This window comes from Amblyomma mixtum, chromosome 9, assembly GCF_055824585.1.
Source record: "Amblyomma mixtum isolate Tamu chromosome 9, ASM5582458v1, whole genome shotgun sequence".
Classification (NCBI taxonomy): domain Eukaryota; kingdom Metazoa; phylum Arthropoda; class Arachnida; order Ixodida; family Ixodidae; genus Amblyomma; species Amblyomma mixtum.
In genome coordinates, this window is record NC_143020.1 from 29,176,187 (window position 1) to 29,237,134 (window position 60,948).

At 46.5% G+C, this 60,948-nt stretch overlaps 1 protein-coding gene across 1 annotated transcript; it reads right to left on the bottom strand.

Annotated features, from left to right (window-relative positions):
* Positions 1-29,776: 29,776 nt before the first annotated feature.
* Positions 29,777-58,751, bottom strand: LOC149328626 (dermonecrotic toxin SPH-like). Its single transcript, XM_089560926.1, has 6 exons — positions 58,707-58,751; positions 52,082-52,322; positions 41,095-41,223; positions 38,553-38,678; positions 37,082-37,322; positions 29,777-29,903 (listed from the first exon to the last, which is right to left on the bottom strand). The coding sequence occupies exons 1-6, from the start codon at positions 58,749-58,751 to the stop codon at positions 29,777-29,779; spliced, it is 909 nt and encodes a 302-aa protein (XP_089417052.1).
* Between the last annotated feature and the right edge of the window lie 2,197 nt (positions 58,752-60,948).

Consider the following 60,948-nt stretch of genomic DNA (forward strand, 5'->3'; position numbering starts at 1 on the left):
CAAAGAAATTGACTTGCGTTTTCGAGGAGTTGAAGGTGAATTTAATGCTGGAGTGACATGAATTGAAATGTGTGACGAATGCCTTCAGGGTCTCAGCCCCATGCTTCCATATCATGAAAATGTCGTCTATGTAATGCAGGTATATAAGTGGTTTTTTTTAGAAATGAATTGAGAAGTTTAGATTCTAGTAGCCCCATAAAAATGTTCGTGTAGTTGGGTGCGAAGGGAGTGCCCATGCTTGTTCCATATACTTGAAGGTAGTAAGAAGAATCGAATTCAAAGTAGTTGAGTGTTAGTACCAATTCAAGTAGCGTGAGGTACACTTCAGTTTCGTGCGGGTGAGGACTTTGAGTTAGAGTTTTGGAGAGTGCGGCGATACCTTCATTTATGGGAATATTTGTGTACAAAGCGGCGACGTCAAGTGTGACAAGTATGCTATCTGCTGGGATGATGGAAGCGTCATTCAGAGACTCTATTATGCGGAGAAAGTGCGGTGCATCCTCGACAAAGGAAGGGAGGTGGGTGGGAATATCTGCAAGATAATTGTTCGGGAAAATTGATAGGTTCTCTGTGGGCGTGTTATTGTTTGAAACGATAGGTCTGCCGGGGATATCTGCGGTAAACAAGTCTTCTGCGGAAACCTCATGGATTTTGGGAAGTAGGTAAAAGCGTCCTGCCTGTTTGTTTAGCGGATTTAAGAAGTGGTAGTCGGACTGCGTGATTAGTTCCCTTGATAATAAGTTTGCCAGTTTGTTCAGAATCAATTTGCAGAACTCTGAAGTGGGATCTGAATCTAATTTCCTATAATGACAAGGGTTGTTGAGTTTCCTAAAAGCTTCTTTTTTGTATTTTTTGGCCGGCAGGATAACTATGCTACCTCCTTTGTCTGCAGGCTTAATGACTATATCGGTTCTAGATGCTAAGTGGTTCAGAGTAGCCTGTTCCGTTGGGGTAAAGTTTCTGCGTTTTCGAGCTTGCTTTGTTTGGTCTATACTGTTTGGTCGCTACTTGCGGTAGTTCGTGCTTTCACGTATGACCACAATGATGGCCTTCACCTCCGGAGCGGGAAGTTATAACTGTGCGCGCCGGAAGTGGCAGTGTGTGCAGCGGCGACCAGAGGCCCGGCATTGCGGATGCCGGGCCTTTTGCTACCGCTGCATCGTAGTCGCCAGGTAACTGCCGGCCGCGTTGCAGTGTCCCTGTCCTGTGGGGACTTTTCCCTCTAGATTATGCCGCCTGGTGCTTCAGAAGACATCTGCACCCCGGTTTTGTTCTTCCTCCGTCCCGCCGAGGTTGCCAAATGTGTTACTATACTTTGTTACTCTATTACACGAGGTCTGTTAGAAAAGCATCCGACCTTTTGCCGAAGAAAAAAAACTGGTGTAACTGGAGCGTTGGAAACCTAATCACCTTCAAAGTAGTCTTCTTGGGACTCCACATACTTCTCCCAGCGGTGCTGCCATTGTTATAAGTATTCCGAAAAGGCCCCTTTCGGAATGGTATTCGGCTCAGCTGTCGTTGCAGCCTTAATGTCCTCTCTTGTCTGAAATCGCGCTCCTTTCAATGGCCTTTTGATTTTGGAAAACAGCCAGAAGTCACAGGAGGCCATATCAGGAGAGTAAGGAGTCTGTTGAACTACAGCAGTCTAGTTTTTCGCGAAAAAAAGTGTGAATTTAGTGCGAGGAATGTGCAGGAGCATTGTCGTGATGGATGCGCCAATTTTCTCTTGATCTCAACTTCGGCCTTTTGCGCCGCACAGCACCACGCAGGCGACGGAGGACATCCGTGTAGTATTCTTTTGGTCAATGTAGTATTCTTTTGGTCAATGTTGGAGGGCGTACGCGTGGTGTGCCACACAGAGAGAGTCAAAAAAAAGCAGTCAGCATCACTCTGACATTGCTGCGCACTTGGCGGGCCTTCTTTGGTCTTGGTGACGTGGAATGCTGCCATTGTGACGACTGGGATTTGGTTTCCGGGTCGTACCTGTACACCCAAGACTCATCACCAGCGATTATGGTGTTGATGAAGTCGCGGTCACTGTTTGTGGAATCCAGCATATCCTGTGAGACTTCAACAAGAAGCTGTTTTTGCTCCACTTTGAGCAGCTTCGGCACGAATTTCGCCGCATCTCTCTCCATGCCCAAATCTTCGGTGATAATGGATTGTGCAGAAAAATTGGTGATGTCCACCTCTTCCGCAATTTCTCGGATAGTCACACGATGGTCCCGCGTCACCACATCGTTCACTTCGGCAATGACCTGGTCATTTCGGCATCTTGATGGCCGACCGGAGCGTGTCTCTCTCTGCACCGATGTGCGGCCGTCTTTAAACCAATTGTACCACTTCTTAATCTGTGTGCTGCTGATAGCATCGTCACCGAAAGCCGTCTGAATATTTTGAATGGTTTCCACTTCGCTGTCGCTCAGTTTCTGGCAAAATTTGATGCAGTAGCACTGCTCCTGTCGCTCCGCCATTTTCCTTGCAATAAAAAATCGACGAGAGCACTGCGCACTGCCTCATTCAAACGCTGCGTCCCAGCGAATGACGCTATCGGCAGGCGGGAAAAAATTTGTGCATGCGCACGAAGGTTCGAGGTAGGCTGGTGCAAGCGTGCTTGTTTCAAATCCATCAGGTGTTCGTAAAAAAAAAATAAAGTCGGATACTTTTCTAACAGACCTCGTATACTCCTGTCACGGTGTAATATATACTCTAGCCACAATGCCATTATAGGAATTTCAATAGGACATGTGCTCAATGAACTACCATGCTGAAAACATGAACTTACTTGCATGGAAAAATGTCTGGAACATGCTGTATTCAATTTTTTTTTTGCCGTATGTGACAAGGTACTAGAGTACATCGAGTGGTTTTAATCTATTTTGAAACCGAAACAAATTTTGCCAAACTCCTCGTCGGAGGGTATTCAATGGTCGCTCGTTAGGCAATATACACGAAATTGGTTCAACATTATTCACGCCTAAGTGCGAAAAGACCCGGAGATTATTTTTTTGATCAAGGGTTATGCGTTGACTCAATCAAAAAGTTTAACGCAGTTATCACAGTCTTGACAATCTGGATTCTGCAGTGTGCGCCGGATGTTGTATAACCGCACTGTTCCACCCGTACCAGAAAAATCCTTCGAGATCTCGCGAACCATCTGCTCGCAGATGACTGCTTCCCTTGTTCGGCTCGGAAGGAGTTTGCCTACCTATTTACCATTCCACTCCATTTTCTCAGAGCGAATCGACTGCTCAGTGATTTCTCGTTATCGTCGTGATTCGTGAAAAACATGCCGTAGTGATTGTTTACATTTCTCGAGTGACGCCTTGACTTCACACTTATATTGGCCTCAATCGCACTGGTGGTGTCTGAAATAATCAAATCGCTCTTCTAATATGAAACCAGCAGTTTACACTAACCTCTTAAAAAATTTACCGCCCTCAAATGTACTGTGCAGGTGAATTTTCGGAACAGCGGCAACAACTTAAGAAAAACCGCGCGCAGTTCCGCGCGCGGCGACGTGGCCCCGGCTTGCTCCGTATCGTCTCAGGGAGGCCAACATGCGGTTTGACTGCTCTCGCTGGCGGCGCAGCCGTTTGTTTGACAGTTTTTGACGTCGAGTTTTGATGCGGCGATGAGAAATGCCGCGCGTTTAGTGTGCAGACATTATATCATAACCGGGGGAGTCGGGTACTTTTGTGAAGCGCAGTATGTAGCGCGAAGGGACAAGTTTTGGTAGGTGCCGTAGCAGCCAGTCTGCACGTATTGATTGCGAAGCTCGGGGAAACATCGTTGCTCGGCATGTATTAAAAGCGCGATGTGCTTAAAAGGTAGGAAAGCCTGTCTGAGCTTCGATGGGAGTCCAAGGCCATGGCCATGGCCACTTGAATATCAACACATCACCATATTTTACAATACACCCTAATGAAACATCAAGACATCGCCATTCCATGTATATTCCTGTGCCGCGTTCTCATAACGATTGTTTAAGTATAGTTTTTTTTCCTCGTGTTATTAAAGAATCGAACATGCTGCCACAGTCCATTGTAAATATTGTGACGAAGACGAAGCTGGCAGTGGCGCGGGACGGAGCGCTCGCGCTAGGCCAGCGGCCATTAAATCATCTCATAGTCATCATTCACCACGCCTCATTCCTCGGCTGGCCGCCACGTTACATTTGGTGTGAGGTGCTGGGGTCTCTTCATCGCCATCCTGGTCACGGAGCTTCGGCGTCCTGGGCCTGCCGCGGACGTCGGCCGTGAGTACCTGGTCAGCGCCGCACGGCCGCGCCCCAGCCCGCCCGACCTGAACCGCCCTCGACACTCACGCCTGCCCCGTCCCCCGCCCGGACCACAAGACACGACGACCCAAGACCCAACCGACCCAAGACCCGAGACCCAAGACCTGACCGACCCGATACCTAAGACCCGACCGACCGAAGACCCTGCCCATACATGAGGACACCGCCCCCCTGCCCCTGCCGTTCGGTGCGTCCAAGGGCCTCGGCCGTCAGCTCCTGGCACCCTACGGCCCGGATGCTTCGTGGACCGGGACTCATTCTCTCATCTTTTTCATCGTGGCGGCCAGCACTGCACCATCTTCTACATATTGTTCGATCCTTCACTCAAGACCATCGCCATTTCGCCGTCTGTTCGTCACCGATCGGGACGATCGCTCGGAGGCCCCGGGTAGTGTGACGAAGACGAAGCTGGCATTGGCGCGGGACGGAGCGCTCGCGCTAGGCCAGCGGCCATTAAATCATCTCATAGCCATCGTTCACCACGCCTCATTCTTCTGCTGGCCGCCACGTTACAATATTAACTCCCTCGACGCCTTTCTAGAATGCCTAAAATCTTACCTGGACCGTAGTACACCAATGTAATAGTTTTGCCTCAGCACTTGCATGCGTTATTCTTATCTACTGTTTGATTTTTCCTTCGTTTTTTGTGTCGATATCGCAGTTGTGAAATGTACCTTGTTTTGAACGTGAATTTATTAGGTTTTCCACTCCTGTAGTAACCTGAGAAAGGCTGACAGTGTCAATAAATGAATGAATGAGTTAATCACCGTTCGGAAGCACGTTTGCTAGAGAAGCGCCGCAAGGCAGCGGCTCATTCAAACCGTCGTGCAGCGCACACCGCCGAGGCTGGCATTCCTCCCCACGGGCCAGTCGTCTTCATGACGACAGGTGGACCGCGGCATCTGCCATCTGAGCTTTCTCGCATCCTTCCCTGGCCGCGCCAGCCATCACGCCCGCTCACATAGGACCCCTTCGTTTCCCGTGCAGCTTCAGCTCCACTGAGCGGTTTTCGCGGGCGACTTTCATTGGTCATATTTCTCCGCGGCACTGCTTGCAGCGGCACCTTCAGAGACCAATGTCATTGCCATCGTACTTTTAACCAACTATGCGGCAGCCATAACGAGCGCCTCGCGCCCGCCTTCCTTCCCGCGATTTTGTGTGCCCCATAGAGTTTCTTACTATTACCTAGAGGGAAGGCTGGCGGCGCTGCACTTCAGCCACCATGGACGCTCAAAGCATCATGGGGCGGTGAGCTACTTGTTGCTGCACAGTCGTGGCACTACTGAGACGTTTCATTCCGAAAACGCTGTTCGTGTGCGCGCAGACGATTTTCGCGCGAACGCAGGTGCAAAAGCCATAGTAGTGAAAACGCGACGACACACGACGCCAATAAAAGGTTTTAGTTTTTCGAAATGCCAATAAAAACCTTTTAATGTATCTAAGCAACAACATTTTTTTGAAAACATATTTGCTTTTAAAAACGCGCCTGTTAATTAAGAAATATTAGTTTTTTTTAGTGTTCATTACTTGGCCAATAGGAAAGCTAGTCATCTCTTATTTTGGGCAAACTTTGCACTTAAATGCTTTTCTGCTCGTTTGTTGCAATCATTAGACAAGATATTGAATGTTAGGACATTTGTAGTTATCGAACAGCTTTATTTGTCTATCATTTTTTGGCCAAAAGTTCTGCAGTCGGTAGCTCACCGCCCCATGATGCTTTGAGCGCCCATGGTGGCTGAAGTGGTCTCGAGGGGTCTCCATGCAAACTCCCATAGAAGGGTCGCCAGCTTTCCCTCTAGGCAATAGTAAGAAACTCTATGGTGTGCCCGCTACGCTGCAACCAGCATTGCTCGCACTGCTATGTTGGTTAGTCCTGCGAAGGATCTTTGGGTGTGTACGCCTTCATACGTTTCACACGCAGTTTGGGGCTCTCGTTTTAAGGAGTGCAGGACTCCCTCACGCAGCTTCTCGGACCGTTCGGACGGTGGTTCCGGGCGCTGTGGTCGTGCTGCGCGGCCGCGGCGGTCGCTCGCTACTTGTGGTGGTTCGTGCTCTCAGGTAAAACCACACTGATGGTATTCACCTCCGGGGCGGGAAGTGACAGCTTTGCGCGCCAGAAGCGGCAGTGTGTGCAGTGGTGACCAGTGGCCCGGCATAGCGCATGGCCTAAGCTTCTGTCGCTACCGCTGCGTCGTAGTGGACAATACCTGTCCGCGGGTCGTCTTCGCCAGGTAACTGTGTCAGTAGCGTGCCGTGTCCCTTTATGTGTGGACTTATCCTCCAAGATTATGCCGCCTGATGCCTCAGATGACATCTTCACCCTGGTTTTATTCTCCCTTTTCCCTTCATCCCGCGGTGGTTGGGAAATATGCTACTATTCTGTGTTACTCTAATATATGCTCTAGTCACGGTGGGATTCATTGTGCCCATTGTTAAAATTTTTTGCATAGTATCAATTCGGCTCCTGTTCAAAGGTTCCCAGGCTGCTGCAGGTTCTTGAAAAGCCTTATCGAGCGCATAGGATACAGAAATGTACGTTCATCACCATCACCATCATCATCAGCGCGACAACGCAATTGTAGACCAAAGGTCTCTCCCATGTCTTTCCAAGTATGCCTGGCATTTGCCAATTGCGGCCACCGTATCCCCGCAAACTTCTTAATTTCATCTGTCCAGCATTCTCCCGCCGCCGCTATGGTTGCCCCCCCCCCCCTCTCTGAATCCACTGCGTTAACCTTTGTATTTGTAAGGAGATAGCGCCACCCAGCGTCGTTTGTGAGGAGAAGAAGAAAAAGCACGAGGAGCGCGCGCGGAGGGGAACGCCGGGACAGGTAGAAGAGGACTACGTGGCAGAGAAGAGAAGAGCGCGGTGGGCGACGGACGTGGACGAGTTCTGCTGGCTCCCCGAGTTCCGGGCTTGGGCCTTAGCCGCAGACGTCCGGGCCACCAGACCTGGACATCCATCGTCGAGAGCCTCAACCACCAGGCCCAGGCGCCACTCTTCTCCGTCCATCCGTCAGCTGCTCCACACAGACCGCCTCTGGTGCCTACGTGGCCTTTCCGGGATACCAGACCTGGGAACCGTGCTGGGAGCCCACAGACGCTGACGCTGCGGTAGCGTTGCACCGACATTGGAACACCCAGAGACTCCCTGACTGCCCGACACCCAGCCAGTCCTCCCCGCTCGTTGCTCGAATAAGAGACAAGTAGTGTGACTTTCCTCTTTGACTTTCTTTTTCCTGTATCTTTCGTAAGCATTTTGTTCTGTTCCCCCGTGTGTTTTTCCCGTGTGTTGTTGCGTTGCTCTCTCGTTCCTTTCCTTTTTTCACGCTCATACTGAAATTGGTTTCCTTTCCGATAAAAGCCGCCTCGTTTATTGCTTGTACTTTTGTGTTTGTGTAAAATAAGACCTGCAATCTCACAATCCTCACAAATTTGGCGTCCACTACGACAGGACAAGGTCGGTTTTTATTTCTTTGCCTGGTGTGTTAATTTAGGCACAGTATGAGCGCGTCAGATTTGGTTGCTTTAGGCGAGCGCATGGGTTTGTGCGGCGCGGAGTTACGAGCGTGGGTGGAGGACGAGCTTCGTAAGGCACGGGAAGAGGCCGCTGAGCGTGAAGCTGCGAAGCAGAAATTGGAGTTAGAGGCACGGAATTTAGAGACGGAGAAACAGAAATTGGAGTTAGAGGCGCGGAACTTGCAGCTACAAATAAGGCTCATGGAGGGTGGCGCAAATCCTCCAAGTGACCGTGGAGAGCGTAGCGTCGCACCGGCCAGCTCCATTAACCCGCACGCACTCATACCACAGTATAATGAGGCACGGGATGACCTCGATGCCTACTTAAAGAGGTTTGAGCATGTGGCCACGGGGCAGGGCTGGCCAAAAGAAAAGTGGGCAACGGCGTTGAGCTTGTGCCTCGGCGGCGAAGCACTTAGGGTCTTCGGTCGGCTCTCGCCTGAGGATTCCGTGGATTATGACAAAGCGAAGCTTGCCTTGCTTCAGAGGTTTAGGTTCACCGCGGAAGGGTACCGAGAGAAGTTTCGCCAGAGCAAGCCCCAGGATGGTGAAACGGCCTCGCAATATGCTGCCAGGTTGTTTAGTTTCTTTGACCGTTGGGTCGAGATGCGGGGAGAAGGCCGCACTTTTGAGGTGGTTCGGGAGATGGTCGTGAGCGAGCAATTTCTGAACAACTGTCATTCTCGTTTAGCCCTTTTCTTACGTGAGCGGGAGGGCAAGACAGTTTCCAAGCTGGCGGAGGCTGCCGATCATTTTCTCGAAGCACAGCGGCAAAATAACTTGTTGGTCTTTAAAGAGGGGGGTGAGCATACGTTAAATAAGGCCAAGGACGAGGTTTCGGGTTCACAATCCCGCCTTCGGTGTTTTCTGTGCGAGAAGACTGGGCACAAGGCGTCGGATTGTCGGACGAAGCCGAAGCAATTGTATTGCACCTGGTGCCGCGAGGTAGGACATGATGCTCAGTCATGCAGAGCTAAGAGACCAGGAGACCGTGAGGAGTCCGCCTGTTGCATGACACCTCGATATTCACATCCCGATAACCAGGCAGAGGTAACGCGTGTAGGGGGCCAGTTAGGGGAGATGGTGTGTCCTTCCAACCCGGTGAAAACTGCTATGCCCGTAGGGCACGGTGAGGTGTTCGGCCAGCCTGGTTCGGTATTACGGGATACGGGCAGCACCGGCATTGTTGTGCGTGAGTCCCTTGTACCGGCAGCGGCACTTACAGGGAAACAGGCTACATTATTCTTGGCCAATGGGACCCGTGTAGAAGTTCCGGAAGCGGAGGTGGTGATTTCTTCACCATACTTTTCGGGTAAGGCCATCGCGCGGTGCTTGTCTACACCCCTGTACGACATCATAATAGGCAATGTCCCTGGCGCTAAACCTCCATTCTCGGTCGACCCGCCAGTTCTAACTGATCAGGCAGTTTCCCTTGCCATGACGAGTTCGGTCGATGTTCCTTCCCTTACGGTGACAGCAAAGGTTTCAGAGAGTAGCAAAAGCCCCACTCTTAACACACTCCACTTGTCACGGCCGGAATTTCGCCTCAAACAGGAAGAAGACCCGGCCTTAGAGGTGTGTTGCAGGAAGTTGGGGCAAATATTTCGTGGCAAGGGACAGACCGCCCACTCTTTTGACACAGATGACGGTGTTCTTTTCCGAACATACTAAGTGTGTCCTGGCCGAGTCGTTGAGCAAGCGGTGGTACCGAAGGGCTTACGCACGCAAGTTCTTAAGTTGGCGCATAAGAGTGCATTATCCGGCCATCAAGGATTACGGCAAACGATAGCTAGGGTGCTCAGTGAGTTTTACTGGCCCGGTGTACAGGCTGACATTAAGAGTTATGTCAGATCGTGTGATAAGTGTCAACGAACTGTGTCGAAGGAAAGGCAGAACAAAGTAAATGACGCCGTTGTTCCATCGGTGCCGGCGGACAACGACCGGCACAGAGTATATAACATCGTAGGACGGGAACATGTAAAATCATGGTGGAGACCGAGGTCGGTTTGGAGAAAACGGTTTCACAAAAGAAAACGGAAGTACTAGCTGAGAGAGTTCTCGCGACGGTGAAGTGGTTTGATGTGAACAATGGAATACGGAAGAATGTAGCCCACACCGGTTCTTGTTGGAATTGTTTTTGTTTGTTCATATTTGTTTTTGAGTGTCGGCTATCTACTTTTTATGCCTTCCGTGTTTCTTCGCCCTCTATGGACACTTTACGTTGACATTTCATATGCTCTCTGTGCTGTGTGTGCGAATGTCTGTGGACGCTTCGAGCATTGACGACCATCGTATTATGTGTGGCGTGTAGTGTGCGTGCTGTGGTGTGGTGTTGTGTGGTGCGATCGTCGAACGCGTCTGGGGTCGCTCTCCTGAAGTTGAGTTCTTTCCCTTGGAAAACACTTCCGAAGAGGGGGCCTTCTGTAAGGAGATAGCGCCACCCAGCGTCGTTTGTGAGGAGAAGAAGAAAAAGCACGAGGAGCGCGTGCGGAGGGGAACGCCGGCACAGGTAGAAGAGGACTACGTGGCAGATAAGAGAAGAGCGCGGTGGGCGACGGACGTGGACGAGTTCTGCTGGCTCCCCGAGTTCCGGTCTTGGGCCTTAGCCGCAGACGTCCGGGCCACCAGACCTGGACATCCATCGTCGAGAGCCTCAACCACCAGGCCCAGGCGCCACTCTTCTCCGTCCATCCGTCAGCTGCTCCACACAGGCCGCCTCTGGTGCCTACGTGGCCTTTCCGGGATACCAGACCTGGGAACCGTGCTGGGAGCCCACAGACGCTGACGCTGCGGTAGCGTTGCACCGACATTGGAATACCCAGAGACTCCCTGACTGCCCGACACCCAGCCAGTCCTCCCCGCTCGTTGCTCGAATAAGAGACAAGTAGTGTGACTTTCCTCTTTGACTTTCTTTTTCCTGTATTTTTCGTAAGCATTTTGTTCTGTTCCCCCGTGTGTTTTTCCCGTGTGTTGTTGCGTTGCTCTCTCGTTCCTTTCCTTTTTTCACGCTCATACTGAAATTGGTTTCCTTTCCGATAAAAGCCGCCTCGTTTATTGTTTGTACTTTTGTGTTTGTGTAAAATAAGACCTGCAATCTCACAATCCTCACAGTATTCTTAATACATACCCTGCACAAGCCCATTTCCGCCTCTTGCTTTCGACTAGGATGAAATGAACCCGCGTTTCTTCGCTCATCCGTTCTGCCCGCTTCCGCCGCCTTTAAGTTACACCTGTCATTTTTTTTTCCATAGGTCGCTGTGTGGTCGTTTCCTTGATCATAACCCTTTTCGTTAGCCTCCTTATACAAGCCCCTTATAGGGTCCCGGTATGATACAGGTGTTGTATACCTTTGGCTTCAGGGATACTCGTTAACTACCATTGACCTGAGAGAATTTTCCACATGGCGCTACACCCCACTCTTATTTTTCTAGTTCTTTCCCTCTCATAACCCGCATGAGCGGTAGATACCTGCGGTAAGCAGACAGATTACTTTGCCACTTCCAGCCGACTGCTACCAACTGCGAACTGCTATTTCCTTGCAAGGTTCTTGGACATTACTTTGGTTTTCTGCCTATAAATGTTTCGACCTACTACTTTGCTCTGCCTGTCTGACTCACTGATGAGGCTTTGCAGTATATCTCCCGGGTGACTTATCAATGTAATGTCTTCAGCGTAGCTCAGATATAGCTAAGGCATTCTCTATAAATTCTTATCCCCAACTGTTCCTAATCAGGGCCTCGGAATACCTCCTATCGGTATCTATTGGAGTCCTGGACTGGGCTCACAGGGAGCGGTTACAGTCGCCATAGGTGAAAATAGTTTTTCAGCGCCACCACCACCTAAACTGCCAGCAATTTTTAAATCGTGTTTTTTGAATTAGAAGAGCGTTTTTTTCGGCGCACCGTTGCCAGCGGTGCAACGCATAAGAAATTCAGAATGCAACTAAGAGCGTGGTAACTAGCAGGCTGGTTAACTAACATTGGACAGTAAGCTTTTTGAGCATTACTGCTAGTATACATGTTTATTTAGAGGCTTGTAGCCCAGCGCAAGAAATAGTTATGTCAGTTCTTCGCTTATGGCTAACCTCCCTGACGTCACGTGCGGGAAACATTGCGAGGGTCATCAACACGCGAACAAGGAAACTATTGAAAGAAAATAGCCAACTATCCTGCTCACATAATCGTGGGCAGACATTCATGACCTCAGAGAACGTTCCATGTGCGCTGCACTCCATTTTTTTGCGAAAGCAATACTGCCCGAGGTTTCCGCTCTTGGCCGTCGTCCCGGAGAATCCACCATTCACCTTTAGCGTGACCTATGTGTGACGTCATACCAGCTGTAGAAAAGCAGGGCCCCAACTCGGCTCGTCGCGATCGTCCCAGCGAATCCTCCATGCCGCAGCTGCGCGCCGCTGCCGCGAGGGGCGCTCGCTGTACGTGACGTCATGCCAGCTGTGGAAAAGCGCCCCCCCCCCCCCCCCCCCAACTCGGCTCGTGGCGATCGTCCCAGCGAATCCTCCACGCGCCGCTGCCGTGGGGGAGGTGCTCGCTCTACGTGACCAGCCAAACCAGGCGCAGCCAGGGCTATTGCTTTCGTAACTTACCGGGCTTAACCAAGCTAAGCCTCGGCCAATTTTTTTATTTTTCTGGTCAATCCCCTCTCATGATCCAGATCAGCTGTAGCTACCTGCCCTAAGAAGACATATTTCCTTACATTTTCTAGTGCCTCGCGACTAATGGTACACTGCAGCTCCTTTCCGAGATTGCTGAACATTAATCTTTTGAGGGACTTTGGAAAGCAATGTCCTCAGCGAATCGAAGATTACAAAGATATTCTTCGTGAACTCTTATCTCTAAAGTGTTCCCAATCGAAGCCTCGGAACACTTCCTGTAAAAAGGCGGTGAATAGTAATGGCGAGAGCGTGTGTCCCTGCATGACGCCCTTCTTCATTGAAATCTTATTGCTGACTTTATGGAGGGCTATGGCAGCTGTGCAATCATTGTGCATATCTTCCAGTATTTTCACATAAGACTCTTCTACACACTGATTCTGTAATCCCTTCATGACTGCTGAGGTTTAAACTAAATGCTTTCTTCGTTATACTTTCTTGGTTGGTTACATTCTGCACATTTCTCTATCACCCGATTGATAGTGTGAATATGGTTTATTTTCGAGTATCCTTTGCGAAAGACTGCCTCATCTTTGGTTGATTGAAATTTAAGGTTATCTTGATTCTATTAGCGACTACATTTGTAAATACCTTGTAGGAGACGGACATAAGGTGATTGGTCTGTAATATTTCAAGGCCTTGATGTCTAATTTCTGATAAATTGTGGTAGTGTTACCGGTAGTATACATGTCTAGTAAGTAAAAAATTTTCCATAACTTCCTAAAGACCTTTATTGTTGTTTAAAACCAACCGCTGTACCTGAAAAGCGCTTCCTCAGCACCCCGTGTCAATTAATTCAAGGAACTAATATTCCCACTGGACCCCGAAAAATGCTCCCTAAGCGGTCATAAATTATTTATGCCTTTTTGATGGACTGAAGTGAATTGTGAAGGCGAACGCGCTAGGGGATAATCGATCTTATGCCCATCTGGGCATCTTTTCCTTAGGTTCGAGTGTAGTGTGCACCAGCCGCGAATTATACCGCCATAGGTCATTCTCGTGTTTCGGCAGCTGTGCGATGCATAGAAATAGGTCGATACAACATATTGTTTTTCAAGTGCTTTGGAGTGCCGGGCAGCGTGTCATTAAACATGTATCATGTTATTGTGTTCCTCCAAAGGCAACATAGGAACCATGGAAACGAGCAAAGAATTATTGCGCCAATGTATGCTGCCTGAAATGCACGGCACAACTGCGGCCCGTTGTGAAATATAATACTGTGTGTCTTGTAGGCCCAAGACCATATCGTCCGATGTCGAAAGTATCTTTCCAAGATAAGTGAGCAGGTATAAGTCACGTTGTTGGAAGTATTTGCCTCACCACCGCATTGTAGAAGCGTAGTGGTTCAATATTTCGGATCTCTCTACCGCATGCTACGATCGAAATATCTCGTATTTATATTCATATCCACTTTCATTTCATTTTCAGTAGTTTGGCGTGGTGCCGGTAACTACGACAAAGACTTCTCTGACGGCTTCCACGTAAATTGCAAAGATGAAATATATCAGAAAGCATTTCTTTTTTGGTGGTCATTAGTTTATCTCGATTGCGCGGATTTCCGTGCCTGGCATTCTTTCATGCATAACACCGTAGAAAACCGTGGCTGGTGAGAGGGGCTGGCAGAGACAGGGATATATGATGCGTCTCAGTAAAAGTGCAGCGCAGGAGGTTGTACACTGACTAGCTAGCCTAATACAGGGACGAATTAATAGTTCCCAGAAGGACGTTTCCTGTTATAGTATCATTAACACACGAAATTTTGCTTGCTGTTTTTGTTCTGCCACGGCAAGTTACCGGTGATGTTATTGGACTACGACACACAATCGCGCTACACTTTCGGATCCGGGCAGGCCTCACGTGCGTGGCCGTGTGCAACTTTCATTATGCTGGGTTGTCGAAACCGGGTTAAATAATTGTGCTCTGCACTACCAGCAGTTTTAAAATAGTAAACAGATGCCCTTTCTGTTAGTCGTCTAAAACCACCATTTTCGCTGAAAATGAGCTATATTCTGTAAAATCCGTGGGCGCTCCAATTCGCAGAAAGGAAATTATTGCACTGTTTTATGGCATGCGGTCCTGAACCATTGCTGAAGAAGAAAAACGTTGTAGATTTGTTCTTTATCACGCTCTCACTTTGAGTTTGTTTCTGTTACGCTACGGTCATAATCCAACATAATAACTTGTTCAAATTCCAGCACCATTTAATTGCGAACATTTTTTATAATTGAGAAAGATATAGTCGTGACTACTTCAACTCCAATGCGATGTTGCGATCGGTTCAAATTACTGGAATTGGTGCCGTTTTCTCTCGAATGTTTCGTTTGGAATGAAGCATTAGGGTTGTATTCCCGTATATGGAACTGGTGCAGAGAAATATGGGTGCTGCGGCCACACTCCTGATAATATTTTTGGGTGAGTGCATCTTTTCTCTTGTACTTTCGCAGTCCTACCTTACCTTGCAGACAGGTGCTTTAGGGATTTCAAATGGCGAAGAGCACTGCATAGACGACTTGGCATTTCTGGCCTGCTTCGACCATCAGCAGAGTATGGAACACCCGGTATTGCGCACCCTTCGAAAAGCGTTCACGTTGTGGACTGTTCCCAGCAGAAATTTCTACCGCATGCTCAGGCGGAACAACGGTGGCAACCTAAAAACACTGGTAGTTCTTCTTAATGATAAAGCAAAACACAATATCTGTCCTCGGAGCAAAGTGAAACCTCCATGGTGGGCTGCAATGACCGAGTGGATTGTCGTAAATGCGAACCAAAGCACGTCCACATCAAAAAACGCAGCGGTAGAGAGCACTACGGTGTCAGAAGCTGAGAAGAATTCACTGGCTCCGGGGGAGCTAGAAACGGAGAGAAGTTGTGTTTTCTTCTACGGATCGGTATTATTATCTCGTAACATGTCCTTCTGGGGCAGCAGCCGGAAAAAGAATCTCGCTAATGCTCTCACACAGCGACCCATTGTTCTGGCTTGCACGCCTGAGAGAACTCAAAAGAATTTAGCGACCGTAAGTTGCCATCATCGGTTGTTTAAGGGAATTCAGGACGCACTTCTCGCCCTAAATGCCACGTTCCAGCTCGTGATATACAAAGACCGATATGAAGCGGTTCGTGCTGTGCTCAATGGCAGCTCGGACGCATACTTGACTCAGGTTAAAGCTGATGACGAAACATTTGACTATTTTTTGCTTTCGCATCCTCTAGAGTACCGGTATGAAACATTTTATGTGGGGAAAGACGTTCGCGACTTCTACATATCATTTTTTGAGGTATTGAAGAACTCGGAAGTGGCCTTTTCCATCCTGCTTGTCTCGATGCTTGGCGTATGGTTGACGCTGACCCTTGCTTATTATTTGCAGTTCAGTGCTTTCCGATCTGCTTCACTTCTCGATACGGGGATGTTCCTGATTGCGACTTTTCTCGCTTCATCCTCGCCCATTGAAATAGACATGAGCGAAAACAGAAGGAAACGCTACACACTTGGACGTATGATCACGCTAAGTGCCTGGACGCTAGGCGTTATGCCATTGTCAGTGTACTACCGGAGTGAATTGGCATCGAGACTAACCGTGACGGTCCCGCCGAACCCCGTCGACACGCTGGAAGAGCTCGAAAAAGTACTGGACAAAAGGGAACTTTATCCGTGCGTAGTGAGGGATGGTTGCATGCACTCAGCTCTTGACGGCAGTTTAGCAGTCAGAAATCAAACACTTCTGGCAAAGTTGAGGGATGCTTTCTTGCGCAAACAGGGGGAAACCAGTCTCGTCTTCGAGTACGAAAACGAGTGCCTCGAATGCGCTAGCAGAGCCGGTTTTGCGTGTTTTATTTGCAATCTCCTGGGCTGCTATGCCCAGGAGACCCGGAGAGACCACTTTGAGTCGAAGGAGGCCTTAAACCTCGCTTTCACAACTACTCCTGTCAGAAAGGATTCCCACTTTGGAGCACCATACAACATTCTCCTAAGGAGATTGCTCGAGACAGGACTAGATCCTTTTAATAAAAGGTCACAAGGCGGCTGTGGTCACGAAGGTGAAAAAGAAGACCTTACTTCACAAGTGTTCAAACTCTCAGCGTTTTTAGTCAGTTACTCGTGTTTTATATTATTGGCAGCTGTAGTATTCGCTTTGGAGGTGACTATAGGACGTCGGCAGTAATATTAATACACTCCAAAAACATCGCAAAGGCTCAGTGGTGTTGCGTCGTCGTTATTCACACTACTCCTTGCCAAATGTTGACAAGCCATACGGAAGCCCTTTGAACAAATGAAGCGGAACCGATTAGTAAGAGTTGTAAAGCCACGTATACGCAACTGTGCTACTATTCTTTTGCGATTTCATCTAAAGAATTCTTTTGGATATTGCATGAGATGGTAGCTATTTCTGTAAGCTGCATTTTTGCCCGAGTGTCTGAAATAACCAGCCTGGACATGAACAATTCTTTCTAACTCTGGAACCCTACAGATCATTCGTCACCCTTCTTATGGTGGCCAGGAACTCTGCTAGATTTTTTGTTCATTTACTTCATCGTCTCAAAACAAATTATTCCATTTGCATTTTAGTACTATACTTGTGCCAACAAAAATTTACGATAAGGTAGGAGGAGATAGAAGCCTACCGAAGAAATAGGGTGTGTAGTTGAATACTGATTTCTCTGCATCTGTTGTTGTTTGAACCTCAGAAGGGTCACAGTTTAAGCGACGGACACGCGATGATTATTTTGAGAAACTAAAAATGTTTCCGGCGGTGTTGCTTTAGACATTTTAAAAGCTGTCTCGCTCCTTGCAAAAAAACATGATACATATCTGGTTCCATTGCGAGAGAACCTTTCTGCGTAAATAGGAACAAGGTTCAGATTCCATATGCCCTTTCTTTTTCAAAAAGCTTGAAATAACTAATTGATAATTGTTATCATATTTCATGAGTACACTGCATCCTGCACAAACATTCTCATGGTTTCCAGAAAAAATTATTTGTAGACCTACCGCTACAAGGAACAGTTCACTAAAAAAACTTCGCAGTGTAAAACGCTCCTCTTGATGTTATGTGCCGATTTTATTACAAATGCTCACAATATACTATTAATCATCCACCATAAATATGAATAATATTGGTGGCTGCGGTGAGACAGCTATAATTTGAACTATAGTAATCGTTCACCAGTGTGATTTAATTAAAAAAGGCAAAAAGGTTAATCTTGATAATAATAATAAAAATTAAAGCGATCCTTGTAGGTTCAAGGAAAGGAAGCTTATTTGGATTTTGTTCAGTTGGCGCAGTGACAAACTATTCTTGAAGTATTGGAGCTAGTACTAAAGTGTTTGATCCACAAGAAATAAAATGACGGAAAGGAAAGAGCAATATTCATAATGAAATTGCAATCGAAATTCTATTTAATTAGTCTTGATATTCTGTGCGGCAGCTCCACTAAAGCATGCGCTGTAACGTTGGTCATTGCATGAGGTGATATGTGCTTGTTGTGGCCATTGCATCGAAATTGTGAACTGTGGCCTAAAATTTGATCACGACAGGTTAATCAACTGAACAAAGTATATATTTAGATAAACTCCGTCTATGATAGATAAAAATATTACTTCAAAGCGTAAAAGTATCATTAAGCATTAATACTGATAAAGGTGCCCGCTGAGACCTCTAATGTATCGGCTTCAAGGCAAGGCGTAGTAATAAGAAATTCGGGTATATATACTGACACCAAAGTTCACTCGGTGAATTTAAGAAAAAAATAATTCTTTTACTCTGTCAACAAGGTTCCACCGAAAAAGGTGGCGATATTTCTTACCGCGCGAGTTTATGTTGCGCGAGAACACCTGAGTACGACTCTGAAAGTGTTTTTCCCAGGGCTATCAAAACACAGTCGTAAAATCTTTCCGCAAAAAAACTGAATGGTGCATTTGCTCCGCAAATAATGTAAAAAAAAATAGGTGGTTGCGTGCGGACTAAAAATGATCTTTTTTCTTTCAAGAAATATGCTTTGGACGCAGGAATTTGCAGACCATTGTAACGCAACGCAGCGTACATTTTGTGAGATCTCCTAAAGAGGTTCTGTATGTAAGCCCAAAAACTAGTCAGGGCAGTAATTTTGCAAAAATCCCGTAAAGCGGCATGGAATTATACATCTGTGCCATTTAGCGCGCTTTTAATAGCAATCACCTGAAGCATCTAGATTCGTCGGCTAGTGCTCCCACACTGTGTAAGAAAAGGTCACATCTCTGAGTTGTTGTCGCAGGAGTAAACGTGAAAATATATATAAACTTTTTACCGCGAGAGCATTATGAGGATCATCGTAACGAAGCACGATCATGTCCTACATTCTCGGAAAATAATTTTGCAAATTGGGAAATTGTACTCTTAAGGAAATATAGAACGCAATGGTCCATTCTTCCCATATGTAGAAAAATATTCAGTCGGTCGCATCGAACAGTTAAGACCGGCATAGAAAACCAATGAGAACGCTTTTGACGGTATATAAATCGTTAATAGAAAGAAAAATCAAGACTGCCGCCGGTTATCTGCGGATATATTGACTTTTATAGTGCAATCTTTTATAGTGTAACCACTACGTGACAATATAAAAACATTGCGTTCTTAAACGGTTTTCCGCTAAAAAATGCTTTTGTCCAGATTTGCTGGCTATGGTCCAGAAAAAGTAGCTTGAGAAGACGCAAGTGACCAGGCAAATAAAAGTTCTTGGTAAGGTGCGAGGAATTTCATCCATGACGTTCAGATTGCGAGTTGAGCACGCAACGACTAGGCTACAGAAGCAAGCTGCTTTTTGGGGAGAAAAAATTAACCTAGATGCATTGCTTTACGACTGTATGCTAGTGAGTAGATGCGCAATTTGAAACAAGAAATAAAAAAAAATAAAATAAAGAAGGAAATAAAAATAAAATCAGTGCTTTCGTATTCAAAGCTCGTGACTAGTCCTGAATGCCTCACGGAACTTTTGTTACCTTCGGCACTCCAATACTGCAGAAGGAAGGCTTTCATGGCACATAAAATCCGATGAAAGCACAGGATGGTAGTAACAAATAAAGAAGATTCATACGTGAAGTTTCTTTTCGGCCGTTCAGATGTCGTTAGGACGGTAAGCAGTGAAAATACTCTTTCTGATTTTAATAAAATGAAATAAATCTGGCCCACCACGAGGAACTGAATAACAAACAATTAAATGTTGTGCCTTGTTATTTCCACAAAGGTGTGCACTGCTAGGTATGAAATAGATCACCCAGTTTCGACAAAACACCTTGGATCACGAAAATACTAACACCGTGCAAATAAACACACCTTGTTCGAATGGTGTACATATACTATGGATGAGCCTAAAGTAAAGCGTCGAAATGCTGACTCACAAACGACGGAATCCAGTATTGGCGCTTGCCTATCGGCTGCCTTTTGAGGTGGAAAGAAGACTGGTCTTGTGAATGATGGCAGCGTTGATGGGCTGACAACTGATAACTGTCCTACACATCTACCCTCCTAACTGATTAGGTTGACTGTCACGCGAATATCAACCTGTACTCGTAGTATATTCGGTACTCTAACAGAGTGCCTCCAGAATACCCCCGGCTTGGCTTTCAATGGAAAATTGAAATGAAAATGTGCTTTCACCGTGCGACAATGCCATTGTAGTGTCGTATACAGCATAGACCCTTGCCGCTTGTCACCAAAAGACAAGAGCGTGCCGAATATTCTAAGGAACATTCGTGTTAAGTTGCATCTTTCAGGAGTGTTTGCGGACAGAAGCGATTTGTAAACATGGCGACTGCTGCTGAAGACAGATCAGCTGACACACCACACTCGCAGTTGAGAGTGCAACGGGAAGAATGTGTAGAATGGTATGCGAGTGACATGGACGCTGAGTGTTCGAGAAGAAGCACAGGCCAGTGATTGCGACAGCCGCGTTCTGGCCCCGTTACGCGCTTGTAATTTGTCATAGACTCCAGACAGGGGCACCTGTGACATGGAACCAGAAGCTTTGTGCCCTGGATCTTCCTGTGGCGCATATCGCAGGCTGCGGCAAGAACAACCTTCGACGGGCAAGCCTCCCGCCAGCCCCGCTTGATTACAGTGCCCCGAATCTGAAAGCCATGGCGATGAACGAAGCTGGACTTCACTGGAGAAGCCTCAATATTGTTTGCAGTGTCTTCTTGCGCTAGTTGCGTGTAGTGTGTGTGTCAGTTTTAGCGCAAATGTTGATATGTGCCATTATGGCCCAAAGTAAGAGACCGCCCACCAAATTACCACCCAGGCTGTTCTGTGTGGAGATGCCACCTAACAAAGCACTTTTGATATCGAGACGGGCCCACTGTATCGGTCTCGATATCTCAAGTGCTTTGTCATGTGATGTCCCCACGCAGAGTAGGGCGAGTCGGAGCTTGGGGGGCGGGGGTCTTACTTTTGCTCACGACAGTACATTTATTTAGTGTGCGGGTTGAAGTGTGACTTCTTCTGTCCAAAACATTGTTCTCATCATCGGTGCGAGCCCTTCAAGGTAGTACTCGGGGGAGGGGGGTCTTGTCTCTGCTTCTGTGTGCGGCTTGTCTTTTGACCCTTGGGATGTGGATGCCAATCAGAGCTCACTATATTTTTATATCAAGAGTGCATATTTCTCCTTTCTGTTGCGAATTGTGCACAATTTTAAATAAACGCACCAGCAAATGACGATGTGTCAGCTCCTCCACTGCATGTCACAAAAGTGATCCCGACGAAAAATATTACACAAAGATCAGACATGTATTAGCAAACCACCTATTTCCTTGCTTTGGCTAACGCTTTATTTTGGCACTTCGCCCCATTGTCCACGTGTCGAAGTTTATCAATAACATAGAAATGTCTGGCCTGTTGATTACCTAAATTACGAAGTGAGGGCGTCGGAGAAAATACTCACAGCATACCTATGGTTGCATTTCTTTATTCTTTTCCCAAACGGCGATACTTTCAAACAAATAAGCAGCGCTGCAAGAACAACTCTGTTTGAACGTTGGTGCTTAACAATAAAGCCCTGCCTTAATGTTGTGGAAGTGCATCCTTGTGGAATCGCTTTCTATCTGTCTCCAGCGTTTTTAGTGTATTTTGTGTGTGTATTGCGGGGACGCCGCCCCCGTCATACGGCGATGGATGTGGATCCTCCTGGGCATCCGACCAGACTGCCGGCTCCTTCCTCGAGTTCTTCGAGGAAGCGTTGCAGCCTTCCCAGTGACCCCGACAGCGAGGATACCATAGAGTACTTCAGCGAGGACAGTACCGAAGGTGAATTTGAGACATACCTCAGCCGCAGGACCAAAAGAAGACTATTAAGAGCCAGCTCCTCATCGAGCCAGTCCACGGTGAAGACACCTGGCCAAGCATCGAAGCATACTATTCTCATCCTGCCTGCGCATCGATCCCACAACATGAGGCGGCTTAACAGGCAAGCTGTCTCAATGCAACTTGAGGCCCTTGTGCCGAACGAAATTAAAGACGTTCGCGTGAACTCGCGCAAAAACATTGTTGCTGTTGACGTCCATCATGCGCCAGCACTCGAATCACTGCTGGCCATCACTGAACTCGGAGGCATGTCGGTCCGTACAGTTATCCCGCTCGGCAAGGACGTTTCTTCTGGCGTCATCTATGACGTCGATGAGACGATCACGCAAGAAGATCTGCCCATACTTGTGAAGCCAGGAAACGAAGGCACCGTGATTCTCCGAGTTTCACGCCTTGGGAAATCTCGCTGTGTCAAGATTGTCTTCAAAGGCGACAGCCTTCCGTCACATGTGAAGGTAGGCCTTTTTCGTCACGCAGTACGGCCATTCATACCAAAGCCCCTACAATGCACGAATTGTATGAAACTGGGCCATGTTAGCGGAGTCTGCGCCAACGCAAGGGTGTGTTCCCGGTGTGCCGAGCCTCATGATTCTGAGACATGCACAGCACAAATTCTCAGGTGTTCAAACTGCAACGGTCCCCATGACGCCTCATCTAGAGACTGCCCGCGGCTAAAAGAAGAGCGTGCTGTCCTAAGACAAATGGTCCGAGACAGCTCGACGCACCGCGAAGCCGCTGCGATCGTTCGCAAGAGACGTGCCCGACGCAAGAGGAAATCAAGACAGGCTGCTGCGAATGACAGCCGCAACGACGCGCTGTTGGCGCCTCCTGCTCACCCTCCTCCACCTCCAGTTCCACCTCGCCCCAGTGTGCTCCGTCCGCCCTCTGTGGACAAGGGTGGCCAGATGTCATCAGGTTCCGATCCTTGGCCTGCGCTTCCGCCATTATGTCCTCCTGAGGCCCCTCCACGTAAGCTCCCATCGCTGAGCACGTCGGCCGCTGCAGACGGGCTCCCGGAGCAAGACCGCCAAACCCTCGTGATTTTAAAGACCGTGGTCAACGCAATTCGGCCCCTCCTACAGGCTCTGCAATCCCCAACTGCTCGAAGCGTTTTACTAGTGCTGGACTCCCTGGGTTCAGCACTTCAAGGACTTTAATCCATAATGGCTGGCCACCTTCCCTCCTTTCGTGAGGAAGTCAGAGGCGCCACAATCTTCCAATGGAACGCAAGAGGTCTGAGGTCGCGAATGTCAAGTTTTCGTCCTTACGTATTCACTAACTACTTCCCGATATTGGTAATCTGCGAGCCCAAATTATCAGAAGCAATCAGGCTCTCCGGGTACGAATCTTTCTTCGCCCCTACATGCGGGGAACGCAGCCAAGTCTTGGTATACCTCCGCACTGACATGACGTATGTTTGCTGCCCAGTTCCACCTCACAATGACAATCAATACGCGTGTTTCTTAATCAAGACAAAAACGCTAGAATTCACACTGATTGCAGCTTATGTGTCACCCTCCTCTCAATTAGACTGCGAAAGGCTGAAAGCCATCATGGAAGAAACCCGTGCTCCTTGGATCATTACTGGCGATTTTAACGCCCACCATTTGCTATGGGGAAGCACCAGAATTAACGCCAAAGGAAGACATCTGGCGTTATTTGCATCCGACAACGATCTGTATGTTATGAATGACGGCAGTCCGACATACCTGCGCGGCTGTAACTACAGCAGCTGCCTGGACCTGACATTAGTTTCTAGGTCGTTGCACCGGAGTGTTCGCTGGTTCTGTGATGTGGAGACCCATGGAAGTGACCACATTCCTACCTACCTCAAAATAAGCGGCCTTGGTGCGTCCTCCCCAACCCAACTCGCGCGATTTGACTGGGCAGTATTTCGAAAACATATGGAAGAGACGAGCAAAGAAGCCCTCACTGGCAGGCTGGAGGACACTATAGCTAATGCTATGAACGTTGCGAGAAGTCACATCACGTCCTCAAGAATACGCAGTGATTTTGATATTGAACTAGAACGCCTGCGTGCTCTTCGGCGGCGAGCAGAAAAGCGATACAGACGAACCAAGTGCTTAAATGATCTACGGGAGGCGAGACGTACGCAGAAAAAAATCAAACGAAGAATGGATCAGCTGGCGAACCAGCGCTGGAGGTCATTTTGTCAGCACTTGGATCCCCGCAAGCCCATGTCCCTTATATGGCGTACTGTGCGGGGCCTCCGTACGCTTCCGCAGCAAAGACAACCCTTCTATGCGTTGGCTGTCTATCAAGATCGACAGCAGTCTGAGGTAGCAACGGACTACTGCAGGAAAATTGCTGGTGTACCAACTGCTTCGAGTTCCCGGCGTGTTCCTCCTGCCTCACGGGTCTCAGCCATGGATGTCCTTTTTTCTCGCGAGGAACTCGACGCTGCTCTTGCAGGATGTCGGCGTTCGTCTTCACCAGGGCCAGATGGAATCACATATGCTGCGCTGTCCCACCTTGGCCACGACGCGCGAGAAGAGCTCCTCAAACGTTACAACGACTCTTGGCTCGACGGTGCTGTTCCTCAAGAATGGAAATCGAGTCGATTAATACCCCTACTAAAACCAGGGAAATCTCCACTCGAGCTCTCGTCGTATAGGCCAATAGCTTTGGCCAGTTGCGTAGGAAAGGTCATGGAGAAAATGATTTTGTCGCGCCTTGAGTGGTACCTCGAACACTACAAAATATACCCCGACGCTATGGCCGGCTTCAGGCGGGGTCGCTCTTCTATTGACAACGTCGTTGATCTCGTATCCACGGTTCAACAACAGAAGCGCTTGAAACGTTTGTCAGCGGCACTCTTTCTGGATGTAAAAGGTGCCTACGACAACGTGACCCATGAGGCCATCCTTGATGCGCTGGAAACTGTGGGCATCGGTGGTCGGATGTTCGCGTGGATAGAGAGCTATCTGTCCAAAAGATCATTTTTTATCCAATGTGAAGATGGCCCGACGCCTGAGCATTACACCTACCGTGGCGTGCCCCAGGGCGGTGTCCTTAGCCCTACATTGTTTAATCTGACTCTCATCGCCCTCCCTGAGAATCTCCCCAACACCGTCCAGATGTGTATGTACGCCGATGACATCTGCATTTGGGCCTCCTCTGTGACGCGTCCCCAGGTGCGTGCAAGACTTCAGCGGGCAGCATCGATCACTTCTTCCTATCTCCAGAAGCAAGGTCTCAGCGTTTCACCAGAAAAGTGCGCGCTAGTGGCATTTACACGTAAATGTATGACTCCATATCCGGTACGCATCGACGGTCAAGTCATTTCTTACAGCAAAACTCATCGTTTCCTAGGGATCCTGATCGACCGCAATTTATCATGGAGCCCGCATTGCACTCTACTGAAAAAAAAGCTAACATCTATCGCTCATTTACTGCGATTTCTAGGTGGAAAATCTTGGGGCTCGTCGGTCCAGTCAATGCTGGAGTTGTACAGAGCTCTATTTGTCGGATGCTTGCGGTACAGTACACCTGTACTCTCAAACACGTGCAAAACTAACATGCGTGCCCTCCAGTCAGTGCAGGGTCAGGCCCTTCGCACATGCCTAGGTCTACCTCGGAGCGCATCAACAATGGGCACCATTGCACTCGCCAAAGACCACCCGATCTCTACTTATATTGTCCTAGACTGCTTGCGAATGCACATACGTCATATCTCAAGGATTCCACAGCATCACCTTGCGCCTCTGCCACTGCAGAGACCACATTCTGCATTTGCAAAGGTGATAACGACGCAACAGTCGTCGATCCCACAACAGTTCACCCCGGCAGCACTACCTCCCTCTCCTCTGTGGTGTATGCGGCTCCCATGTGTGCGCCTTGCTATTCCGGGGATAGCGAAGAAGTCAAATTTATCGACGCCAGCCATTAAGCAACTGACACTGTCCATGCTCCACTTCGAATATTCGGACCGCACTCACGTCTATACGGATGGATCAGTAACCTCTACTAGTTCTGCTTGCGCTGTGGTCGTTCCTGCGCGACAGACTCAAATTCACCAACTAATTTCGCATCGGACTACCTCTACTGGAGCAGAGTTGGCTGCGCTTCTTGCGGCAGTACAGTATATCTCACAACAATCACCTCAAAAATGGGCTGTTTTCTGTGATTCAAAAGCTGCCCTACAATGTCTTCAATCTGCCTTGAGACATAGCGACCATGAGCAACTTACAGCGGAGATACGATATCTGCACCACCAGGCAATCGAACAAGATCATGAAATCATCTTCCAGTGGGTACCAGGCCATAGCGGCATTGTTGGTAACGCCTTAGCTGACGATGCTGCTCGATCGGCTCACGATACAACCAACACTGTCCGCATACCACTGACAAGAGCTGACGCAGCAAGGCACCTTCAACTGCTCGCCCGAAACCTGACTGTAACGTCGTGGTCTGCCCCTGGAGGTTGGTCACCCCGCTCGCATCACTTCAACCTCTTGCTCCAACATCACATACCATTCGGCCTCCCCCGCGGTGATACTACGCTGTTGTGCCGCCTGTGGCTGGGAGTGGCGTTCACAAATGCCTATTCCCATCTGATCACAATGGCTGACTCTCCTGCGTGTGACCAGTGCGGTTGTGACGAAACGATCAGCCACCTCCTCTGTGACTGCCCTCGTTTTGAGCGAGAGCGCGGTGTCCTAAGTGTTTCTCTGCTCCGCTTGGACTCGCGTCCTTTAACAGAGTCTAACGTTCTGGGGCCTTGGACTCAACCTTCCAGACAACGGAAAGCGGTGAAAGCGCTCCTGACTTTCTTAAAAGACTCGGGGTTGCATTCCCGCCTATAATCTTTAAGTTTTCAGTGCGCGCCCTCTGTCCCTGTGACATGGTGGTCGCTGGACACTTAGAAAACTCATTTCCTTGCCGCTCTTTTTCCTTTTTTCCCCTTTGTTCCCCTCCCCAGGTGTAGGGTAGCCAACTGGGCATCGCCTGGTTAACCTCCCTGCCTTTCCGTCCTTTTCTCTCTCTCTCTCTCTCTCTACGAGGGTGGTATATAAGCGCTCAGCAATTACACAGCCACTTGTGGGAAGTGATCTGATTTCACCTAAAAGGGCCATTCGCATAAAGTTTAATGCAGTCACAAAAGCTGAAAACTTATTTTCAGTAGTGATTGCGGTACTCGCGATTCCTTTGTAACTACAGTTAGTTTTATTCGTTCGCATATTGGTCACACGGATACGTGCAATGACCGCGAAACAAGGTGTATAGGGAGAGTGTTTGAAAGGTGATGAGTTGGCAAGGGAGCCGTCGTACGCTAGCAGCAGACTGAAGTTGCTAACTCATCAACATTTCTGAAATGAGTTGTCTGGCAACTCACTCGGACAAATTACACTTGTTTCAGTCTCAGAATATCTGGTGAGGTACTGGAAAAGTTCGAGTTGTTGGGAAAATCTAAGGTTGCTTTTAGGAATAATGGCAATGAGTAGGTATTGTGCATTTCATGCGGGAACAGTCATTAGAGCATGAAAAAAATGTGGAAAGTTTGGACGCGCTGAATTAGAAATCTTTTGTGTTGTGTTCTTTTCAAGGCCAGGGACCACAATTAGAAATTTACTCATGTGGTTCTGAATAAAAATTTTAGTTTCCAAATTTCTGCTGACACGGACTTGGAGAAGTATTTTTCTGCAAGAAGCGCCGTTATCATTATGGCCTGTAAGGGACCAGTGGCAACTGCGATGATATCAGGTGGTCTGAGGGAATCAGATGCGTCCTTTGCGCGGTGATAAAGAAATGAAGAGACACTGCTTGGACTGCCGCTCTTTGAATTGGAATTTCATAGCCGAATTATTCACAAGAGTCGCTCTACTACTGGCGCATTTTCATTTGACTGTGTGTCTTGTATTTCGAAGATATGAGGGTGCGATTATACGACTAATAAGCGCAATAAATATCGTAATGTTCTTCTTCATCACATTGAATTGAATAAGTTTACGAAGCCAAAAATGTACATAGCCTCTGCCTTATTAATTTTTAAGAATGTGGTGTCATGGACGTATGCACTGTCAAAGGTTTCTCCAATCTTAAGGCTGCATGATTCTGCAAATTATTTTACTTCGGAAAGAATATGTGTGTGATAAGACTCTAGATCACACTGTATAAAACTTTGGGTAGTGGTTATTTGGACACAGCTAAGATGTGGCAACTTTTGCATAAGCTTTTGCTAAAGTTACTGGTGCCGGGAGCACCGTTATATGAGACTGAAGCTGGCTCCATAACAAAGTTGCGTGTAACCTGTGGTGCTTCAGGAGATGTAAATATACGTAGTCAGAAACAAGTAACCGCAAATGTATTTGTGGTATTTTCTGCCGTGAAGTTTCCTGAAAATAGTACTTATTCGTCCATAATACGTTCATAAATTAATTGACAAATCTATTACAACTACCCTGCACAAACTTTTTGTCTCAAGAATTCCATTATGTTACAAAGTCTCTATCATCTCATAAATAACTTTTACTTTGTTCGAACACTTGTTGCTACAAAGTTGCTGTGCTAAGGTACCTTGTACACAGCGCTGTGGATGTAAACATACTGAAAATGTAAGCATTTTGAAACGAGCAGAAATGAATCCCCAAAGTGCATGCTGTTTATTATGACCAAAACCTTTGTTCCCGTAACAGTGACCAGCAATTACCAGAGTGCCTGCTAAAATTCGTTACTGCTAGGTTAAAATTTCACGCGATCGAAAAGCTCCGGCATTATATGTGTAAATTCTTTTGAAGTAATTTATGATGTACATTTTTAAAAGCGGAGTTGTTCCATTCATCTTTCTTTGATAACAAGTTTAATATTTTCTTACATCTTTTCTAGACAGTTGCCAATGGCCAATCGCTAGAAATCGAGAAAATATTTTTGTTCTAGCGGATAAATGCCGGAACAAATCAAGTAATATCGCAGCTGGGGCATCTGATCCGCCGCCATCTGTAGTTGTAGAATGCGCTCATGGCGGCGCCACGTGTACTTCCATTTTAATTAATTTCATGGCTCATACAAGGCAGGTTTTATTAAACATGGCATATTTGCTGCCACGTTTTGCTAACGTATTACTCTAGACTGGCTTACTATTGATCTTTAGTAGACCCTTTAAAAAACTACATTTACTCCAAGTTTAGATGAAATTAGTGTTTCACAAAACATGCTTAAAGGGAAACTGCATAGGTTTTAGAATTCAACAAGCTTGAAAGGGTCGAATGCGTGAAACTTGCAGGTAAGGCATGCGAAGTATTTTTGGGCTAGCACTTGAAATAGTGAAGTAATCGCCGATTAAAATCCGGACGCCCTTCAAGCTTCTCCGCAGCGCACAACGCCAAGTGGGGGGGCGCATGATGACGTCATCGAAGGTATCGGAACATTTCCAAAGCACAAACGCCTGCTTTGAACGAAAAAAACCAACGCCACTGAAGACAAACCCTGCCGAGAGTTGTTTGGCAGCGTTTAACGCGTCAGGGCAGGGTGTGGCTGACGACAGCGGTAATTTTAAATCATACCTTCCTTGACGTCACGCTGAGTTTCTCTGCACTCCTATGGTGCATTGAGAAGAAACGCAAAATTCAATCGTTGATTACGTCACTATTTTATATGCTAGTGCAGAAACACTTGGCATGCTTTACCTACAGCCTATATAGATCTTAATCCTTGAATACCGCGGAATTCTAAAAAAGGTGCTGCAGTTGCACTTTAAAGGCATAAAATTTATTTTTTTCTGATGAAAAGTACTTCCTGACCGAAACGCATACTTCACAGAGCAGTGAACTGCACGCTGTTGGCAGCAGCCTGCAATGATACGTGCTCTGGTTCTTGCTTACAAAAGCCGACTAATGGCGCAAAGCTTCTTGAAAACAATGCCACTCATTATTTCGCACGACGTGTTTATTCGTTTTGTTCGTTAGTCTTCGTTCGCATCACTGCTTCAGAATGCGGTACTCAAGGTATCCGCTGCCACGGGTCGTCTTCTTTTGTTGCAAGTCTGTAGCTGCTTGCAAACGGCTCTTTAGAGAGAGCCGTCAATACGTTGGCTGGTTTGTTGCTGATAATTCCGTCGACTTGCGCACTGAGGAAGAAAAATGAGCATCAAGGTTTATTTATGTCTGGATCTGACGCGCCGCAAAGACGTATTTCGGATATCTCTCTGTTCGCTCTACCACTTTTCGAGCACGAAATATATATTTAAAATATCCGCTGTATAAGAGAAAACACTGACGAAAATAACAGAAATATCTGGGAGGTATGTTTTCACCAATTCCGCCGTAAAATTGTTTCTTGCCGTCCCTTTCCAGCCGCTGTTTGGAATATCAAAGTTCATATCATATTTAATGAGTTACTAGGATTTACAATGAAAAAGGGCCGCCCCTTGGTCACAAAAACTAAAATTTTGTTTCGCCACCGGGATAAAATGACCAGGGAAATAATGAAAGCTTATTTCATCAAAGAGAAGCAGTGACAGTGTGTCAGCCAGCCTTCATTGGCATTAGTTGATAAAGAGGTTTCATTTTTAGATAATTCTTGACTTTTTCACTGGGGTTTTCAGAGGCCCTTTGAGCGGGCTTCGTCACGGGTCGGATGAGTTGCGATTATTGTTGTTATTGATTTTGCTGGATCAATTGCTCTTTACTCTGTTTTTCCACGTGGAGTTTGTGTATATATGTTTGCTCCTTTCGATAAAATAGTCAGTTTTCAGTCAGCACTCGTCTGTGTAGTCTTCTTGCTTCGTCCTTCGTCTTCTTCGTGTTGTACACCCCCCCCCCCCCCGGTGAATTACTACAAACTCGCCCAGCTGTCCATCTTTCTTCAATTTACATTAACCTTGAAGAAGGACAGCGTTTCTGGACTGTGAAATGATGACATGCCTAAATGAGGATCTTTCACAAATGTGCCATGTTGAATTTAACTCTGCAAAATGCAGTAATTGAGCCGGGCTTGTCGCCAATGCAACAGCGTTTGAGCAGGCAGCGCTTTTTGGTGCTGAGGAGTATTTAGGGGATTGATCCCTGCTTGCGTGCAGCTGTCTTCGACAGATAAAAGTTGCACAAACGCCGGCGGGCAAACGTTCTGTGATGTATCACGAAAACCAGAGCACCGGAGAAGATTCTTGAACTCCTCACTTCGACCTGCTTTAGAACGAATGTAATTTTTTTATCCTTATCAGTAGTAAGGTTTATTTTTGGATGCAAACTTCTGTGGAAGAGTCTGCGCAAAAAGGAGCGAAGTCTGGGGACTTCGTCTGGTTTGCGGGTGCCCACTTGTGTGTTAGAGCACGTCGCATGAGTGAGAATGGAAATGCGATTTTCTGTCTAGTCTACCTGGAGGTTCCAGAACAGAACACCCGTTTGGCAGAAAGCGGTGACGATGGGTAGAAAATGGAGAGTGCAATATCTAAACGCTCTTTCTGTATGATATTTCATCACCATCATATCGAGACGCCGGAATATATTCAGCAATAAAGGCAACAGATCGAACGTCGTGTGTCACTGGGTAGTTTCATGGGCAAATATTGTGTCTGGTTGTCTCGTCTCGCGTATGTATACGTGCAACCTTTGTCAAAGTTCTTTTTAAGTTCTTAGACTTGCGCTTTATGCCGTTTTAAGAAGCATGTTAAAGAAGTTTTTCCTTTTTTTTCAGAATGCCTTTTCACTTGTATAATGTGCTCTTTAAATAAGATGCTAAAGTTGTCTCTGAAGATTTCTCTGTGCGCTGTGCCGGTGCTCGTACTGCATTGTCTGAACAAGTGTCAACTTCTGGAAGGGGGGGATGGGGGGGGGATGGCGCTTTGTCAGGCATCTCACTGCCTTTTCGCCATTCTCCCAGACACCTGTACCTGTCTAAATGAACTTTTTATCTTATCTCTTATCTCAAATACACAGTCCTGCGCGGATGGCCGCGGAGCCGCTGCGGGGCTGAGTGGCGGTGTGCTTGTCTCACAAGTACTCTTGGAGAGGGGGTGAGGGAGGGCTTCCTTGCTCTCAGGGCGGCAAGAGAGACGGAATAGCGCTGGCTGCGCGATATTAAGTGCGGCAATCGCCTTATTAAGGCCTAAGTCTTACTAACATCATTACGAGAAAAGTCGGCGGCGGGTGTTAGTATGTGCATTCGCAGATTGTACAGAAAATCGCAGTGATGGCACCTACAATAGGGTGACGTCATCAAGCGGCCATAGGGTACAAACATCAACCCGAACCTCGCAATTTCAGGCAAGAAAACGAATTTGATTCGTTTTTTATATCCGGTACTGGATGACCAAATTTTCTTTCCCTGAGACCTTTCATATTTAGTTATCGGCCATTAAAAGTGTGGAACAGGTGATGATGCACTCCGGTTGACCACCATGTGATGCCTGTCAGTAAGGCTGATTACAGCATTGCGCCTTCCGCGCTCAGTTTATGGCTCACACAGATCTTATGGCTGTGTGCCTCGCCACTTGCATGATTCGTCACTGCAAGCGACCTCCACACATTCTTCAGACGCTCATGCGAATCTCTACTCTTGAGCCTATACGGACTTGACTCAATACAGACTCAAGCGCTGAAAGTCTCTCAACGGTAAAATTTTTTCGAAAGGTTTTACTGGTGGCTCTTGGAGTTTTATTCAGTAAAAATAAACTAAAATGCATGCTAGTTCGAGGTTGTACGTCGCCCCATATGTTTAGCAATCGTATCTTTGCACAAAAAAACATGAGACGCCAGTATTGTTGAGTCATTCAGCGGCCCCATGGTGTTAGGGAAAACGTTCACAAGAATATGGCCTAAACAAATTTAACCAATTTATATCCAGTGGAATAAAGCAATATATAATAGAATTAGAGTTTGGAATGGTCCATTTGGATTTTTAGAGCTTTATTTCTTACTGCACTATCATGGCTATGAAGTAATTAGAAGCGACAAAACCACAAGGAGAGACAGAACGCGAACAATAAAGGAATTTTTACATCGTGCGATTTCATTTAGCTACGCTGTTAAAACAACGACTGTTGCAATATGGAATGGAAGAACACGACAAGCCAAGGTAAAAAATTATGATGTCATGTGCTTAATTCTATCATTTCCTATCTGGGCATGCGCGGATTTCACTTTTCTGAGAACGCTACCTCTCGCTTCGTCAACGTTATTGGCCGGTAACGTATGCACGTACCTTCATTTTCGAATTACACGCAGATGGATTCATTAATCCAGGTATCGAATCAGCTTTTTCCCTGTGACTGCGACTTTTATCTCTGAGCTTTTTGCCTGAGTTTTTGACACTTGTACTTCTAATCTTCCTTTTTTTGCTCATGTACCCGCCCTGCTAAAACCTCTTGTGGATTTCAGTATTCATAAATAAATAAATAAATAAATAAATAAATAAATAAATAAATAAATAAATAAATAAATAAATAAATAAATAAATAATGGAGGTCTTGTTAACAATCGTTGCACTTCTTATACCGAGAGCAATGGGCAGAAATGACTTGAGAATTTCCCGGACCCTTTCATTCAGGCGAAGTCCCCTCTAGCGGACATCACACTGACCAGGAGTGGGAACACTTGAAAAAAGTTTTCGCCCCATTCTTCGGGTGCAGTTTGCAAAATATCGCTGTGATGTGGCCAGCCTTACGCTTACCCGACCACGCTTTTTTCCGAAATGAAAGGTTCCGGAGCACCACAAGTCATGCGGCTTGTTAGCCGCATCATGAACACTTTTGGGAAATTGATCTAGGAGTAAGAATTGCGAACTGTTCTTCAATATGCTGACAGCCATCTTTCAATTCATGGTTAAAGGGACACTGAGGAGAAATACACTGCCACTTGTTTTGAGAAGGTAGCGCGTTGTAATCACAAAGCGACACCTCTGACCAAGGAGGGAGATTTTGTGGAATAGAATAAACTCGAGTTGATTTCTGTTAACGTAGAGGGGGCTCGATGCAAGCTTCAAATTCATCTACTTCACGAGGTTCGAGCCACCTTCTACAAAATAGGCAGTGAATATGCTGTAGCTGGATATACATGCAAGTTTCTAAAGGCCAGGAAAACAATTCCAGGCGTCGACATCATTGGCGGATTTCGCAAATAAAATGCGTCTGTCAAAGCAGATTTCTCTGCGCGAATCCGAGAGGATTAGCTACACCGGCATTCGTTTTGAAACAAGGACAGCGTGTCATTTACATATGAACGTTACACGTTTAAATGGACCAGTGGGAAGATTTTGGAATTCAAGTTGTTCGCCAAATATGGGTCCTTGGGGCGAGGCAAACGCCAACACTGCAATAAAGGGCGATAGAATCATTTTTAGACCGTTAGCTCTACTGGTCCTGTTTCAAGCCTTCGAGTTATGCTGATTCTCTGGATAGAATCCAAGATGGCCGCCTCCATAGCAACGACATAGTATCCCAGTGTTTTCAATGGTAATCGAGGGGGTTACATAATGGAATAAAGCAATAACAGAATTAAGAGAAGTTTATTGGACCCTCGATCAAAAAAAGGGACATCCGTCCCTCTACAAAAACAAAGATACATTACGGCGACCGATGTCGCCTCGTGCACACACACTCACTGGGAACGCAAGTGTTCAAAAACACAGTGTCCAAAAAAAGGCGACAGCGCCACGCCCGAGCAGAGGACCTGAAAACTAAACGACGTCGATCCGGTATACGAGGTCTGTTAGAAAAGTATCCGACCTTTGGCCGAAGAAAAAAAACTGACATAACTGGAGCGTTAGAAACCTAATAACCTTCAAAGTAGTCTCTTTGGGACTCCACATAATTCTCTCAGCAGTGCTGCCATTGTTGGAAGTATTCCGAAAAGGCCCTTTTCGCAATGGAGCTTAGCTCTGCTGTCGTTGCAGCCTTAAGGTCCTTTTTTCTCTGAAATGGCGCTCCTTTCAATGGTCTCTGATTTTGCGAAACAGCCAGAAGTCGCAGGGGGCCATATCAAGAGAGTAAGGAGCCTTTGGAACTACAGGAGTCTGGTTTTTTGCCAGAAAAGTCTGAATCAAATGCGAGGAATGTGCAGGAGCAATGTCGTGAGGGATGTGCCAATTTCCTGCTGACCTCAATCCCGGACTCTTGCGCCGCACAGCACCACGTAGGCGATGGAGGACATCCCTGTAGTACTCTTTGGTCATTCTTTGACCTTGTGGGGTGCGTACTCGTGGGGTGCCACACAGAGGGAGTCAAAGAAAGCAGTCAGCATCACTTTGACATTGCCGCGTACTTAGCGGGCCTGCTTTGGTCTTGGTGACGTGGAATGCGTCCTCTGTGACGACTAGGATTTGGTTTCCGTGTCGTACCCGTACACCCAAGACTCGTCACCAGTGATTACGGTGTCGGTGAAGTCAGGGTCACTGTTAATGGAATCTAGCATCCCCTGTGAGACTTCAACACGAAGCTGCTTTTACTCCACCGTCAGCAGCTTCGGCACGAATTTCGCCGCAACTCTCTCCATGGCCAAATCTTCGGTTATAATGGAATGTGCAGAAAAATTGCTGATGTCCACCTCTTCCGCAATTTCTTGGATAGTCACACGATGGTCCCGCATCGCCACATCGTTCACTTCGGCAATTACCTGGTCATTTAGTCATGTTGATGGCCGACCGGAGCGTGACTCTCTCTTCACGGATGTGCGGCCGTCTTTAAACCAATTGTACCACTGCTTAATCTGTGTGCTGCTCATAGCATCATCACCGAAAGCCGTCTGAATATTCCGAATATTTTCCACTTGGCTGTAGCCCAGTTTCTGGCAAAATTTGATATAGTAGCGCTGCTGCTCTCTCTCCGCCATTTTCTTTGCAATAAAAAACCGACGAGAGCACTGCGCACTGCCTCACTCAAACGCTGTGTCCCAGCGACTGACGCTATCGGCAGGCGGGAAAAAATTCGTGCATGCGCATGAAGGTTCAAGGTCGCCTGATGCAAGCGCGCTTGTTTCATATCCATCAGATGTTCGCAAAAAAAAAATAAAGTCGGATACTTTTCTAACAGACCTCGTATATACCGCTGCCTGCAGGCTTCAAAGTCGGTCCAATTAGTTGCGACATTTGTGTAAAATTTGTGGGCCAATCGCTTGAGGGAGAATGCTCCGGATGGTGTCATACGATTCAGCGCTTCGTGCAGCATAAACTTGCTGGTTAAGTTAGAGCCCCGCTTGCGGCCCTGATTCGAGTCGGCGACCTATGTAGCTTCGGTTCCACGTTTTTACGAGTCTCCATATGAGCTTTGCGGCTCAACCGTTTGTAGCAGTGTTCGGTGTGACACCATACGATTTCGCGTTTCGTGCAGCCCAAACTTGCTAGTAAAGTTAGTCTAGCCTATGTTAAGTGTGTTAACGCTCGATACTACATCGCTGCCACAGAGGCGGCTCAGTTTTTTTTACTTAAAACTGTGGTGGAATGAAGTGCCCTCAAGGTCTCTTTCAGCGTTTAGTTGTCTAAATATTTCCGTAAATGAACGCACTTGCATAAGTCACCCGTCAGCGACGTTGACCAAGAGAGAGGCAGAGTTTCAAGACAGAAACCATGTTGGACCCTCCGTGCATTGCCCAAAGGTGAGAGGAATCATATTCAAGCATCCTGACCCTGTCATTTTTTTCATTTGTTCTGTCGTGTTGTGTCATTCGCTTTACGCGCATTCTCGTGACTGCTTATGTTAATTGAATTGCCGCGTAATAGAAGTCACTTGGAAGTTTTCACCCGTTTTGTATATGTTGCTTTCCCGCAATTTTGTTCTTTCGTCTCAGGGGTTCGCGGTGAAGAAGTGAAATTGAACAAAACATCATTGTGTTAATTAGACAAGAACATATCTCAAAGCAAGACATATCAGCAAATGAATGGGATGAGAGCGCTGCGCTACACACTGTTTCTATTGAGAAACGTTTTGCATGAAAGGATTTACAAAAGCCTCCTGCAGCCGCGTGCGCTAGCCTCAGATGAGTGACGTCTGAATTTGTCACGCTGAAACCACAATCCCCTTTGAACTCATACAAGGTTTCCTACGTAGCCCGTAGTGGTTTCGTCTCCTGTAAGCTTGGTGAGAACATTTTGCGTGATGTACAGGTTGGAAAGCATTTAGCGACATACTTTCTATATTTAAGCAGTTGTGGTGGCAGAAATGCAGAAATGGTTGCAAAAAGCCTGCCGGTGTCCCTTCTAGTCGCATGCGGTGCGGACTGGATATTGAGAATTAAACTGAAATTTGTGACGATCGAAAAATGAAACATACACCACCGCCATCGCATATACCACGACAGTAGAAAACAGCCGCACCTGAGGAATTTGCTGATCGTGTTAGAGTCATCAACCGTCCACACATATGCTTTGTCTACGTAGTTCTGGGTCGATGTATCCGCAGTACGCCGTTCAATCACTGAATTCGTCCGCAGTGTCGGGTAGATCTTGATCAAGCAGTTGGTTATACCGTCACCCTGCCATCGATGTCCGTCGATGCCCAGTTCTTTGTACATGTCCGCAATGCTCTCAAGAGTGTTGTAGCCACTGACGTCAAAACCTGAAAGTACATAGAATTTACGTTTTTCTAGTTATAATGCTCATTATAAGCAACGATGCAGGGAAACTTGGCTCGATAACCAGAAATAAGTATGATGATACGACCATCGTTTCTAAAGGTGTCTGCTTGAAATCATTCGTGTCAGGACGTTGAGGACGGGTACTTTGCGAGCATCAAAACTTTTTCCAAAAAGAACAAAGAAGAGCTGACTCTAAACCGTTACCCTTCATGCGTATTGCAAAGAGCGTGTTTTGTTGTTGATGGCTGTTTGCTTTTCGCACAGCTTTTTGATTACAGCGTTGTATGACAGATGTGGATGATTGAAACACTCCAGGTGTGCCGCGTGCAGTTGCAATGCTTGTTTAGATAATGGTAGTTAACGTTCATTGACCGGAAGCAACATTTCGTCCTTAACATCATCGCCCTGCTTGCACCATGGATACTGGAGCTTGCTTCAGTGCCTCAGGAGAAAAATAACAGCGCAGCAATTTGCTCAGCATTTGGCAGTCATGAACAAAAGCTTACGTGATGCGGGTTAGCTGGAAAAAGATTCATTTCTGAGTTTGCTTACTTGCCCAGTCTGCTCGTATGTTTTCAACAGAGCTATCACGATTGCCCGTTAATGTTTTTATGTTTTATTGAAGTTGCTTTCGCCGATCGCCAAGAGTCAGTCGTCTTCCGCTAATCCGCATCCTGTAAATGTTTCCGCCATGACATTAAGTCATGCGGCGTTCAGAAGAAATTCCTTTCGCTACCTTTCTGCTGAGTCGATTTCTTGGTATTTTAAGAACTTTTCAAGAATATTAAGCACACATACTGGGAAATTAAGCTGGAAAAGTCGAGCTCGTTTCTTCAAATTCATGTTCATAAAGCTGTCTTCCTCTGCGCTTTCTCGGTATCCCCAACACGCTCCTTGTCTGTAGCGTTTTCATGCATACGGCGGTTTTCTGGTTCTTTTTTGGATAAGTTGATCGATCAGTTCCTAGGAACATTACGATCCAAACCTTTTGATCATTAATGTGGTGGCGTTTAAGATTGCAAAAAGAAAACAAGGCATTCCGTACAAATTATAGCAGCCACAGCGAATCAATCAGCCAACCATACCATAATGATGATAAAATCAGCAATATCTGACATATGTATGGAGAGTACATGCTGCTTACCTGTAAATCTACAGTGGCCTACAATGCCGCTGGGCGTTACAATTTATCAGCCAAAAGGATTACTTACCAACATGGTCGAGATAGTACGATGAGTTTCCAGCCTCTGATAGAATCTTCAGTGCTCCCCGGAGGAGGTCCTTAAATTTGACATCGATGACCGAGAGGATGACGTTCAGCATCCGCTCGTAGGGAACTGTGGTTGAAAGAGTAATGCCCACACAAAGTGTCAGTGCACAAAATTAGGCAGCTTCCTTCCTTTTGGGCGGGGATCATGGTGTGGAACAAGAAAGGAGTTGTCGAAAGCGTAACTGTCTGGCAACAAAAACACATAAGTGAGGACCTATGTGGAATTGTAGCGTGTCATGCATTAATGTCAGTTTTCCTGCAATTTACATCAGCTCCAAATGTTAATATTCAACTTTAAATACCTGTAGCTGCCGTATTGACATGACGCGTTGTGGAAAGTATGGTGCTCTTGGCAATCTTCTAGTGTGCATGATGCGTTCAAAAATTCATATATATCATACCTAGCTTTTGCCCAGTGTATTATTTCCTTCTCTGATGCGTGCATCTCAGCGTGTTTCTGCTTATAACGGTAAGTATGGAAAGCCTTCAAGGCTACAGGATTTCTGTACTCGTGAACATTACGGAAAAGCGAACACTTTTGTAAGCCACTCCAAACAGCACTGCCTACAAGGATTGCTCAGTAATGAGGGCCAGACAAGAATTTACCGTTTGCATTCCCGTAAATTTCGGAATGCCCGTTTGTAACGGATATATTTAAAGCACAGACTATAATGATCCATTTTAAGTAATGCAAGATTTGCCACCGCTGTGCCTGCCTGTGACAAAGAGCGAAAAAGCTTGGTGCAGGAAAGCAGAACACTCGCATTGAGACCATTACTTAGAAGTAACATACTATAAAAGATCACTCTTCTATGTGCCAACTGGCAGGCTAATTATTATGCTTCCTGCATATATAGTCTCCGGAGTGGCGGCAGTGCTCACTGCGAGCACGTGTTGTGCTACGTCGCTCACTCTTCTAAGGTGTGAACCTTGCATATTGCAAAGCCTGGCCGTCTGTCACCTTCAATAACTTGCTTTCATGCATCATGTTAAAAATATGTGGGTGAATTTAAACTCCTGTCATTATTTTCTTCGCCCTGCTTTACATTGTTTTGCGCAGGTAATGTGAAATTTAGCACCTCTTAGCCCCATAGGGCATTCATGCATGTTTTGCGGTAACTTTAAGTCCTCACTTGCAGACTAGACCGCAGTTTATATGAGCTTAACTGAAACAGCGAACAAACAAGGTTAGGAGGTTTATTGGTAGAACGTCAATGAGCTAAGAGGAATATAGCAAGCTAACACTAAGAGGAATATAGCAAGGCTAAACCGAAGCTTCTTAGTCCATCCTTCATCTTGCTCTAAGCGTAAGTAGTTTCCACGTGGCGATGGCGATGCAAAATCAGATCATGAACCAAATTTCATATACATCTATATCGCTCTTGCATTGCCGGGAGCAAAAGTGGTATGTACAAATGAAAAGTTTAGCCATACCACGTCTGCGCCACTATCTGGCGGGTTCTGCGGTCGGTAAGTGAGAGGATAATACTACTTTTTTTTTTATGAAAGGTTTGGCTTTTTGTTCGTTTCAATCTGTAGCGCTCCAGCGGTGCAAACACCCAAACAAAGCGCCACATTTGATTCCGACAGCGGATTTCTGCAACCATTACCTAAAATCTGGTGTACCGTCCACGAGCTATACAGACGAGCTTGTGCAGTTCTTCAGGAAAGTTGCTCTCGTCGAAGACGACACGCATATTTTTATGAGGTAGGACGGATGAGATTGTAGCGGGCCTAGAAGAAGCTATGACTGACTCTGCAATAGCAAATTTATGTGCCAAGTGTGGTAGTATTCATCGTCCAAGAAGTGATCCCAATCAAGCACTTACTTAACAGCCTGAAAATGTTCCCCTTCACATCAGTGAGCCAATGCTCTGCTCGGTTCTCTATTGGGAAGTATAAAAAAAGACATAGTTGAGTCTTTCGTTTTCGCACTACCGACGGCTGCGCAGAACACTTCTTTGACGGTCGCACTGCATTATTCCTGATTGCACCACCTACACTCTAAGTCGGCGATAGAAAGGTTTGCGTGAAACTGAGCAAAATTGTCGAGGGAGACATCACCGTTTCAACGCTTGCACAGAATAGACGCAGGAACGAGGACGTCTGGAGACACAGCGCAAGCAAGGAGTCTTAGAGCTTCCTCTTAGAGGTCACCGCACCTAGTGCACTCTGCGCGCTAGGGAGCATGCTGCAGTAATGGTATTTCAGTTTTTCTTGACCTTACTTTCAGTATTGCAATTGACCAAAAAAAAAATGCCGATCATTACGTTCGCACGTGCGAACACACAGGAGTGTTCAATGCCGAACATTTTCTCGAGCTTCTCCTTCTATGTTGGATACATCTTCCTTAAGTGCGAACGCTATGTTCTTTTTGCTGGAAAATAAACATCTTAACTTCGTTTGAAAATGTCGCAAGTTACGAGCAAAAATGCAGACAGCATTCCACACTCGCATCCACACTGTAATCAATGAGCCCTTACCATTGTTCCAAAGGTAACTCATCAGGTTGCTGGCAAGGCTGACTCCTGCTTGGTACACACTGTCCCCAGAGAGGTCGCTAGTCTTGGTGTCAGCGTAAAACAGCAGCAACTTGTCAGCGTATTTTCCTCCTTTAGGTTCAAGGAAAAAATGTATGTGTCAAGAGGCAAACATTTTGAAATTCGCAGTGAAATTTATGCTGGAGACCAAATTTAGGGCGAGAGATCTCCTTTGATGCCGCTTTGTTTTTGTTTGCACGATCTTGGTCGCGACGAATAATCGAACCCAAAATGCTGCGCAAACTAAAATAATGATTTTCGCTATTCCCATGAAATGGGTAATGCGTTAGCAATCTTCCACGGGAAGCATGGCTCTCGCAGTTCACAAAGTGGCTGCAACTGCTTTCACTTAAATGCTAACGTATGATACCGCAGCAAGCAGAATTATTTGCAATTGTCAGCGTAAATAAGAACCCAAACGAGAGTTGGGCTCCAGCGCAGTCGAACCTTAAGCATCAGCACGATGGTGCATCAGTGTAGAGCCATGAAATTTGTTTGCTCAGTAGATGGTTCTTTTTATGTGACCTTGTAACGCTTTTCAAGAACCACACAGAAAACGTCAATCAGAACGAGCTCCTTATTTTGTACTGCACTGTGCAAAAACTAAATTTTCGTGGACAATGCAAAGCAGCATGCCTGTCGCACTTGAGTTCGCATCCTCGTGAAGGGAGGAAGTACAACACTAAAGGACGCTAAAAAATGGCATCATAGAGACTGCGCTTTGAATTTTTTCACCTATCTGAGGTTTATTACAAGCACTGAGACAGCTGAATTTCGCCTGTATCCTGAGAATAACTTTCATATGATGGAAGGGTGGCTTCCTCCAAAAACAGTAAAATGCTTTCACTGAAAATTATGACAAAAAGGTTAAAAAATATTGGTATCTTCGCCGTTTTTCGAAACTCAAGAATGATGAAGTCATGAAAAGTTAAGGGTTAGGCAAAAGTGTGATCATGAACCTCTTTTTGTAACATCAGAATTTTTCGTTTGAGTAGCGACAAAAAGAAGTGGGAGGCCATTCTGCAGAGCGAGGACCCTGGCCGGCAATCAGGACTTGCTCGCAGGGTCCATGCTGCGGCACATGCGAATGGGCTTCCGGAATGGGCGCACCACCGAATTTTCCAATAATTGCCACTCTGTAAAAGTTTTCGATCAAGCAATCAATAATGGTAGACAGCGCATAGCAATACGGTACCGGGAAAGAACACACGAAGACATGAACACTGAGTATTAGCTGCATATTTCTTGCAGTATCCGTGCATAAATGCATGCAGGAACCGCCCGCATGCAAGGGAAAGGAGCAATCAGGTTAGCTGATACTACTAAGCCCTTCGATGATATCCATTGATCTAGAAACACCCGCTCTTTTCTTGATAATGCCAGTGATGTCGCGCTGACACACCTGCTGCGTGCAATGGCAACATACATACCCTCGATAATCTCCCTAATCTACTTGTCTTTGTGGCGGTTCATAATTTGACTCCGACCAAAAAAGATCAGGTAACCCCTTGACAACAGCGCTGACTTAGGCGGTGCTGTTTGTTTCTTCGCGTAATATTTTCGCCATGTTCATTTCACTTGCTTTACACCATCTGCCTGTCTGCCCAATATAGACATGAGCTCCGCGATTGTCGCCAGGTTTTCGTGGCGGACAGCCACCAATAGCCGCAGTTTTCTCGCCGTGGAGACTCTGACGCTACCCCAGACCCGGTGTCGAGAGCGGGGAGAAGGAGGCGAGCCAATTTCTGCGTGTTCCCACCGTTTTTCGACCGGCCACATTGACACAGGTAGATAAGTGTAATTGCGGCGCGTCGACTGCGGAGGAGAAGGCGCCGCTCCGGCGGTGCCTGGAGAACGCTCCGACCATGCCTTAGGTCCTGGAGAGTATCGACATCACCAATGCAGAGCTGTCTTACCTAAGCGCGTGTGGTTTCTTCGTTCGTCCTGTCCCTTTTGCGCTTTGTAACATGTAATCATGTACCAACTCGCCCACCAATCGATTCTTCCGAACTTCATTACGGTGCGTGGACAGCGCTAGTTATGCAAAACAAGTACCGTCGTCAATCGAATTCAAGGGAGCACCGTGAAAAAGCATCGACAACGTCTGAGAACAACGCCGGGTTGCAACAACTGCCACGTGGCAGACCGCCACCGAAACAAAACTGGAGACCTCTCGTCGCCTACCGGCCGAAGACTTTAAAGTCCTTCTCAGACCACATGGCCATCTCAACCTATGTGACATTGGCCAGGCAAAGCTGGAGGAGATCATGTGTGCAGCCGCCCAACTCGACCCAAAGGGCGCCCTCGCTACTGACCAGGTGAGGGTACACCCGTACAACAACACAGTCATGATTAGCACCTCCCAACCAGAAAGGGCCGCTGCCTACGCTACAATACAGAAACACAAGATTGTAGACCGATGGATAAAGGTCGCTGTCTACGCCCCGCACCAGATAATTCCATCAGAGGTGTCATCTACCGAGCATACAGCTACGAGACGGACTTGGACATCTTTAACGACATAAAACTCATAACCCTGACCATCTCATCACGGCGGCGGGGAGTTTGGGCCAGGCTCGCCACTTCCTGATCACCTTTGCCACCACCACAACCCCTCGCGACGTCCGATATCTGAACTTCACATGCGAGGTCTCCGCATTTAGAACCTGACTGGAGGCGTGTTTTAACTGCCGGAAAACGGAACATCGAGCAGACGTCTGCCAGCAGCAAAGGCATCCAACCTGCCACAGATGCGGCGTCGAACATGCTCCGCCACAATAAGGACCAGAACCCACGCGTCAAGTGTTATGCACCGTGTGCTAGGGCCCACATCCGACCAATAGCAGGAGCTGCAAGCATCCCTTCGTACACAATCGCCGTGGCATCTCGTCCCATCAACCTCAGCCCGGACAAAGTGCCTCGGAATCAGGAGCCTCAGCGAGACAACGTCCCTCTTGATCACTGGTCAGAATTCGGCCGAATCGGCAACCATGGGAGGACTCTTTACCGCCTCTAAGTGGACGCATTGGGAGCACAGGTAGGAGCACATTATTATATCAGATAAGCAGCTCTAGGACCAACTCCCATTTTGGAACAGAAAAGAGAGCCGCAAAACATTTGGCATTAAAACCGCCCCTTACTGACGACCAGCACCGCCAACGAGCACCCGACCCACAGGTAAGGAAGCTGGCAGAGTTAATCAAACAGCTTAAACAAAAGTAAGCGCAGCCCAACGCTAAAATCAAACAGTTAGGAACTGCGAATGCGCAATCCAAAAATAATTCCGAGTCGACTCAGGCTTACGACTGCGTTGAGGTCCCCGCAGGGAATACATGGAAGTGGAAAAAACCCGCCGTAACAAGCGAAAGGCATCTCTTGTACCTCCGCCAGATCCAGATGAGCTGAACATTAATTACGAACAAAGGTTTGCAAAATTAGACGACCGACTCGCTAAGGTAGAGGAGACTATCCAGAAACTAATACCATAGCTTAACAAAGTAACTGAGGCGGTGGCCAATGTCGCCAGTACTTTCGAAACGGTGCTACTATGCTCGACTAACAAGTAGGGTTGGCGCTCTAGCGGCCCCTAGCAACCTGACCATGATATCTGCAACGCTATAGATCAGGCTGTTTTCCGCGCACCTACACTGTACTCTCCCTCACACCCGATGACGTGTCGGCGCGTGCGTCCGCCAGCAGTATTCTCAAAACTAACGTAGTGCCAGCCGCGCGAGCGGAACCCTACGGGAAACGCAATGGCTAGTGCTTATATTATAGCATGGCAGTGGAACTGCAGGGGATACAGACCCAAGCGTGAGGCTCTGAGATATGCATTTTTGGCCCAAACAAACAGGCTGGTAATCATAGCCCTACAAGAGACAAATGCAGAAGTAAAGCTCACGGGATACGAAGCATACAATGAGAAAGTGACGGAAAGTGCCCCATCACAGCTGCATTTGTACAATGCAATCTCACAGCAGATAAACTAGATCTGGAAATGTCGGAGGACTCTCAGACCTTTATAGAAATCTTACCGAACACGCGCGCACACTCTCCCCTCTACATTCTCAATGTATACGGTCCACCTAAAGACAACAGCACGAAAATAGCTACCCTCCTCCGCAAGGCGCATGCAGCGGCGCGAGATGCAATGTTTCTGACTGTCGGAGACTAACAAACCCAATGCAGAGTGGGGCTACTCAACTAACAGTAGAAAAGGTACTAAACTCTGGGAGACTCCTCAGGCGCTAGAGCACACCTGACTGATCTACCTTTTCGATTACATATCGACCCTGACAAACCTACGCGGAGTGGCAACAGTGTAACCAGGAATACGTGCCCCGACTTTACCTTTGCAAGAAATATCCCCGATATGAGATGGGAGAATCTCAACATCAACATAGGAGGCAATCACTATGTGCTGTGTACCACTTTCCGAGTGACCAATTGCAGAATGCGTCGCCGGGAAGTGAAGCGCACGAATTGGGACGCCTTCACATAAGCCCGCTCGCAAAGATCTGCGGAGGGCATAGTAGATTTACAACAGTGGACGGAGCGCCTGCTTCAAGACACCGCCAAGACCTATAAAACTGTGACGCAGGAGGAAAGCCGTCCCAGTCTGGACGCTAAGCTAGTACACATGATGGAAGTACAAAGAAAGTATACACGCTCAATGGCGTAAAAATAAGCTTAACCGGCGCTTAAAAGTTTGACTAACCCGACTTCAAAACGATATAGAAGCATACACGTGACAGCTTAGCCGAGAGCAGTGGCGTCAGACTTGCGAACGCCTTAATGAGCAACTGGGAAATAAAAACACACTGTTTCTAATCAAGAATTTACTCGATCCTACGCAAACTTTGACCGAATCTCACAAGGCCCTACAGATAATCTCGCAAACTTTGCAGGGAGCGACGAAGAGCTCATGGTTGAAAAACAGCGCACAAAAGACTAGACACAAGAGTAAAGGCGACGACAGGACAAGCGCTGAACTCACAACTAAGGCTTTATTGTAAAAACCTGGGTATATAAGGAAGGCATAATCATGAAAACAAAATTGAACAAACAAAACTATGACAATGATAAAACTAGTGTGCGCCCGAAGCCCACAATCTGTCAAGAAACGTGATCTCGTTATCACTTAAAGCAACCGAAGGTTTGCTAACGCAGCCCCGTTGCTCCGTTGCGATGAAGTATGCTTCTGCTACTTCCCGCGTGGTTTGATCTCTGTGAGAATACAACACCTTTGCTTGGCTTAACAAAGCAGTGCACTTTTTCTTCTTGCTTTTCATCACTGCGCACCCCTTACAGTGGGTAACAAGATAAGATTGGTCATTGCCTTTATCTAAATTGTTGTTGTGTTCTTGCAAACGCTTATTCAAGCAACGGCCGGTCTGTCCGATGTAGCGGGCTCCGCAGGAAAGGGGAAAGCTGTAGACGACACACGTGCGGCAGTTGACAAACGAATCCGCTACATCGGACAGACCGGCCGTTGCTTGAATAAGCGTTTGCAAGAACACAACAACAATTTAGATAAAGGCAATGACCAATCTTATCTTGTTACCCACTGTAAGGGGTGCGCAGTGATGAAAAGCAAGAAGAAAAAGTGCACTGCTTTGTTAAGCCAAGCAAAGGTGTTGTATTCTCACAGAGATCAAACCACGCGGGAAGTAGCAGAAGCATACTTCATCGCAACGGAGCAACGGGGCTGCGTTAGCAAACCTTCGGTTGCTTTAAGTGATAACGAGATCACGTTTCTTGACAGATTGTGGGCTTCGGGCGCACACTAGTTTTATCATTGTCATAGTTTTGCTTGTTCAATTTTGTTTTCATGATTATGCCTTCCTTATATACCCAGGTTTTTACAATAAAGCCTTAGTTGTGAGTTCAGCGCTTGTCCTGTCGTCGCCTTTACTCTTGTGTCTAGTCTTTTGTGCGCTGTTTTTCAACCATGAACCTATACCAACTCGCCCAACTTAACGTTCTACTAAGACGAAGAGCTCATGATAAAAAATCCATACGTAAACGCCTCCCAGGATATGCCCACGCCAGATGGGTGTTCAGGGTCGGGTAATGCTCACATGAATAGGGTCTTTACCGTAGTGGGGGTCAGAGCTGCTCTCAATCAAATTAACACCGCCTCGGCAGCCGAGGACGATAGCATCACCAATAAGATGTTGCGCAACTTAGAGGACAAATCAGTGGAGGCCCTTACGGGCCTCTTCAAGAGATACTGGACAGAAGACAGCAGCCCCGACGAATGGACGCACGCTAAAATTATTTTCATTCCTAAAGCGGGAAAAAGATTCGAAATTGGGAAACTGTGCCCAATTTCGCAACGACATGTCTAGAAAAGGCAATGGAGCACGTTGTCTTATTTAGGCTCCAAATGCACACTGATGCGGAAGACACATTTCCCTGTCCATGAATGGGTTTCGAGCAGGCCTCTCAACCTAGGGCATCATGTGTCAGATACAGCAAGACATTCTAGATCCAAATCACATAAGAGCCGCGCGTGCCATCATGGGACTCGATATGAGTAAGACCTTTGACAATGTGTCACACGCTTCCATCCTCTCCTCAAACCTCACTGATAAACGTAGGCAAACAGACATACGATTACATCACCACCTTTCTGAACAAGCGCACGGCTATGCTGCATTTCGGGGACAAAAGTAGTGTCAAAATTACACTCGGCACCAGAGGAACCCAGCAAGGCGCTGCACTTTCACCTTTTCTCTTCAGTCTTATTATGAGTGGCCTCCTGCGTCTGTTAGATGCTATCCCACCTGTACTACATTCTATATACGCCGACGACCTCACCATATTAACCAACTCCGGATCCGATGGAGAGATTGCAGAGTTATTACAATGGTCTATCGATATGGTACACTCTTCTGTGCAGGGGAACGGCCTTGAATGTTCACTGTCAAAATCGTAACTCTTAGTTATCAGGAACGAACAAGCCTCACAGGCAGCACTTGACCCTCGGGCACCAATCGAGTTGCACATTGATAACGATCCAATACCCCCGGTAGCCACGATCAGGTTTCTTGGCACGTTTATTAAGAATAATACAACAGGAAGCGATTCGCCGTCCACGCGTAACGGCTCACCAGATAGGCGGGCTGGTGAGCCGCTTTGCCACCCGTCGCAGGGGCATAAGAGAAGCCGACCTATGCAGGATCTTGCAATCATTCATCATAAGTCGAATCACGTACGGCTGCCCGTACTAACATCTGCGTCGCTGGGTCGAAGACGCACTTAACAGCATACAAGGCGGCCCTTGGCCTACCGGCATACGCCAACTGAGATCGACTGCTGCAGTTCGGAAATTTTAGCATGCTTGCTGAGCTAATCAAAACCAATAAGACGGCACAAGTGACCCGCTTGTCGCGCACTGCTGCGGGGCGCGTAATTCTCGGCAAACTCCACATCCACCACGCTGAGGAGGTACGTGAAACTTCACGTTTATCAGCTAACGTTACTAGTAGATTAGTTGTGTAACCAGTAGTCAAGAACATGCTGCCAGGGAGACACGACGCCTGCAGGAAAGCATTGATGTGGGCCCTTGAGGAACAATACGAGAACAAACCACGAGCAGTGTACGTGGACGCAGCTCAAGACATCAAAGTCGGAACATACGCAGCACGTATGGCCTCTCCAAAGTCAGCCATCGTTAACGCCACAACCTTTCACGCTAGCTCAATACGCGAAGCAGAGGAGTAGCTATCGCACTGACCATAGCGGATCCCCGCACCAAAAGTATTCTCAGCGACTGCCCATTGGAAATTTCGCCAAAAACTCGGCAAGTGCACTCATAATGCGAATTCTGCGCAATCGAACTCTCGATCACAACTTCAATATCGTATGGGTTCCGGCTCACGCGGGTAACTCCAAAAATGAGGGGGTCGACCGTCTAGCCCGATGTTTAACCAACCGGGCGACGGGAGACCTGTCGGGAGAGGACGCACCCGCCAAGGCGCCTCGCTCATACGCGGAGATTACAAACTTTTATCGCGAGCAAAGATGCGCGTATCCCGCCTCTTACCCCCACCTCGACAGGGCGCAAGCCACGACACTCAGACGCCTACAGCAAAGGTGATCCTTAGCCCCTATCAATTATGTTTAATCACAAATGGTGAATACGACCCCGCATGCCCATACTGTGGTGACGGGACGCGCCCCATCCAAGACCATACTTCATGAGAATGTGCTAGCAAACTCCCTCCGACGACACTCTTGCCAGGTACCACAGCGGAGGGATGGGACAGGGCCAGTTCAAGGGAAACAACACAACTGGCGCTCATCACGCGAGCTCAAGAAGTCGCCCCTCAAGAGTTCGCCCCCGACTGGAGGCCATCCTGGACTCACCGCAGCCCTAACTAATCCCCTCCATTTTATGGCAATAAAGTTGTAACAATCACCACCTGCCCAATATGCTTATGGCCACAAGAAAACGGTACACGGTAAACAGCATCATAATCACAAGTGGTAAATCATTTATCATTGTCAAATTTTCATACTTTTGTCTTAGCGCAAGGATGAGTCTTTTAGTAAAGGATAGAAAATTGAACGGGCGCCAAAAACACCACTTCACCGTCTGCTCGTTTCCCCATTTTCATTCCGTTGCGAGAGGTCTGGTGAGTGTAAGCGATGACAGCTACTCCTGTGATCCTCTTGTCCCCTTATATATCCCTGCTTATCTGATGGCCCTGTTTTTTCATTTTTCGAGAATGATTTCAGCCACAGCAACCGCCAGTGGCTCAGGGTATCCGGAATCAGACAGTCGTCTAACCTGCAATGCTGAGCATTGTGAGCCTCGTGCTCAAATGAACCGTTTAGTGGATTTATCAGGCAGTACTTGGTAATGCTCCACTATACCAGCTTAGAATGTGGTGATACCGCCATCAGTGTGCCTTTTGTGTACGATGGTCATGAGCCCAAAAGATGCTCTTTGTATGAAATTTAAGTCTCAGATCCAACAACTGAATATAAATCTTTCTTCAGAGGATTGGGAGTTTGTCGAGGCTATGAATATAGTATGTCAACATGTATGTGCAAACAAAAGGTGCGTGGGTGTGGCATCACTGGCACCAGAAGGAAAAGAGCTCGCGTTACTACATCGGTGGCAACCAGCGAAGGGCTCAGCTGTATCAGTGCGTATCGGTTCACCTGATTGCTCCTTTCTACTTCATGCTTGCAATTCCTGTACATGTTTATACGTGGCACAGGCAAAGCATATTAAGTTGATAGTCAGCGCTCGTGTCGCCTTGTGTTCTTAGTCCCGCCTTCAAAACTTGCGGTTTTGCCATCATGAATCATCAACTTGCCCAACATATTATTTAATGTAAAAAAGTAACAATAATCAATCGAATCTTCTTCGAAATAAATGCACATCTTTCTGCCGAATGAACATCAATATCACGAAATAAAGGGAACAACCGGTTGTTACTAAGAAAAGCACTTGCATGGAGTTCACTTTTGCCTGCCTTTATTGTGCCCTAACATACACAGAACGTAAGCAAACAAGGGAAGGGGTGTGAGGGGCTCGTTATAAATATGAAAGAAGAAGCCAACAGCCACAGAAACCAAGGGGCAGAGGGGATTTTTAAATTATTTATTTATTTTGTGGTGTGGATCAATTTTGAACATTACTGAATATGTTATCGCTTAAAGCTAATTGATTAGAAAAGCAGAAGAAAAAACAACCACATGCCGCCGGTGGGATACGAACCCACGACCTCCGAATTACGCATCGGGTGCTCTACCTCTGAGCTACGGCGACGGCTGTCAAATCTTCTCTTTTTGGGGGTATTTATGTTTACAAGTAACCTAACCTTGAGAGTGTTCATCAGCGCCACCCACGTTCACAAGCGGTGGACGTAGAACGTCCTGAGTTACCGCAGGTGTGACGTAGAACGTCATCGAACGGAGAGGGTGGAAGCTGCGTGAGAACCCTCTTATGCTTCCTATGGCGTCAAGGCTGCCAGAACCGAGGCTCTCGCTAAGCATTTAAGAAAACAAGGGAAGGGGTGTGTGGGGCGCGTTGTAAATATGAAAGAAGCCAACAGCCAGAGAAGCCAAGGGGCACAGGGGATTTTTTTTAATTGAATTATTTATTTTGTGGTGTTGATCAATTTAGAACATTACTGAATATGTTATCGCTTAAGCTAATTGATTAGAAAAACAGAAGAAAAAACAACCCCATGCCGCCGGTGAGATCCGAACCCACGACCTCCGAATTACGCGTCCGGTGCTCTACCTCTGAGCTACGGCGACGGCTGTCATATCTTCTGTGTTCGGGGGTATTTATGTTTACAAGTAACCTAACCTTGAGAGTGTTCATCAGCGCCACCCACGTTCACAAGCGGCGGACGTAGAACGTCCTGAGTTACCGCAGGTGTGACGTAGAACGTCATCGAACGGAGAGGGTGGAAGCTCCTGAGAACCCTCTTATGCTTCCTCCATAGGAAGCATAAGCAGCTTCCATAGGTTCTCCATAGGAACACAGAACGTGGCAGTTTTAATAGTTTTACTTTTCTCCGCCATCGAAATCCGCATTCGCATCCCAGGACCTCGTGATGTGTAGCCAAACGCCATAAACAGCTTAATCTAAAAAGCCTGTGTCAACTGCCTACTTAGCTCGCTCTGTATTCGAGCATCTTCTGCGCGATTAAACAGTGTCTGGCTATGTCCTATGCGCAAAGTGTCTTCAGAACTTGTTATTTTTGCAAACTTACTGTAGGAACTTCGGAAATGACATTGTGAAGCTGATGTGCTAAGACCTGCGAATTTGTCTGCCGCTGCTATCGCAAATCCTAATAGTGCTTTAGTGTTCACCTGGCTTCGTTTGCGTTCATTAATCATGTGTCGCTTTAAATACATTTCGTGAGCCCAGATGTGAATCGGCATACTTGCTAGCTCTTACCTTCGCTGACCGAGCTCCTCAAATAAGTAAGGTAGGCCATAACTTCGGTGGATTTCTTACAGTCACGACCGCAGTCACAGAGAGGCCCATGGTACAACTTCAATGCGGTTCCATTGGAGGCAAAGGTAAAGTCAGCCTCTAAAGCGTTCACGCCTTGTTGCAAGAAATCATCCACCTCTTCCAAGCTGTTTGCCATATGCCCGAAAAGGTAAAGTGGCCGGCGTTCACTAGAAGCATGGACCTGCGTAGAAGAACCGGAGCAAGAATTGTCACTTGGTTGCAATGACCTCGGATGCGCATAGCAGTATAAATTTTTAAATACGGACCAAAGCACCGCCTTGCTTCATCCATTCTGAACTTATTTGCTGAGGAATTTCCAAGAACACCCCGCCGCGGTGACTGAGTTGTTACGGCGGTCGGCTGCTGGCCGGAAAGACGCGGGCTCGACGCCGGCCGCGGCGGCCGAATTTCGATGGAGGCGAAATCCTAGAGGCCCGTGTACTGTGCGATGTCAGTGTATTTTAAAGAACCCCAGGTGGTCGAAATTTCAAGAGACCTTAACTACGGCATCCCTCATAGCATGAGTTTATTTTGAGACGTGAAACCCCAATAAACCAAACCAAGTTCCAAGAGCTGTGTAAAACTGTTTAGAGACATAGAGAACTCTAATGTACTACCTTACACTGATGGCCCGTTTCTCGAAACCACGTTTTCCATGCGCGCCGCAGCATATGAGAAATAGCAGATACAATATATAACTTCACAATTTTTGACGAAATAATTTTTGTCTTTCATTTCATGCTCGAGTTGCGCTTAGTGCAGCCGCAACTGCCTTCCAAGGCCATACTCGAATGCCGTTGGCTGACAAACTTCTGCAGAACCGGCAGCTTCTGCAGTAATCAGAAGCTGCCGCTCGGAGATGCGCGTACGCTTATTTCATGTCACTTGCTCATCCATGTCTACAGAAGTGGGAATCGTAGCTTGCCGGGCTGAATGCTACCTAGCTTGAGAGGAAAGCTATGAGCACGCAGCAGAAAATTACAACTATGGTACAACTATGGTCATGGGCTGTGTGCGGCGCACAGAACGTTTAGTCTTTTAACTTGGGGGACTTGCTCATGGTCGAAACATTAAGTTGTGCATGTTTCGTTCTGGCTAAACCTTGGCGACATTTCGAAATGCACACACTAAAAACAATATACTTTAGCATTTCCAGTCCCAATTAACTTACTATATAGAATCATGGCTTACATTGAACCTGTTTTACGCCCGCAGAAGCGGGCACTGAGAGTAATGACTTGCACAACGCCCAATACGCCTTCTCGCCCTTTATTCTGTAGACACCAAATAATGCCGGCATTGCAGCTTCGAGATTTTCGCGTTGCACTACTCGTACTGAGAGTCCTCTCCGGAGCCTCCCTCTTTCCTTCGATTATATTCCGACCCACCGCGGTGGCTCAGTGGTTACGGAGCACGACTGCTGACCCAAGGGACGCGGGTTCGATCCCGGCCGCGGTTGTTGAATTTTGATGGAGGCGAAATTCAAGAGGCCCGTGTACTGTGCGATGTCAGTGCACGTTAAAGAACCCCAGGTGGTCGAAATTTCCAGAGCCCTGCACTACTGCCTCTCTCATAGCCTGAGTCGCTTTGGGACGTTAAACCCCAAAAAATACAAAAAATCCAAACGTTTCAACGTATTCCATAGAGCCCCAACTAACAGCCCTTCAGCAGCCCACGGGAAATTTATGGCTCCTACATCTCGCAACGACAATGGCCAGCGCCGCGTCGAGTATCAAGGGATAAAATTTTTGAATAAAATCCCTTGTACAGTCTCAGCAACGTCTAATCCTTACATTTCACAGAAGACCTTTTTTCTGTCACAAATAATAACCAGATTTACAATGTAAATCGCTTAGTGCTTGTCTCTTAATTTTCAGTGTAATGTCGATGTTGGAAATGCTATTCATATTTATCATTGAATAATTACTTCTAAGGCAACTGCGTTTATTTTGTATAAAGAATGCTGCTCTTTCTCTCATATCTTTGTTTTTTTGCACACTCTTCTATTTTTTTGTCATTAGCCCTTGTGTATTTCTGTAATCTGAACCAAATTACTTGAACGCTTTGCATTTTTCTACCATTAATATGTGCATTATTTTCACATGCAGTAGAAAGCATTTGGCCTCAATAATCTCTTCGCTTTTATTGCATGGATCCATAACTAGCCTTTGGATAAGGATCCAGAGAGTTATGTTATGCATTGTGCAGAAGAAATGGTAATAATAAAAAATTGAAAATTGAATTCAAATTGAAACCAAGTTAAATAGTTCACTAATGCTGCCTTTAGAGAGTTAATGAGGTGATAGAGGGGATATACTGTTAAAGAAGTACTAAAATTGAATGAGACGGATTAGACGGCAGAGCGATGCGTATAGGATATTGTCTTTGTGCGCTAATCCGGATGTTTAGAGCCTAGCTAAACTGCCGCCTTCTTTCCCGGCTGGCAGCGCGACGCTATAGCACCTATAGCACCTAGAGCGAGCGCTACGTCTCACGGCACTACCTCTCATCATCTTGACAATAATAAGGTGCTTTTGAGACGATCAAGTCGTCTCTCGCTAAATTACGCCGTATTTTCACACTGAATACGAGTGTTGTAAACATTCTCTGTTATTTTTTGTGCCCCACATATGTCTATGCTAGCAGTTTACTCTGAAATTTTTCGATGCAATCAGTACACCATGTTGAAGTGCTACAAGGCTAAGCTTATAAACTAATGAGCTGAGGATTAGAACAAGTGCGTTGGATGCGTGAGTTTTCAGAGCATAACAGCACAGCCTTTTCTCTGGTCTAAGGGGGCATTGTCATTAAGCTAAGTGCTAGGCATTCTACTCATGCATGTTCTTCCTAATAATGGCGAACAAGAGAATAGTAAATGGACGTGGAAGAGCCCCAATGATGAGGCTGAATACGAAATAATCTTCACAATGGGTGCTCACCCTGGAATCGTGAACAACGTGAACGTCGTCTAAATGTGACTGTAGCGACCGAAGGGATGGTAAGGTACCGAATTAGCCTATACTTAAAGAAGGAACGGAAGAAACTAGTGAAGCGGAAGCCTATTGACGAGATAGCGGTTAGAAGGAGAGTAGAACGTTTCAGGATATCGTTACAGAACAGATATGCGGCATTAATTGAGGACGATCACCTTAACGGTCGGGCAATGAAGGATAATCTCACAGCTATCATTATGGCATGCTCAGTAAAAGTAGGTGGTTTGCTGGTTCCCCAGGATACTGACAAGTTATCTAAAGAGACGAAAGATCGGATGAAATTCCAAACCATGAAGTCGTCTAAGCCCACAGACAGGATAGAACTTTAATAGCTATCAAAGTCAATCAATAAGCGCAAAGTAGCCGACATAAGGAAGTTTATTATGAAGGGAATGGAGCATGCTTGGAAGAACGAAGGTACCCTAAAATCGTGAAGAGGAAACTAGGCATAGGCAAAAGCCAGATGTATACATTAAGAGACAAAAAGGCCAATGTCATTAGCAGTATAGATCAGATAGTTAAACTTGCTGAAGAGTACTGCACATATCTACACGGCAAGCGATGTAATTCTGGAAGTTAATAAGAGAGGTAGTAGTACAAAGCGCTGGGACATACTGCCAATAACGAAAGAGGAATTAAAGAAAGCATTAGTAGCCACGAAAAGGGTAAAAACAGCTAATGATGATTAGATAACAGCAGGTATGCTGAAGGCCTTTAGGGGAGATTTGACTAGAAAAACTAGCCACCCTGTATACGCAATTCTTCATGACCTCAAGCGTAAGAGCAGCTTAGAACTCTGACATCATTATGATCAATAAGGAAGGAGAGGCCAAGAACTTGAAATTTTACAGACCAATCAGCTTATTGTCCATTGTCTATTAGCTATTGAGTAAAATAATCGCTAATAGTGCCAGAAGAACCTTGGACTTAAATCAAACAAATGATCAGGCAGGCTTTCGTAAAGGGCACTCGAAAATAGACCACGTTCACAGCACCAACCAGGTGATAAAGACGTGCGCAGAGTATAACAAAGCCCTGTATGTAGCCTTTATAGATTGCAGGAAAGCATTTGACTCAGTCGAAGCTTCAGCAGTCATGCAGGTATTGCGGAATCAGAGTGTAGAAGAGCTATAATGTAGAAATGACGAAAGTTATGATGGCGAGTGCACAGAAAACGTTGTCCTCAGTAAAGTCAGCGATAAAATTTCAATAAGAAAGGATGTCAGACAGGGAGACGCGATCCCGCCTACACTATTTGCGGCCAGTTTACAGGAGATGTTCCGAGGCCGGGATCGGGTACTGTTTGGGATAAAAGTTGATGGAGGATACCTTAATCATCTGCTATTCGGTAATGACTAAGCCTTGCTAAGCACTCAGAAGATGAACTGCAACATGTGATCATTGAGTTATACAAAACAGTACTTTGGGTAAAAAATAATATCTTCATCAGCAACCTAAGTCTACTGCAGTACAAGGCCTCTAATATGTACAAAACAACCACAATGTTCAACAGTGTCGGAAGAGAATAGCAGTTTACAATTCGTAGCCAGGTGCTGCAAAAGTGTAAGGAAAAAATTTGGAGGACTCTTATGCTTCGCCTTTAAGAATGGGTCCCAACAGCATTTTGCCGCACTGCAAGAGCGTCCACGGAACGCCATCGCCCGTTCGGCGCGGTGCGTTGCCTGTAGGACAAATAGAAAATTGCGTTTTTTTTAGGGAACGACACAGTAACAGTTTAAATTGTCTTGGCGAACACCGGAACAGTGCATGATACATATAGGCCAGCGGTTTGAATCCCTAGCGGGAGCTAGGCTCTAACCTAACTAGCAAGTTTATGCTGCACGAAACGCTGAATTGTATGACTTCACCGGAACATTCTGCGACAAACGGTTGGCGTGATAGAATTTTTTCCAACGCGCGGTGCAGACAACTACGATGTCGACGGCTTTTGGACCGAACGAGATGTGTGCGCTGTCGCGTAGTACGTCTACTTAGGGGAGATAGGGAGAGTAGATCTGGATTATGAGAATGAAATAATTAGAATAAGAATAGCGAGCAGCGTATTTGGAGCGGTCTCTGACCATTACTAGAAGTTTACCAATATTCTTCAAGAGGAAAGCATAGAACAGCTGTATCTTACCGGTACTCGCCTAGGGCGCAGAAATGTGGAAGCTAACGAAAAGGGTTCAAGTTAACGACAGAGCAGGGAGCTACGTGAAAAAATAATTGGTGTAAACGTAAATTTAAGCGAAAGAAAGAGGGCTGAGTTGGTCAGGATATCAAACATTGGTTACTGACATCCCAGTGGATATCAAAAGGAAGAGATGGGCCCCGGCCGGCCACGTAATGAGAATGCAGGATAACCGATGGTCATTCAGGACAGCGACCTGGATTCTAAGAAAGGCAAGCGCAGCAGAGGGTGGCAGAAAGTTAGGAGGGCTAGTGAGACTAAGTTTGCGAGCATAAAGTGGCCGCAGCTGGCAAAGAAGAGGGTTAATTGGAGAGATATAGGAGATTGTCTTTGCCCTGCAGTGGGCAGAGTGAGGCAGACGATAAGATAACTAAGTAACGTAACTAAGTAACTACGCTCACGTAACTAAGTAAACTGCTACAGCGTGTAGGAAATGTAGTATTCGCCGCCAGTAATCAAAGTTAGGCCAGTGATAATGAGCGTGAAGAAGCACCGCAGGTCATAAAATTGGGTAAATACGTGATCGGTCTGCAACCTGGAAAATTTAGGTACCAGTGGTTCAGATGTATGCATGCTGATAGCAGTATCAACATTGATATGAAGTCTGACTGGTGCTTTATTAATCGTATTTTTACAATAAAATAACGTAGTGCGCTTATGTAGGACCGAAAACGAGTTAACCTGGGAATAGCGCCTGTGTGCACCTCTTCCGAGTCTATCACGCTAGCAATGGAGCTTGAACTCCCTATAATGCAAAGAAAATCCAACTTGTCAGCAGGCCGTAAAAAGGAGATAACAGCATTAAGGTTACCAAGCTTGCATAGCGCATTAACAGAACCAACAATTTATGGCTTTACTAAGCATTATGCGTGGGAAGGACACGGTTAAAACAAGCTACTATAAAATATCACCTCACATACTCCAAGTTATTAGTGTGCGCATGTCTTCTAGTTATACTGTACAATTTTCAGGTGTTATTGCGACCAACGTCATCGCTGAAAGCACTGTTTGATGGAGAAGCTGCAAGAGTAATGTCGTCTTAGAGGTTGCATCTTTTGAATGTAAAGGTGCGGTCAAGCTATCACTGAACACGCATAAGCGTTCAAAATTTCTTCGCTCTTCCCACACAAAACGCGTGACGGTTTATTGGAATGATGCGAGAACGCATGTGCTAGGTTATGTATAAAGTACTTCCTAATTTTTGTCGCCTAAGTCGTGACAGGGGCTTGATAGGAGAAGCGTGCTCGTAAAATGATGGCCGGGACTGTACATTTGGATTTGTGCGAGCAGTGAGGTCTTGAATGGAATACTGTTCTATGTCGCGAATTATGCTGTACACAGAGTAGCTTACATTGATAAGAAGTGTCCGACCACTACTTACAGCGAGAATGAACACTGCGAAAAGAGAAAGAACTTGCAGGCACATTCTTGATCGCTTTATGTCTTCCTAAGGCAGGTTTCAGATTCATCTGCAAAGAAAACCACACACTTCAACTCACGTATAAAAACTTGAGCAACAAGCGGCTCCTTGATATCAGCCTGAATAACAATATGTTGACACAGAAATGCCTATTTGCTTGCATTTGAAGCTGAGGTGCACTTAACAGCTTCGCCAAAGCAACAATTAGACAAGCAAGCGAAATAAGAATTTCGAATAAAATTAACCGATGCTTTATTTTGTCCTTTTAGAATACCGAGCTGCTTTCTCTGGCAGTGGGGTAGGCTGCGAGGGAGGATGAAGTGCTGGTTCCGGGTTTGCTTACAAGGCGGCGCTGAAGATAAAGAAAGTAAAGCATGTGCCAGGGCACGAATACACAGAAAATACGCATCCTGATTTTCGTAGAGGGCGAGAAGACATACGGAGGCAGTTAAGTTGACATTCAATTGGTGTGCACACTTTTCAGGGAAAAGTTGAAAACGAGAAAGGTCTTTGCAGTAGTTTTAGAAAAAAAAATAGCGAAATGTTGGATTCGGAAACTGGAAAAGAAAAGCAAGAATATTTGATGGGTGCACACAACCGCACCACACCCTCAAAGCATGCCACTTCCTGTTCGCGATGAATATGGGGAAATACGCTAACAGATTTTCTGACCCGCGACGTTCTTGAAGCTTCCATCTCCCAAGTACTTTGGAAGCCGTTCCTATTTACCGTTATGCCGATTAAACCCTGATTTGTTGCTGGTTTCATGCTCTGCTGTTTACTTAACTAAGAAAAGAGATTATTGAGCGAACAACTTTTAGTATGTTCTACACGCAAGAGTACGATGATATTGCAGACCAAAGAAGACATTTCCACTTGTTATAATTGGCCTTCAGAACGAACAGGTGTCCGAAATTTCGCTTCCTATGTAATATGATTGCCAATGGGAATTAATTTATTTGCTCTAAATAAACTGTCCTGCGTCTTCTAGGTCGCGCTCTTGTCGAAAAAATGGGGCCACCTAAGACGTCTCTTCACATCTCAAAATCAAAAAAGGTCACTTCTTGGGTCAGTAGAAAGTAAACGCTGTGCCTTTGGGCACTACAAATCGGCATTTATGTACAGTGTATTGAGCAAGTCAGCAGTGACCTGGAGTGTCGCCGAATTGAACGATTCAGGGCAGCCTGGTTATTTACCCCTTTTACCGGAATGGAGAAAGCCGTACTATTGGAATATTGCTATAATAGTCAGCAATTTTCGTGGGGCTCAGGCTTTCAAACACACTCCAACAACCTTTGTACATGACTTAAGTTAGGGTAACAAGGAGGCGACGCCAGATTTCCATTCTAATTTTTATTCTACTGAGAACACAGCATCTGCAGGCGCCTCCCTCTGAATGAAGATGCAGTTACCGTAGTATTAGTGACGAGAGGACAGCCTTTCATCTATGCTGCACAACTTTTCTTCTGAACCTTTCAAGGGTGGCATAGGCGTTGTTTACCTCCAAAGTTTTTGTTCCCTTGGCACTACTGTGGTTCATATTTCCGAGGACCCACAACTTCTGAGAGTTCTCTGTTCTCGCTCTTTATGTTGTAATACATACCCTTAAATACAAGTGACTTTAGAAGCTCGGAAAAACGCCCGACCCGTTCACATCAGCACTGCTCCGGTTACGTTCTGAGGACTGAGCGAGACAATTGCGATCAACCGACGAGAAAAAATGGTCAATTCGTGATTCATTCGGCATCCAATAAATGCGTGATATACACGCAATGATGGCAGGGATATCCGTCCATGAAAGAACCCAAATTCCTTTTTGAAGTAGTACAAACACAACCGACTTACTTGGAACACGACACTGTTCTTGCAGCTTACCTCTCTACAAGCATACCTCGAAATATACCAAATATGACCGGACTTTCCAAGCACTGGCATCGCAATAAACTGGCTTGGCTCTAAAGCTTGAATAATATTCTGCCAGCGCAATACAGAGCAGGTGTGAGCTTCAAGTGCAGGTTAATTATGTTTGAAGTCAGGAACGACACAAAGCGACAAGTTCCAACAAAGAAATGATGCAAGGCAGTCCTGAATTTCCAAGGATTATTTTAATAAACGTTGATCCGCAGGGTATGTATACGCATGAAAAGTGCACATCAAACGCAGAAAGTTGAAAGGGGCAGAAAATCACTTGACGCCTGGCCAC

Excerpts from the sequence above, each read along its gene's own strand:
- LOC149328626 (XM_089560926.1), bottom strand. The coding sequence starts at position 58,751 with ATGTGCCTGCAAGTTCTTTCTCTTTTCGCAGTGTTCATTCTCGCT. Across the intron at positions 41,224-52,081 it reads GAGGAGCTCGGTCAGCGAAG|GAGGAAAATACGCTGACAAG; the intron begins GTAAGAGCTAGC and ends TTGAACCTAAAG. Across the intron at positions 37,323-38,552 it reads GTACTATCTCGACCATGTTG|GTTTTGACGTCAGTGGCTAC; the intron begins GTAAGTAATCCT and ends ATGTACTTTCAG.